The sequence below is a fragment of the Taudactylus pleione genome, unplaced genomic scaffold (genome assembly GCF_031769625.1).
Source record: "Taudactylus pleione unplaced genomic scaffold, aTauple2 ptg000959l, whole genome shotgun sequence".
Lineage (NCBI taxonomy): Eukaryota > Metazoa > Chordata > Amphibia > Anura > Myobatrachidae > Taudactylus > Taudactylus pleione.
Window position 1 is genome coordinate 6,739,338 of NW_028285360.1, and position 72,089 is coordinate 6,811,426.

The window sequence follows — 72,089 nt, forward strand, 5'->3', positions numbered from 1 at the left end:
TGAGTATTGGAGGCAGGCCAGTGGTATCAATGACTGCTGGTACTGACACAATTACACTATGGGAAAGCTTAGATGTAAATGTTTTTGCTTTATTATATAATATTCATGGTGTTTTTTATATGATTGGTTCAAGTTTGTAATCTTTGAGGAGGATTGCCCAATATCTTTTGAGAATCCATTCCAGTTTTTTGGATTCACTGTTGTTTTGTGCAATGAAACTCAAATCCATCTTCTATTCCAGTATTATTATTATTATTATTATAATTATTATTATTATTACCAGTTATTTATATAGCGCACACATATCATTTGTCTTCTTTATTGGTGCAAGGAGTTCCGTTTGTTTGAAGTATAATTTGATTTTGGAACAGTTCCTTTTTATTCTTTTGAACGTTTGTCCAGGATGTTGGACGACCATTGGGTGTATTGGTTGCTAGACCATTCTATATAGTTGTTACAGTCTACTTTTTTGTGGTGAGTACTTGTTTCTATCTGATTATTTTCAATGTACCAGATCCAAGAGAATTGGAGGTGAATATCAAGGTGAGCTTGCTGGTATTTATGTAAGAGAGAAATTCTATCAGCTGTTTCATTTCCTGTCCATATGAAGAAGATATCATCTTTAAAAAGTTGAATGGGTACAGGACTACAGGACCATCACCTTCCAAATAGAAACGATGTAACTTGGTGTGAGAAAAAGTTGTGGCATTATAGCACTTCTTATACAGATTTAGGCTCTTTCTCACACATTTGTACAAATGTTATATATCAAATTGATCAGTACAGTCTAGCAAAGTGTGAAGATCAAGGTGAGCTTGCTGGTATTTATGTAAGAGATAAATTCTACCAGCTCTGTTTTATTTTCTGTCCATATGAAGAAGATATCATTGATAATTCTTATCCAGATCAGAATTTTGTGAGGAAGGGGTTGTTGTTCCATATATGTTTTTTTTCTCAATGGGCCATATCCTGGTCCGAATTTTATGCACATCACAGTTCCCAATACCTGTTTGTAGTATTCATTTTCAAACACGAAAAAATATGTTTCAATATGAAGTCTAAGGCTTCAATAAGAAAATTGATTTGTTTCCCTCGAAGATCTTTGCTTTCCATAGGCATGTTTTTGACAGCCTCACATCTTGATCAATGACACTGTAGAGGGAAGTTATGTCACACTTACGTAAAGTATATTCATTTTTACATTTTTAACTCCTTTAAGGTGTTCAGGATGTGTGTGGTATCTTTGAGGAAATACATTTGTGCTATAACCAATGCTAGGAGAAATTGATTCTGATATTTTGGAGGTTAAGGAATATTTTTCCAGAGATGAGGGGTCTTCCGTGAGGGTTCCCTACATACTTGTGGATCTACAGTAGCCAGTAAAATACTGATAACACTGGAGTCTCAATTTTGATATAATCATATTCTTTTTATTTTGATGTGTCCTAATACACTATTGCTACGGTCGCGCCAAACAGGCCTTTTTCGGTGCGCCAGCTCCTGTGTGACTCCAAGCATCTTTTCCACTCAAATGTGCATCTTAATTGCACAAATTAAACAATTGGATGGAATAAAAATGCTTTACTATACTGTACTGATCAATTTGATATACAACATTTGTACATCTGTGTACATCTTAATGAGTCTGAATTTGTATAAGTGCTAAAATGCCGCAGATTTTTCTGATGCCAAGTTACATCGTTTCTCTTTGGAAAGTGATGGTTCCAGTAGGTACCCATTCAACTTTTTAAAGGTGAAGTCTGGAAGCTTCCTTCAGATAATCTTCTTTCTCTATGATGACCAGGCTTCCACTCTTATTGGCTGGCTTCATTATCAAGTTACTGTAGTCTTGTAGTTCTTTTATAGCTTTTTTACCTATTGTGGATATATTGTTTCTCATTGGTTTGCTGTTTAAAAGTTGTTCCAGATCCTTGTCGACCGTTCTTTGAAATGTTTCTACTAATGGGCTTTTTATTTGGTATGGATAGAAATGTGATTTTTATTTTTCAGCTATGAGTGCTGATATTCATCCTTATTTGTTTCCATTTTTTGGGTCTTGGGCTGTTTTTGTGTGAAATATTTTACATTTATTGTCCATTTTCTGATAAATATATGTAGCCTGACATAAGTATTAAATCTATTTGTTCTGCTGCTAGGGGCAGACTAAAGTCCTTTGTTTAGCAAGCTTTATTTGTAAATTGGTTAAAACAGTCTGGCTCCCACTGGAGCTCGTAGTGCCATGGGGGTAAAGTGACCTTCCCCCTCGGTGCCCCAGTCTCCTCTTGTGCCATTTGGCGGTGACCCAGTCCCCGGACACCGCCGTGCTGCTTGTGAAGTGCCGCAGAGTACCGGAGTCACGCTTTCGAACTCCGGCCTGCGGATAGGCCTGAAGCCACGACCTCAAATAGTGGACTGCCACGAACCATACCCGCGTCTGCGGTGGCTTCTCCTTGCTGCCCTGCCTCCTCTCATCGGACCCTGGCACATAGCTCACCTGGCACCTACCTGTGGGGACTGATCTGCAGCTGCTGTCCTCTTCAGGATGCCACTGGTTACTCTCCTGGGAGTCTGGCAAGTCAGCTCTGCCTGTGAGCTCCTGTCCTGTTTATGTCGCAGGTGTTGCCCTCCTACTCCTCCAGTCGGTTTCCTCTTGCCTCCCCCATATACTGGCCTTCTTGTTTGGACCTGCTGGATAAAGAAGGGGACTTTTATGTTTCGGGTGGTCTCCTGCAGTGCTATCCAGTAATTGGTAGCTCCTAACGTTTGGCGGCCATCTTGGTACGTCACTTCTGCATACAGCCATAAGTGAAGCTGCTTAACGAGCTTTTCTCAGCTTAACAAATTGCCTCTATCTCTGGGCACTATAGTCTCCTGATGGCATGTTCTGCTATTGGAATTTTATTTACCTGAGATACAGCTGAAGGTTTTATGTTTGCTACCTCCAATATACTGCTTTTTTTGAGGAAGATGTGATCCACAGTTACCTTTATTTCTCCGCTCATGTTCTTAATGTATATCCTCTAATAACCATATGCCGGCATAGACGACTCAACTTATTTCTCTTGCTGAAAGTCTGGTCCACGTTGTGCAGTAGATTTTGTGTTTTATATTGAAGAATTACTGTCTTCTTCTCAATATGCCACCGAGAAGAGTTATTCTCCCTCCTCCGGTAGCATTTACTGGCCAAAAGATGGCTAACGAAAGGCGCCTAATCATCATCTACAGATGCCAGGATTCTGCAACTGCATCCAATTTACTGTTAGACTCTGGTGTGGACACTAACTCTAATGCTCCATTGAAAGTCAAGACTGTGTCAAGTTTTGGCAGCCTTCAAGACTGATCTCACGCAGGAACTAACAGTGGCGATCCGTGAGGTTAAATCAGACCTTTCGGCTATTGGGTCTCGCAGGAACGCAAAATGGAAGAATGTGTCCTCACACAACGATATTATTTCCGTGCATGATCAAAAACAGTCTATACTGGAATCACTTAAGAATAAGATAGTGGATTTGGAGGATCGCTCTAGAAGGAACAATATTAAAATTCAGGGCATACCAGACTCTGTTTCCAAATCAGAGTTGGAAGACTATCCTATGAAACTTTTTCACAAGCTACTCCCTGATGTTGATGACAAAGATCTTCTCATAGACCATATTTATTGTCTCCCTAGACCTAAATCTGTTTCTGGATCCTTTCCAATAGATACTCTTCTCTGAGTTCATTCCTTTCCAATTAAGGTATGTGTACTTCAAGCCGCTAGGTCTCCCGGGGATTTGGATATTCTAGGGGGTCTGCAGCTTTTTCCAGACTTTTCGGCAATGACTATCTACAAATGCAGACTTTTGGCTCCCACCACTTCAGCCCTTTGCTTTCAAGAGATGCAATGGGGCTTTCCAGTGAAATTGATAATTTCTCAAGATGGATCCTCGTTTGTGGTCTACAATTTGGAAGCTGGGGTAAAACTCTTAACAGAATGGGACATACAGTACCTGTCAACATTCCTAATGCAACTTGGAAACAACCTTCACTTAGACCTGAATGGTCTTCCTCCTAAATAATTTCTATTTCTTTAATTTGATATTATCCCTCTATATTGTTTTGGGTGGTAGGCTCTCCACAGGTCAGATAGATCCCTGAGAGTTCCTAAAGACTGTGTTCATGATAAGTGAGTTACCATGCTGTTTATGCTTAATTTTCATGTGAATTTTTGCATAAATGTTCATTTTTGTGTTTCTTGTATAATGTTATTTACTATTTGTTTATCTGTTACATAAGGTATATTGATTAGAGTAAAATTTTTTTTTTTAAATCTTTTAGAACATGGGCGGCGGCATTAATGCAACCTACCCCACTTTATTGTTACTGCATTTTTTTCCCCCTTGAAGTAACTATGTTAACCCAATATACCGGGTCACTTTGTTTTTTCCCCTGCATTTTTTTACTTTCCCAACCTATTGCCTTCTCTTGGGGATGCTTTACTATGACACATAGGGCCTGATTCAAGTGGGTCGATGGCCAGGCAGAGTGCACACGCCAGCCCCGGAGCGAGCAAGAAATCACTTGCTCCAGGGCTCGCAACAAAATGGGGCGGCTGTTGATGTTGATCGACAGCTCGTCCCATTTTGTAGGCAGGGAGGGGGGGTGGCTGGCCAAATGGAGGTATTGCCAAAGGAACGTCTGCCGTTTACATCACACGTGATGTCAGTAGTGAGCTTCCTGCTCTATTAGAGCAGGAAGCTCACTGGGGCTTGTGGGAACAAGACCCTACCACAAGGGTCTCGTCGCAAGCCCGAAGGTCGCGATGGTTGTGACCATCGTGACCATCACCTGGCCGCTCGCAAAAGCTGTGGGTGGTCACCCACAGCTTAGTGAGCGGCCAGGAGGCCAGTTTTAAAAAAAAAGCGGCCGCCCAGATTCAGAGCGAGCGCTCACAAAGAGCGTCCGGCTCTGAATCAGGGACATTGGCCCTCATTCAGAGCCATACGCTCTGAGCAGAGCGCACGCTCTGAATGAGGGCCGGGCTCCATTTTCATGGAGCGTCCTCCTGGACGCTCGTATAGCTGTGGGTCACCACCCACAGGCTATACGAGCGTGCATTGTGATGGTCGCGATGGTCGAGACCATCGCGACCATCGAATTTGCGAGCCGGAGCCTGCGGTTGAGGTTTTCAACCGCAAGCTCCGGAGTGATTTTGGCTCTATCAGAGCCAAAATCACTCCCACTGACATCACTAGTGATGTCAGTGGGCCGGCTTTTGACGGGAGGCGTTCCCGTGGGAACGCCCCCGTCAGGGAGGCACGCCCCCGGCACGCCCACCAAAGGGGGCGTGCTGTCAATCAACATTGACAGCACGCCCCCTTTGATCGGACACAACGAGCGAAGGACTTTCCTCCGCTCGTCGCGTCTGGCGCATGCGCACGACGGAGCTCCCTCCGTCGTGCGCATGCTCAGTCCATAACATTGACCCACTTGCGAGCGGACAGCCGCTCGCGAGTGGGTCTGAATCAGGCCCATAGTGTGCTATCTGTAGCATTTGTGTTATGTTTACCTCAACTAATTTTTCTTTTTTTTTGTTAAATCTTTTTATTCACAGTTTTTGTAATAATAACATACAAATATTACAAATATAAAATGGCGTGAACAGAGAACATAGTTGGTGTGAATTATTTGATCTACAGTGGACATATTGCAAAAATCCAATGACAGTCTCACCCAACAATAGAGATAATAACAGCAATAATCTATAATGGGATGAAATATTAACCATGAAAATATAAGAAAATCATCACTCCAAGACCAGCTTTGAATTAATCCCATATGTACAAAAATAAAAAAAAATCTATTGACCATATAAGGAGATAGTATCTCCACCGTACCAAAATTTTGCAATAATCTAATGGTTACAAATAATGGGGGTAGACAAGACGTACAAATAGGGTAACACAAAAGGTAGGGTGGGAAGAGCATAGGGGAAATTAAAATCGAAAGAAATTGTTATCAGAACCTTATGACATCTTCCTAGTAAGTGCAATCAGGACCTTAACTCTCTGTAGTCGTCGGCCACATTACCCTATCATCACAGACAAAATAACAATGTGTGCACTGATAGCTTATGAATTGAGCAAAATAATTCTTCTAGTTATATCTAAGTTAGTTGTCTCAATAAGTACCAATTTGTATTTTCAAACACCTGTAACATTTGGGTCTGAGATTGAGGTTGTAGGTGTTCAATGTATGAACCCCATCTGTTATAAAATCTCACAACTCCCTTCTCAACATCTGGAAATGAAGCCCTCCTGTCAAAATACAGATTTTTGAGTAATAAATGCTGAACTGTTGAAAGAAAAGGTGGGGTCTTACTGGTCCATTGGGTTAAAATAACTTTTTTGGCCGTAGTTAAAATAATAGAAAGTAATGGAATAATAGACCTACGATTTGGCCCAAGTCCCAGTTAGCATAATGAAGACATAAAGGATCTGGACTTAAATGTAAAAAAAGAATGGTATTGATAAAAACCATTATCATATTCCAGAATCGACGAATCTTCCCACACTCCCAGAAATTGTGATAGAAAGAAGCTGAGACATAGCTACATTTAAGGCAATGACCTGTTTGACTAGGGACCATATATTTCCTCTGATGTGAGATATATGCTCTGTTCAGAACCTTATAATGTACTTCTTGGAGCATTGCTGTACGCAAGTACTTCATTGTAGAATCAAAATGTAAAAAGAGCACATCAGGCTCCAGAGATTATGGTATATCGTTAGACCAACTAGTATGCAAAGATTTCCAGACGTTGGAAGCACCATTCTTGATAAACACATAATTTAACAATCTAGTATGGTAAGGACGGGATTTTATCAATAATAAAAGTGAGACCAAAGGGTCAGACTTATCTGGGGATAAGTAAGCTTTAGGTAAGCTATAAATATAATGTCGTAATTGAAGATACATATAGAAACACTTATTCAAAATATTAAACGTATCTCTAATGGTTGAAAATGATAGCATGTCACCCCCAGGGTCAAATATATAATTGATTAATAGAATTCCCTTCTGTTTCCAGTCAGTGAAGCCCTTATCATCCATAGCAGGGGGAAATAGCTGGTTACCTCAAATAGAAATAAGTGGAGTAAAACGCCAATCACATTTCAACTTGCGGTTCATCGTAATCCAGGCTAGGTAAGTATCGCTAAATAGAGGTTCAGTAAAATTTGTTGAGGGATTGATTTTTTGGGGGTAAGAAGGAGAGCACTCAGGGAGTATGGTTTAAATCATTATTTTTCCACACCGAGGGAAGTGTAAACAGAGCGGTTTAACAACCATTCTGAAATATACCTAAAAGAAATGGATAAAGAAAAAATGCTGAGATTGGGAACATTCAATCCCTTCGAGGCAAACGAAGTTTAGCTAGAGCAATTCTCGATTTGCCACGGTTCCAAATAAATTTAATAAATATATTTTGAAGAGCATGGAGATCTGTTTTGGTAAGGGAAATCGTTAACATTTGCATGGGGTATGAAATCTTGGGGAATACAATACTTTTCAAAACGGCAACATGACCCAGCAAGGACAGAGGTAAGGATCTATCAATAATTTGGAGAGCGAACAGAGTAATGGAGTATAGCTGCCCAGGATCAAAGGGAATATATATATCCCTAAATATTTTAGGGTAGGACGTGCCAAACGAAGATGTGAAAAGATGGGGATTGAAAGAAAATCAGCAGGGGCACCAGAGAGAGGTAAGTATTCCGACTTGGCTACATTCACCTTATAACCCGCAAAGGATCCAAAAAGGTCTATCAGACGATTTGCCTCCGGAGCCGAGGAAGACGGGTCAGACATAAATAAAAGCATATCATCGGCAAATAATGCCACCTTAAGATCAACTGCACTAACCTGGATTCCTCAGAATACCGTGGAACTTTGTAATGCAATGGCAAGTGGCTCCAAAGCAAAGGCAAATAGGAGAGGTGATAGGGGACACCCTTGCCTGGTGCCCTTATGTAAAAAAAGGGACCAGAAGTATAGCTGTTACAAACAATCTGTGAGGATGAGTCAGCATACAGCAAAGTCAGAAGCATGATAAAGTCAGAGTGGAACCCAAATTTATGCAGTGTAAAAAATAAGTGATCCCAGGACACTAGGTCGAAGGCCCAGTAAGATGCTGTCAGCACCCTGCGTATATTGGCCTTTGAATGCCGCCCCCAGATAAACCCAGTTTGGTCTTCATGATTCAGCCTGGGCAGTAATACTTTCATTCGCTCCGCCAGTAATACAATTTTGTAGTCAATATTGAGGAGAGAAATGGGCCTATATGAACTAGAGCATTCCAAGTCTTTGCCTGGTTTGGGAAGGACCTTTAGGATTGCTGTGTTAAAAGGGGAAGGCAGGCATTTAGTAGTCAAAATGTGATTGTATACAGAAGTTAACGTCTCCACAATTTTGGGGGAAAGAAATTTATAAAATTCCCCACTATACCCATCAGGGCCTGGGTCCTCACCAGATTTCATACCTTGTATAATTTTTTGTAAATCTGACACAGAGATCGGGGCAGTCAGAGAAGCAGCCAAGTTGGATGGCAATTGGGGAGGAGTAATTGTGGACCAAAAAGAGTCAGGGTTTGATGTAACATATAAATTAGCATAGAAGGAGCGGAATTCCTCCACTATTTGTTTGCTAGAGGAAGTATAAGAACCAGAGGAAGTACGCAGCCTCTTAATAAGGGTTGATGGTCGTGGACCTTTTAAAAGGTTAGATAAGAGGCGTCCAGTTCTGTTGCCATGCTTATAAAACTGAAACCCTTTATGGAAAGTATACCGATCTCCCATATCTGTCAGAATCATGTCAAAATGGATTTTAAATTCCAAATATTCTTTTTTATGGGCAGGAGTAGGAGAAGATTTAAATACAGAAAAAGATTCTGTAAGGGACTGCTGAGCAGATTTAAAAATCGTCAAAAATCTTTTTCTATTGTGGGTAACACAAAATTATATCTTCTCTGATTACGGCTTTTGAGGCTTGCAAGAACAACACAGGGTCATCCTGTTCACATAAAAGATTTTCCTGCTTGTAGGTCTGCCATGAGGATTCAATCTTATTGCAAAATCTTTGTGAGGACATCAAGTGAGAAGGGAATCGCCATTGTGGAAATGGGCCCCTATCTATATTAATTGCCAATACAACCCAGACAAGAACGTGGTCTGACAAACCTATTAGCTCAATACAGTTATCAAATGATTTCAAGAAAATGGAGTCGGACACCAAGATATAGTCCAGATGAGATAATGAGCCACGGGCAGCCGACAAGCATGAATAATCCTTTTCAGTGGGATGTTTGGCTCTCCAAACATCAGTTAGATGTAGCTGTTGCATAGCATACAGTATACCAAATCTAGGGGTGTATGTAGATCGGCGAGACGGATGTTGGCAATCCATCTCCCTCGAGGCTATCATATTAAAATCTCCACATAAATTAAATTGTCATTGCATATAGGATATAGCTTAGATAACACAGAATGCAAAAATAGTTTGATATCTATTGGGTGCGTACACGGTGCAAATTACATAAGGTACATCATAAATGGAAGTTTCTATAATGACATAACGACCTTCAGGGTCTATCTTAGTCGAAAGAACTGAGGAGACAAGTAGAGAGTGCTTGGCCATCACCAATATATTAAGTTTAGCCACTTCTGCCGTGACCAAATGTGTCTCCTGCAAACATACCAAATCCAGATGAAGCTTATTTAAATACAGTAAAATCCCTTTGCATTTTATCGGGGAATGAAATCCCCCAACATTCCAAGTAACAAATTGACATGACATTAGGCTAAAATAAAATTAAAAGGGTACATAGACCATACAGCAAACAGGCAGAGCTTCTTTGTTTTTTCCATAAAGTATCATAAAGATATAACAAACAGAAGAGATAAAGCGTACGTGGACAAGGGGAGGAAATGAGAATACAATAGGGAGGAGACATACAGCGGGGTGAGAAAAATACAACTATTACCAAAAATCAATGGCAAATGCATGTTATTGTAAATAGACTGTTTCGTTATCAAAACAAAGGCTTCTGGTAGGCACTGGTGTTAAGCGCCAAAAAGACAGAGTCCCGGTCAGCGGACTCCTAGCCAAACCCAGCTAAATAAGTAGTAACATAACCTTCAGCAAACAAAATCCTTAGAGCTGTGGAATAAACAGCAATATAATAAAATATTTCAATTGTTATGCAGAAATCAACGGAGAGCAATGCAAGTTATAAACGGAGTAAATGGAAGTGTTAGTAAGACACAGTTTGCTCAAACCCCCGCGGAAGAAGCAGCAGAAGAGGGACATTGTTTCTTGAAATAGATCTGCCTGTTCCTGAAACACTGGTGTCATAGCCTCTTTAATGGCTTGAATCACCTCCCCATATGTAATGAAAGATTCAGAGGTACCTGTAGCAGGCTCAGAGGATTTCTGCGCAGCAGGCAGTGTAGCAATGGACACAGATTCTCCCTGCAGTGAAGTCACAGCCGCCATCTTGGATTCAGAGGGGCGTCGGTCAGAGCGGCTCCTTTGCAATTTCCCCGGCATTGATGAGGGAAAATACCTTTCCATGCAGGTTAGGGGGGTCACGAGCATAGTGGGAGCTTCAAGGGGGCAGATTAGAGGCTGTCAAAACAGCCGTGAAATAACAGAATCGCTGGGTCTGGAGCGGAGCTGCAACCAGGCACAGCTCACTGCATAGTGGGCAGAGCCAGAAGTCCAACTAATTTTTCTTATTACTCTCTAGGGTATAGGTTAAATGGTGCATATTTTTTCTCTAAATGTTAAAGACTTAAATTCTCCTAAGCGCAGATTAGCATTATCTACATTTTATAAACAAATGGTGGATGTGGTTGCCCTACAGGAAATACAATTTTCCTCCGGGAGCCCACCTGTGTTTAAAGATTGTAGATATCCATTGGGTTATTTTGTTAACGGCCCTTTTAAATGTAATGGGGTGGCCATTTTGTTTCGAACCTCTGTATCTTTTGAGTTGCACTCACAAGTGACTGATGGCCGTTATCTTATTCTTATGGGTTGCTTGGAGAACAAATGGGTGACTTTTGTTTCTAAAAAAGCCCCTAACTCAAATCTGGTCCAGTTTATTAGAAAAGTGTGTTTAGCTATTCAGAAAAACAGGCAGGGTTCTCTTATTTTATTAGGTGATTTTAATTCGATTTGGATCCCAAATTAGATAAATCTCGTCAGCCTTCTAATGTTCCCTTTCAATCTGGTCCCTCCCTTGCTTTCTGCTCCCCTTTGGCTGAATTTGACCTGTATAATGAATGACGTGTGAGGAATCCAACTGGCCGCGATTATAAATTTTTTTCGCCAGTCCACAACTCTTATTCCCGTATAGATTTATTATTGACTGACAAGTAGATATTACAATATTTGGGGTCCTTGGACATACTACCTATTACATGGTCTGACCACTCCCCTATACTATGTTTTTGGAATGTATCTTAGCACTGTATGCCAGCTCGATCCTGAGATTGTGCCCCCATCTGTTGTGAGATCGTACTACTAAGCAAGCCATTGCTGATAGGATAAAACAGCCTTGCTTAGATTGAAGGTACCAACTGGTTCTATATTCTTCTATTTTTTGGTCTCGCTCCTTACTGTAATACCTCCTCTCTGTTTCTTTTGTTTCCCTTTTGTGTGATTCTTGAATCTTGTGAGGTGTCATGTAATTGTCATCTGGCTAGGTCTAAAAAACCTCCAAACATACTTTAGAGACATCTGTTTCTTTGTTCTGTCTGGGAATGTCATGTCTGCTGATGGATTCTTTCCTGACAATTTTCTGCAGTATTTCTTGCCTTATTTGAAATGATGATCTTTCTCCATCTTCCTTTCCTCTTGTGAAGCTTTCTATCATACGGTTCCTCTATTCTGTAGTGCTGTTCCTTCTGAATTTTGGGTGTTTTTTTTTTTTTTTGGTATCAGGTTGTTTCTCTCTGTGGATATTGTGTACTAGGTTGTCTGTATGTTTCTTTCCCTATGGCTGTTAGCTCATTCCTAAATTCAAACTCCTGTTTACGATATGGATGGATGTTTTGTCGGTAGAGCAGCTTGTAGTTCATGGGTGTGTATGTGCGTGTTTGCTGTGTGTGCAATTGTGTAGTTTATGTATGGTTGTTTCCAGTTGTTTCCTACTCGTTCTGTATCATTAAATGATTTAAAACTATATATATTTTTTCAATGAATAAGGAACTCTATGTTATTAGAACAACTCTTGCTGAGTTAGGTGCAGACTTTGGGGTTGATTCAGAGTTGGGAGCAAAGCAAAAAAAGCAGCAAATTTGCACCTTGGTAATGCCAATGCAGGTGGAGCAGACTTATAATGTGCAGGGAGAAGGGCCGGCTCCAAGGCTCTTTACAGGGCTGACCAAAAATGGAGGCGTGGCCTAAATACCATAGGCCACGACCCTATGTGATGTTATTTGGAGGCGTACCTGCATGGCATGCCTCCAAATAATGTCAGGCTGGGGGGAGCCTCACTAGCTGGGCTTCCCCCAGCCCTCTCCCGTCACTGAATGGATGCCACACGCATGCGCGCAGCATCCATTCAGACTCTGGGGTCCGGCACAGCTGCGGCGGTGGGGGTCCCCAACCTCCTGATTTGACGGCCCACGGGTGGAACAAGGGGACAGTACTGTCCCGCTGAAATCAGGATGTTGGGGAGGGGTGCGCCCTCTATGGGTGGTGCCCCTGTTCGACCGCACTGGTCGAACATCCCTAGAGCCGGCCCTGGCAGGGAGGTTTAGATTTGGGAATGGCTTGTCCTTGCTGATCACTTTGCTCATTACTTGTCACGCTGTGCAGAGCAGCAGTGAATGGGAGTTCCAAATCAGCATTTTCCTCTTCACGGGACACTGTAGACCATGGCTGGGACGTGTTGGGCACGGGATGCCAGCGTTCGAGATCCCAGCGGTCAGAATCCCGATGCCGGCATCCCAACAGGGTTAGGATACCTTCAACTTTCGGTAAGTATCCTAACCCTAACGCACCCTAAACCTAACCTCCCTCCCCAGTGCCTAACCCTAACCCTCCACCTAATGCCTAAGCCTAACCCTAAACCTCCCCCTAACCCCATTACTTACCGACGGGATTCTGGCGCTGGGATTCTGACTGGTATCAGGATTCCATCGCCGTATTCTGACCTCCAGCATCCCAACAGCTGGCATTGCAACTACATCCTGTCTGGGATGGTGGGACAGTGGGGGTCATTCAGACCCGCTCGCGAGCAAAGGAAGCTCGCAAGCGGGTCGATGTTGCCCCACTGCACATGTGCACGACGGAGGGAGCTCCGTCGTGCACATGCGCGAGACCCGGATAACGACGGGCTCTCCGTCGCTCCGGGTCTCGCACCAAAGGGGGCATGCTGTCGATGTTGATTGACAGCACGCCCCCTTTGGTGGGCGTGCCGGGGGGCATGGCTGCCAGACGGAGGCGTTCCCATGGGAACGCCTACCGTCTGAAGCCGGCCCTACTGACATCACTAGTGATGTCAGTGGGAGTGATTTTGGCTCTGGTAGAGCCAAAATCACTCCTGGGCTTGCAGCAGCGAGACCCTACCACAGGGTCTCGTCGCACCCACAGCTATGCGAGCGGCCAGGAGGCCGCTCCATTTTCAGGTAGGAGGGCACTGATTCAGAGCGAGCGCTCTGGTCAGAGCGCTCGGCTCTGAATCAGGCCCAGTGCTCAAAGAGCAGGACTATACTGCTAAAATCAGGATGGTTGGGCGTTATGAGGGCGTTACACAACTACAGTACCTTCAGATTGTGCAGCTATTTCTATTCTGACACGTTTGTAATGCAAATTAAGGCAGATTAACAGTGTCAGCATTATAACTTTAAACATGATGCTTAAGATTTAACCAGCATTATAACTGTGTCGGCATAATGATGCTGGCACTCTGCTTTCAACATAATCATTGTCAACATAGTGATTGTTGATGAAATGTATATATTCCAGAATCCAGTTAAATAATTAGAAAATGGAATTCTTTGGATTGTTCTAAAAATAATCTGGCCACTGTTTGAGTGTTACATACATAAGCAGGTAGTCTTATCCCTTGCATTGTAACATGGTTTGTCCAGGTACAATGTTGCTTTTTTATTTTTATTTTACCTATCTCATTACTCATCAGCCCCTCTTTCTCTGACTGCCAAAGGTTGTACATAGATAACATCATAGATTGCGCAATCTTTAGTAGTTTTAGCCTAAGATCAGAAGATCACTTTAAGGTGACCAAGATTCAGCCCTGAAGAATTGAGATCACTGACTCTCGATTACTCTTGTATGCCTGTTACACTGGCAAACCTGTGTTTATTACCTTCTAGCCAATTATTTCTGCAGCAAACACTAAAAGCAGCATATGTTTCCAGAATCAGCAAGAAACTATCTAAGGATTCACTTCAGACTTTAAAATAATTGCGAGTTTTGACCCAGTTCTGTTTACTCTACGGAGAGTCTGGAACTAATACTGGTTGGATGGTTGGTTATATTAAACAACATTTTAATTGCTAAAAACATGCTTCTTAGACATTCACTTTGATATTCAGCTGTAAATATCTTGTGAAGTTTGAATACATTACTTAGGTAAGTTTTAATTTTGCAATCACATACTATAGGGAAATAATCATGGAAAAAATTATAAAATATGGAATTAGTGATTATACTTAACATTAACTGATGCTGGTGGCAATGGTGGAAAAGAAACAGATTGCAGTAATAAATAGCCAAGCAGCTTGCATCTGCTCTTCCTTCCCAGCTTCTGATTTTATGCCTTGCTTTAAAATGATATATTCCAATTATTATTATTACATTCACTTATTTTTAAATGGGCAGATTTATTTTAATTGGAGATGTACTGTACGCAGGGGCATCCTGGTGAATCCTTGTATCCTATTCCTTATGATATAAGTACTAGTTCTAGGGGTTTATTTATGAAGTGTTGAGCTGTAAAATTCGACACTTCTATTTGTGTTTATACTCAATATTTAAAAAGTCAGTGCTTTTACTAGCAATAGTAAGAGCACTGGCCTTTTAAATATCGGAATAAATGCGAACAGAAGTGTTGGGTTTGTAAATAAATAAATAAATCCCCTAGAGTCAAGGATACACCTAACCATGTCCTAAATACTTTCTTATCATGCCATCACAAATTCTAAATTGACCATCCATGCACTATAATTTGTTTAATGTAAAAAACAAATATATGTTTACTCTCTTGAAATACAGTCAGGTGCATAAATATTGGGACATTGACAGAATTTTCATATTTTGGCCTCTATTCACTGCCACAATGGCTTTGAAATGAAACAAACAAGATGTGCTTTAACTGCAGACTTTCAGATTTAATTTCAGGGTAATTACATCCAAATCAGGTGAACGGTGTAGGAATTACAATGGTTTCTATATGTGCCTCCCACTTTTTAAGGGGCCAAAAGTAATGGGACTATCAACTCAAAAGCTATTTCATGGACAGGTATGGGCTATTCCCTCATTATTTCATTATCAATTACGCAGGTAAAAGGTCTGGAGTTGATTCTAGGTGTGACATTTGCATTTGGAATTAGTTGCTGTCGACTCTCAATATGAGATCCAAAGAGCTGTCACTATCAGTGAAGCAAGCCATCATTAGGCTGAAAAATCAAAGCAAACCCATCAGAGAGATAGCAAAAACATTAGGTGTGGCCAAATCAACTGTTTGGAACATTCTTAAAAAGAAAGAACGCATCGGAGAGCTCAGCAACACCAAAAGACCTGGAAGACCACAGAAAACAACTGTGGTGGATGACAGAAGAATTATTTCCCTGGTGAAGAAAAACCCCTTCACAATAGTTGGCCAAATCAAGAACACTCTCCAGGAGGTAGGTGTATGTGTCAAAGTCAACAATCAAGAGAAGACTTCACAAGAGTGAATATAGAGGGTTCACCACAAGATGTAAACCATTGGTGAGCCACAAAAACAGGAAGACCAGATTAGAGTTTGCCAAACAACATCTAAAAAAGCCATTACAGTTCTGGAACAACATCCTATGGACAGATGAGACAAAGATCAACTTGTACCAGAGTGATGGGAAGAGAAGAATATGGAGAAGGAAAGGAACTGCTCATGATCCAAAACATACCACCTCATCAGTGAAGCATGGTGGTGGTAGTGTCATGGTGTGGGCATGTATGGCTGCCAATGGAACTCGTTACCTTGTATTTATTGATGATGTGATTGCTGACAAAAGCAGCAGAATGAATTCTGAAGTGTTTCGGGCAATATTATATGCTCATATTCAGTCAAATGCTTCAGAACTCATTGGACGGCGCTTCACAGTGCAGATGGACAATGACCCGCAAAAGCAGCCAAATAGTTTTTTAAGGCTAAAAAGTGGAATGTTATGCAATGGCCAAGTCAATCCCATGACCTGAATCCAATTGAGCATGCATTTCACTTGATGAAGACAAAACTGAAGGGAAAATGCCCAAGAACAAGCAGGAACTGAAGACATTTGCAGTAGAGGCCTGGCAGAGCATCACCAGGGATGAAACCCAGCGTCTGGTGATGTCTATGCGTTCCAGACTTTAGGCTGTAATTGCCTGCAAAGGATTTGCAACAAAGTATTAAAAAGTGAAAGTTAGATTTAGGATTGTTTAGTTTGTCCCATTACTTTAGGCCCCTTAAAAAGTGGGAGGCACATATAGAAACCGTTGTAATTCCTACACCGTTCACCTGATTTGGATGTAATTACCCTCAAATTAAATCTGAAAGTCTGCAGTTAAAGCACATCTTGTTTGTTTCATTTCAAAACCATTGTGGTGGTGAATAGAGGCCAAAATATGAAAATTCTGTCAATGTCCCAATATTTATGCACCTGACTGTACCTGTTACATTCTTTTTTTGGCATTCAAATACAAGTAATCCTTCATGTTCAGCAAAGGGGCCTGTGGCTCACTTATAAGTTCTTTGTCTCATTATGTAAATGTGTAAAACCAAGTCACTTTTCAAACAATGCAATGTATATAAACATGGAATGGGATTGAAATACCGACGGCTCAACAGCCGCTGGTTCAAATCCCGACAGTGGAAGGCCGACAGTAAGAGATCCCGACGCCCGGTGGTAAGTATCCTGACCCTCCCCTCTACCCCCCCTAACCCTAACCCTCCCTTAGGGGTGTCTAACCCTAATATCCCCCCTAGTGCCTAACCCTATTCCCCCCCTCCCCGCACCCTAAACCTAACCCTCCGAGGGGGGGCCTAACCATAACCGGTGGGGCCTGACCCTAACCCCCCCTTCAGCTAGCCTAACCATAACCTTCCCTGGGGGGGGCTAACCCTAAGTCCCCCCGGGGGTCCTTAAACCTAACCCCCCATCCCCGGGCTAAGTGTTATACTTACCCGGCACACGATGATTGGGATGGGGGCGGTCGGTCTTCCAGCATCGGGATTAAGATAGGCCGTCAGTATTTTGACGCCTACCTTAAGTCCCGTGTCAGGCAGGTAGTGACGGGATTTAAACCGGCAGCATTGCGGCCGCCGGTCTATTAACTACATCCCATAAACATACATCAAATAAAACAGAACAAAATAAAACACATCAAAGGCGAACAGTCAGAATTAACTTGGTTTTAAAAAAGTTATGCAAGTTTATGGCTGCAAATTTCTTTTCAGCCAATGTAACTAGTATATAAATTTGAAATAGTGGAAATATGGTGTTTTAGTAAATGGTAATGCTATGAATTTAATATTGGGGCTGGTGTGGAAATATTGATAAAGTGCATTGGAATATGCTGGCACTGGAATCAGTATGTATGACTGCCGGACCTCAGGCCGACGGATGAAATCCCAACGCCCGAAGGCCGGCAGATGAAGATCCCGACTGAGGTGAGTAAGTACCCTAACCCTCCGCTCTCCCCCCCTAGCCCAAATCTTCCTTTAGGGGTGCCTAACCCTAACCCCCCCCCCTTGTGCCTAACCCTAACTTCTCCCCAGGGGTGCCTTAACATAACCCCCCCTCCCCGCACCCTAAGCCCAACCCCCCCCAGGGTGCCTGACCCAAACCCCCTTCCCCTAGCCTAACCCTAACCCTCCCGGGTGGGTGCCTACCCCTAAGTACCCTCGGGAGACCCTAATCCTAACCCTCCCCCTTTCGACCATCCACTCCAATGCCTGGCTTACCTACGATTGGTATGTCAGGTGTCAGGATTTCAGCATGAGGCTAATAATAGGCGTCAATATTTAGATTCCTATCTTTAGTCCCATGCTGGGATTTCACTGTCGGGAAGCCAACGGTTGACATTTTGATCGCCGGCTTCCTGACTACATTCTGCTCCCGCTATATAAATAAATGTTAATAGATAGATAGACCTACATTAAATATCTATAGATAATGCAAAGCGAACAATTCCTTCAGACCTTTTCACTTACCCATCACACCTCAATTTACCTTTGTAGCCACAGGCTATGCAGCGCAGGGGAAGGATAGAGAGTGCTCTGTACTCCCTCCTGCTCCCTATATTGTGCAGAGAGGTCCAAATGACACAGAAGTAAGCTTCTTCTGATCTATGTAGGACTTAGCACATAGACTTTCTTCTTTATTATTCTTTAACCCTCAATTTAAATCTCACACTTGTGTGATGCCATGGGGTGGTTCTGCTTGGTTGGTCTGGGGGGTCCCATGCCTTGTATTTGTTCCATAGGAGTGTTAGGGACCTACCTGATAGAGGCCACCTGGATGCGGTGGGCAGGCCCATAATTATGGCCATTATTATGCAAAACCTCTTTGATGCTATTTAGCAATATTATGATTAGGTTCAGCATAGTTAAGAGTGTGCACTTGCATCTGTCATTTTTTCTGCTTGCAGCACTACAAGTCTCAACAGGTAGCACCTCACATTGTGCTTAGGGTGTGCAATCTAGGGCCCCTCCCCCTATGTATTCTGTACTGTGTGTATGTATGTACACCGGAAGGACGAGACGCCTTCCACCTTGATTAGCACCCCTCTCACCTGTTCCTGGGTGTTTTTAATTAGCAAGGAGTCCTTAAACTCCAAGACTGCACATCTTATGAGGCACACTGTGGGTAAGACCTAATATATATATATATATATATATATATATATATGCTGTGTGTCAGTTTTGGGACTGTATTGGGGTGCGGGGCTCTCTGGGCTGTTGTGGCTGGACTGCTTCATGGCATCATAATGTACACTTTTTCACTTCTTTAGTTTATTTTTGTATATGTAGCACTTTATACACTTTTTATAATAACCTCCTACTTATGTAGGACTTAGCACATAGGCTTTCTTCTTTATTATTCTTTAATCCTCACTTTAAATCTCCCACTTGTGTGATGCCATGGGGCGGTTCTGCTTGGTTGGCCTGGGGGGTCCCGTTCCCTGTATGTGTTCCATAGGAGTGTTAGGGACCTGCACGATAAAAGTCACCTGGACGCAGTGGGCAGGCCCATAATTATGGCCATTATTATGCAAAGAACCTCTTTGATGCTATTTAGCAGTATTATTATTAGGTTCAGCATAGTTAGAGTGTGTACTTGCATCTGTAATCTTTTCTTCTGATCTATACTAAAACAGATAATACATTAGATTGTGAACATCTGGTTGGGGACAAATGGAATTTTAGTGCCATTATTACAAGTTCAAATAGCCAAAGTTTGGTCACTGCTATTCTAGAGTATTTAGTCAATAACCATCAGGAGGTAAACACACCTTCGGGCCCATCATCCACTGCCGTATCTTTATCTCCTCACATCATTACATGAGGATCCTGGATCATTTGGATAATAAGCAGACATCTCGAAGACTATTTAGAGAAATACAAAATCTCATATACCAATCTCTAATAAGACGCTACCAAGCCCGGCCTATCAGGATGAAAAAGGGGACATGTAATTAATGGACCTGTGGTGTAGTAAAGCAAATAATATAAATATAATGATTCCAAAGGGTTATACAAATATGGCACAGCTGGAGGACTATATAGTGTATCTGTATGGAAAAATTGGTATATAGAAGAGATATTCTTTTATCTAATCATGGTCATTAATCAGTACTTATGAATACTTATCCTCTGGTCCCATATTAGGGAATGAAATAAACAAATCAATATAGATTGTGCTCATATGTAACCAGATGATATACATAGAGGTAATTTCCAAACATCTAGGAAAGACTTCTAGAAAAATGCTAGAAAATATTAGAAAAAATCAACGTCCAAAAACGATATAATATAGAAAAAAATTCAACAAAATGGAAGCATATCCATGTATCTGCAAAGAAATGTCGAAGGAATCCAATGATGTCCTGAACTCCTTATAAAGAACAAGCCAGGTACAGTGTTTCATTAACTCATTGGCCCCAGGAGGCCTTAATGAAACACTGTCCCTGTTTCTATATCATATCTTTTTTGGATTTTGATTTTTACTAAGAATATTTTCTAGCGTTTTTCTGGAAGTCTTTCCTAGGCTGGTTGGACATAGGATGATAGATCACATACCTATATCACCCATGGCCGGATTACCAAAGGGGCGGGTGGAGCTTCAGCTCCAGGCCTCCTATCAAAATAGGCCCGCAGCATCTGTTGTGCTGTGGCAGACAAGAAACATTTTTTTCCTGCTAGGCTGCTCCATCCAGCCTCCGCTGTCTGCGGCTGTCTGAAGCTCCGCCCCCGGAACCCGACCACCCCCTCCCTGCCCTCCCTGCGGCTGTCTGAAGCTCCGCCCCCAGAAAGCCCTGCGGCAATCGACCACCCCCACCCGCTCTCTCGGCCGCCGCCCGCAGTCCAGACACCGGACTGATTCATGAAATTGTATGCGCAGTGGAAGGGTTCAATAGCCATCCCTGCACAGAGTGTCTCAGCTCCGCACTGCATGCCATCACAGCTGCCACCCCCACTACCGCAACCTTAAGCAGCCGAGCAGTAGGAGGAACTTATCTCCGTGAAGGCAGCCCGCGTAACAGGGTGACTGATCCGGTCTCTCTGATGGCATGGCTGCTGACTGCTGAGTGGGATGTCATGTCCAAATGGCTGCTGCTGATCTGAGCCTCACACATTAAAAAAGTATGCTGCAAACACTGACTGTATTTTATTGATCAAGTTTCATATAAAGTATATATATATATATATATATATATATATATATATATATATAAAATGTGTGTGTATGTATATATGTATGTATGTGTGTATATATATATATATATATATATATATGTGTGTGTGTGTGTATATATATATATACTAATTTAGCCAGCGCCTCTGTCTCAATCCCCTGCTCAGCCCCACCCCTTAACTGCTGCCCTCCCCCCTTGCGTGGCTCCATTCCACCAACACCCCCTGTTGCAACTTTGTCCCCATCCACTTCATCACGGCTCCATTCCGACATCACTGCCACCATACTTACCCCAACAGCTGATCCTCTACTAATGCTGTCCCGTCTCCCTCGCAGTGGGAGCCATTGGGGCTCCTGCATTGAGTAGACGTGATGGCGTTACACAATTATTCTGTAGTATATATGAATATATGTGTGGGTGTGTATATATATATATATATATATATATATACACAATCAGGTGCATAAATATTGGGACATTAACAGAATTTTCATATTTTGGCCTTTATTCACCACCACAATGGCTTTGAAATGAAACAAACAAGATGTGCTTTAACTGCAGACTTTCAGATTTAATTTGAGGGTAATTACATCCAAATCAGGTGAACAGTGTAGGAATTACAACGGTTTCTATATGTGCCTCACCAGGGCCGCAACTAGGGGGGGGCTAGAGGTGCACATGCACTGGGAGCCTGAATGCAGGGGTGAAAGAGGGATGACTCACGTTGGCTTGGGGGCTGGAAAGTCAGAAAACGGCCTTCCAAAAATGGCCGCCGCCAAGGAGAAGACAGATGCTAGAGGTCCTTACTGCACCTCTAGTGTCTGTTAGGCCAGCGCAAGTGCCGGAGAAGATTCTGAAAGCTGCTTCTTCTCCCGTGAAACCGCCTGGCAACGAGCATAAACCCCATGGCAACGAGCATGTAAACCCTGGCAATGAGCATAAACCCCATAGCAACAAGCATGAATCCCCCTGGCAATGAGCATGAAACCCCCTGGCAACGAGCATAAACCCCCTGGCAATGAGCAGGTAATTTTAAAGTAATTAGAAGCCTTACTGTGGAGCATAAAAATGGTGTCGGGCAAATATGCAAGTGGCACTTTGGTAATAGGCATTACAGTGTGTGGCATAATATGTAATGGGCATTATTGTGTGTGGAATAATGTAAGTCACTATACCAGGGACGTTTGACTAGTGCACTGCCTTATGGAGGAGCAAGGACAAAATCCAGGTACGGGAAGGGAGGGGGCGCAAAATTGCTACCTTGCACCGGGTGACAGATATCCTAGTTACGGCCCTGGCCTCACACTTTTTAAGGGGTCAAAAGTAATGGGACAAACTAAACAATCCTAAGTCTAACTTTCACTTTTTAATACTTTGCTGCAAATCCTTTGCAGGCAATTACAGCCTGAAGTCTGGAACGCATAGACATCACCAGACGCTGGGTTTGATCCCTGGTGATGCTCTGCCAGGCCTCTACTGCAAATGTCTTCAGTTCCTGCTTGTTCTTGGGGCATTTTCCCTTCAGTTTTGTCTTCATCAAGTGAAATGCATGCGCAATCGGATTCAGGTCAAGGGATTGACTTGACCATTGCATAACATTCCACTTTTTAGCCTTAAAAAACTCTTTGGTTGCTTTTGCAGTATGCTTCGGGTCATTGTCCATCTGCACTGTGAAGCGCCGTCCAATGAGTTCTGAAGCATTTGACTGAATATGAGCATATAATATTGCCCGAAACACTTCAGAATTCATTCTTCTGCTTTTGTCAGCAGTCACATCATCAATATATACAAGGGAACCAGTTTCATTGGCAGCCATACATGCCCACACCATGACACTACCACCACCATGCTTCACTGATGAGGTGGTATGTTTTGGATCATGAGCAGTTCCTTTCCTTCTCCATACTCTTCTCTTCCCATCACTCTGGTACAAGTTGATCTTTGTCTCTTCTGTCCATAGGATGTTGTTCCGGAACTGTAATGGCTTTTTTAGATGTTGTTTGGCAAACTCTAATCTGGTCTTCCTGTTTTTGTGGCTCACCAATGGTTTACATCTTGTGGTGAACCCTCTATATTCACTCTTGTGAAGTCTTCTCTTGATTGTTGACTTTGACACATATATACCTACCTCCTGGAGAGTGTTCTTGATTTGGCCAACTGTTGTGAAGGGGTTTTTCTTCACCAGGGAAATAATTCTTCTGTCATCCACCACAGTTGTTTTCCGTGGTCTTCCAGGTCTTTTGGTGTTGCTGAGCTCTCCGGTGCGTTCTTTCATTTTAAGAATGTTCCAAACAGTTGATTTGGCCACACCTAGGACCTCATTCAGAGTCGGTCGTTGCGGCCGCACGGTCGTACGCATACAATGTTTTTCTTTCTGCGCCTGCACACGGCTAGCAGTGCGCATGTGCGTATGAGCTCAACCGATCACAAATACTATCGGTCGTAGGGCTTCCGACCCGGAAGTAGATTGCTAAAGTTGATTGACAGGAAAGACCATTTGTGGGAGTATACGGGGGTGGTGGTCAGGAAACGGAGGCGATCCAGCGTTTCAAGGCGTTTTAGGGGAGTGTATAATTTATCAGCTTCGTACGACCAAGAATTGCGGATGCATGAAAACGTCACTCTACGAACAGGCTGATCGTCCAGGCTAAGGTAGGCAAGAAGCGTCCGTAAGCCACAACAGTATAATCGTTAATCTGATGTTCCCTGCGATGTTTCGATTTTGAACCACACAAACCAAGTTGCTAAGATTGCTGCATTGTAACTGTTAACACTGCTAATTACCTTGTAACTCATTTCACTTGCGTGTGCATTAGTGAATTCGTAACCAAAATGTTTCTTTGTGCTTTTTAACCAGTTTTTTGCTCAAACAGTTTTTAAAACATCTAGCATTGTGTTTTGCGTAGCAGCCTTTTCAGATACCACACTGTTTAAACCTTGTATACATTGATATAGTTAAAGATAGACATTTTTGGTATGAAATTTTTTTATTTTTGTGAAATTTGCCTTTCATCACAATGTCAAGAATACTTGTTTAGGCAACATTTGTATATAATTAAAATAAAGAAGAAAACAAAATTTAAATGTTTGTTTAAAAAAAAAAAAGAGCTTGAGACATTGGTGACGAGAAATATGGGGACTGGACAACAGGTGAGGGAGGAAATATCCAGGGCTACTTGCATCGTTTGGGCCGGCTCGGAGAAAGAGGTAAGCTACGGACAGCCGACTGGCGTGTAACACGCCGACTGGCCTGGCCAGAGGTAGATGGGATTTCCTCTTGCCTATGCATAGGGCTCTCCATACTTGCGGGGGTGGCTGTTGGGCTGCCAGAGGTGGTGGTCCTGGGAGGAAGGGAGTCTTGCTCCATCATGGCAGGTGGGTTGGCCTGCTCCTGGGTATTGGCCAAACGATCTAGGGCCCCAGCAATGGTCTCCAGGGCCACCACCACCCTCACCAGAGTGGTCTTCATCCTCAGAAGAATACATGTGTTATCCTGAGTTTGGGAGACCAACCTGGTGAGGAGAGGCACTGCTCGGTCTGATGTTTGCCCTGGAGTAGACTCCACAGGGTCCCCAGATGGAGTACTTGGATCCTCCCCTGCAGAGTCCCCATCTGTGCTGGACCCCGACCTGACCTCAGGACAAGGCACTACCTCCTCTGAGTCTGGAATATAAATTAAATAATGTTATTTGTTTTTCCAAAAAAAAAAAAAAAAAAAAGCCGTTTCAGCTTTATACTTTTTGGCTTACAAAATTAAATTACCTTCTTGCACATGTGGAGCGTTGAAGTCGGCCATGTCAGTGTCCATAGTGGACACGCCGACTATCTCCTCTTCTGTCACACATGCCTGAGCCAACGTCTCCAACCTTGTCAAGGCCAGCTCCTCAGGGATGGGACCACCACCTGTCCCTGCAGCATGGTCCACCCTACTCCGTAGCTTCCTCTTCAGTTGGTATGTGAAATCCGTCCAGCTGTCAATGTTATTTTTGAAATTTGAAGTGTTAATTTTTTTAAATAAGATCAAGCTTTGTCCTTCAGTACACTCACAATATCATTTTCTTACCATTTTTTTACGACTTTCTGTGTTCTGTAGGTTGTCCCCACACCATTAACAGCCCTGGATATCTCCTCCCAAATCCTGTCTTTGGCTTCCGCTCCCATATTTCTGGGTGCATCGACTAGGTTCTCCATTGTCATGGTCACCAATGTCTCAAGCTCGATCCGTGAAAATGGAGGGTTTCTTGGCTTTGGCCTGCTTGGGCCCACCTCCTCCTCCTCTACTGCTGGACTTTGATTCCCAGCACCTGCAACAATTTTTCAAATAGTACAATTTTTAAAAATATTTTATGGTAAATATGACCAGTTCTTGTGTTGTGTTAAAAATGTGATTGGAACTTACCTGGCTCAGTTGGCCTCTGCTCACCATGCTCCTCGCTTGCCATTTTGCTACACTGTGAGAGAGCATGAAGAATACTGCTTCTGCAGACTTTTTTATAGATGTGATCGCATCCCTGGATTGGTTACCCGTGCATCCTTATTTCCCTAACAACAAATGCACACCTTTCCTGCATTCCGTAATCACTGCGTGGGTTGTGCTAGATGTGATCGCATCCCTGGATTGGTTACCCGTGCATCCTTATTTCCCTAACTACAAATGCACACCTTTCCTGCATTCCGTAATTACTGCGTGGGTTGTGCTAGATGTGATCGCATCCCTGGATTGGTTACCCGTGCATCCTTATTTCCCTAACTACAAATGCACACCTTTCCTGCATTCCGTAATCACTGCGTGGGTTGGGCTAGATGTGAGCGCATCCCTGGATAGATTACCCGTGCATCCTTATTTCTCTAACTACAAATGCACACCTTTCCTGCATTCCGTAATCACTGCGTGGGTTGGGCTAGATGTGATCGCATCCCTGGATTGGTTACCCGTGCATCCTTATTTCCCTAACTACAAATGCACACCTTTCCTGCATTCCGTAATTACTGCGTGGGTTGTGCTAGATGTGATCGCATCCCTGGATTGGTTACCCGTGCATCCTTATTTCCCTAACTACAAATGCACACCTTTCCTGCATTCCGTAATCACTGCGTGGGTTGGGCTAGATGTGAGCGCATCCCTGGATAGATTACCCGTGCATCCTTATTTCTCTAACTACAAATGCACACCTTTCCTGCATTCCGTAATCACTGCGTGGGTTGGGCTAGATGTGATCGCATCCCTGGATTGGTTACCCGTGCATCCTTATTTCCCTAACTACAAATGCACACCTTTCCTGCATTCCGTAATCACTGCGTGGGTTGGGCTAGATGTCAGCGCATCCCTGGATTGGTTACCCGTGCATCCTTATTTCCCTAACTACAAATGCACACCTTTCCTGCATTCCGTAATCATTGCGTGGGTTGGGCTAGATGTGAGCACATCCCTGGATTGGTTACCCGTGCATCCTTATTTCCCTAACTACAAACGCACACCTTTCCTGCATTCCGTAATCACTGCGTGGGTTGGGCTACATGTGAGTGCATCCCTGGATTGGTTACCCGTGCATCCTTATTTCCCTAACTACAAATGCACACCTTTCCTGCATTCCATAATCACTGCGTGGGTTGGGCTAGATGTGAGCGCATCCCTGGATTGGTTACCCATGCATCCTTATTTCCCTAACTACAAATGCACACCTTTCCTGCATTCCGTAATCACTGCATGGGTTGGGCTAGATGTGAGCGCATCCCTGAATTGGTTACCCGTGCATTCTCATTTCCCTAACTACAAATGCACACCTTTCCTGCATTCCGTAATCACTGCGTGGGTGGGGCTAGATGTGAGCGCATCCCTGGATTGGTTACCCGTGCATCCTTATTTCCCTAACTACAAATGCACACCTTTCCTGCATGTTTCAATAATTGGTGTTTGGTTTCTTTATTTAAGGCAAAGCCAAATGTTCCCTTACTTGTGGGTTGCAGTTGGAGTATTTGGTGGTGCAGGAGGTGTTGGATAATAGTTAAACAGTTTGAAGTTGATTGAGAGGTGCTTGTGTGTGTAGTTTGTGAGGTGTTTGTTTGAAGTTGATTGAGAGGTGCTTTTGTGTGTAGTTTGTGAGGTGTTTGTTTGAAGTTGATTGAGAGGTGCTTGTGTGTGTAGTTTGTGAGGTGTTTGTTTGAAGTTGATTGAGAGGTGCTTGTGTGTGTAGTTTGTGAGGTGTTTGAAGTTGATTGAGAGGTGCTTGTGTGTGTAGTTTGTGAAGTATTTGTTTGAAGTTGATTGAGAGGTGCTTGTGTGTTTTATATTTTTTTGGTATTAATTTATTTTGGTTGTGGTTTTTTTGGGGGATTTAATATTTTTTTAGTGGTTTTTTTTGTGTTCCTTTCTTTTTGGGTTGGTTTTTTTATTGGTGTTCTTTTTTTGTGTTTGTTTTTTTGTGGTGTTTTTTTTGTGTTTGTTTTTTTGTGGTGGTTTTTTTGTGTTTGTTTTTTTGTGGTGTTTTGTTTTTGTGTTCATTTTTTTGTGGTGTTGGTTTTTGTGTTCCTTTTTTTGTGGTGTTGGTTTTTGTGTTCCTTTTTTTGTGGTGTTGGTTTTTGTGTTCCTTTATTTTTTTTTGTGTGTTTTGTTTTTGGTGTTGTTTTTGTTTAGTAAAATTTGATTGCTTTGGAGTTTGAAAAACACCGTTAGTTTTTGGGCTTGATCCGATGACTTTTTTTGTTTGGTTGGCCGGCCTTTTGTCTTCCTAAATCCAACGTTATTTGAAGAATCAAGTAAGTGTGCCAGCCTACTGCATTTTGTTTGTTTTTATTTTTGGATCAACAATCATAATCTTCATTATTTTTTGTTTTTTAATCTAATTTTTTTTAAAAATATTTCTTAAAGGTGTTTAACACTCCTTTTTTGTCTGGAATCAGGTAAGTGTCTATTTTTTCATACATACACTTAATTTTTAGTTTAATCTATTTTTTTAACCAAAATTTTTGGGGAATATTGTTTATTGTTCTATTTTTAAATTCTAATTTGCTACATTTAACAACAATTCATATTTGCGAGATTAAAAATTAAGCATGGTTTTAACACTAAAAGTAGTAATATTGGTTTGTCCTTAAAAAATGTTTTTTTTTTATTTTACCCTCTCATTTTTAAATCGAACAACAAATACACATGTAGTGATTTCCAAAGATGGCACTGCCCGACCCTGTAAGAATATGCCCCATTATTATAAAGCTAAGTATTTTTGCACAAAATTTCACAATACACTCTGGAGAACCAATTAAAAATATAAATTTAACTTTACAGAGCGATGTTGGACAGCTAATACTGGCCATGTTGACCCCCACCAACCTTCCTCAGCCTCCTCCTGGGCGTAGGCATATGAGGTGTGCAAGGGCCAAGATATATAGAACACGTGTCACCCTTTTTGGAATGCCTGATGATGTGGTTGTTACCACTTATCGCCTGCCTCCTAATATTATCCTAGACACTCTTTCAATAATAAAGAATGATCTAGAAAGTCAGATTCACATTCCTACAGCAATCTCACCACTTACACAGTTGTTGGCGGTGTTACATTTCTGCGCCTCAGGCTCCTTCCAAACCACTGTGGGGCTGGTGGGTGGCCTCTCCCAGCCCTCATTTTCACGGATCCTGAGGCATGTGCTAGATGCATTTTTCAATAATCTAGCACATTTTATTAGTATGCCTTTGGATACGGAAACCCTTGATGTGGTAAAGCAGAAGTTTTTTGAAATTGCAGGCTTTCCACACGTCATAGGGGTAGTGGATGGCACTCACATAGCACTTCAGCCCCCTGCATGCAGGGAACAAATATATAGGAACCGCAAACATTACCATTCTCTAAATGTAATGGTGGTATGTGATGCCTCCCTCCAGATCCTCTCCCTGAATGCTAAATTCCCAGGCTGCAGCCATGATGCGTATGTGATCCAGCATTCAGTGATTTGGCCCAAATTAAGCACACTGCAAGCTGGTGACACGTGGATTCTTGGTAAGTAAAAATCCAGTATGTTTTTCTTGTAATAGTGTAAACAGGTTCTCATGGTAAGTGTATATCTTTTGGTGTCCCATTTCCATCAGGTGACAGTGGATATCCTTGCACGCCCTGGCTGCTGACTCCTTATTTGACTCCCACACCAGGGCCCCAAACTCACTATAATGCTGCGTTTACTGCCACCAGGCAGGTGGTGGAGCACTGTATTGGCCTTTTAAAGGGCCGGTTCCAGTGTCTCCATCACTCTGGTGGTGCACTCATGTACTCACCGGATATGGTTTCTCGCATTGTGGTCCTGTGTGGGATTTTACACAACATTGTAATAAGGAGTCGAGTGCCCATGCAGCCAGAGGAGGCCTTGCCAGAGGATGGCTCCCCGGAGGAAGGTGTTGTGATGCTGTCGGTGGGGGCCAGATGCGATGATGTTGTTTCACGTTTTTTTAGGTATGCATATTTAAATTTTTTGGAAAAGAAAATACTTTTTCTTTTGTTTTCTTTTCCTACCAACAAAATCACAACACTTTCCAAAACATGGATAAAAAATGGAACCCATTGGCAATACCCTGTATGTTTTTGGACAACTAACACATTTTGCACGTATATCCCCCAACATGTTTAGTTAATTTGCCTTTTGTTTTAGTAATTGATATGTTTTCCATTCCAAAATCTGTTTGTTTTTTACTATACTTGTTTAGGTTTGACTAAGCCAGATGTTTAATTTGCCAAAACCATGAGGACATTTGTTATGTGTGAATCTGTTATGTGTTTTTTTTTACCATTAAAAGCCTGTTGGCAAAATGTTTGTTATGTAATAAATGTTTTAAATGATGCAAAAATGTAGTTGCTTGTTTGTTGTAAAAAATTGTAACCCATTTTGAGGTGTATAATGTATGCCAACCCATAATTGAAAAATAAATAACATTACTGCAAATTTTCTAAAGGTTTACTAATACATGTTTTAAGTTCTTACACTATGGAAAGGCACCCACCTTTGTTCCTAAAAAATTTCACATGCAGAATTACACCCTTTAATGTGTGGCAAAAAAGAGGACAAATGTTGGAAATAACACAACTTTATTTTTTTTTATAGAAATGTCATAAAAATTTAAAACAAATAAATAAAAAATACTACACATCCTCCAAACACCCCACTAATCTTTGGAGGCAGCAGTAGGCCTGCATTAAGTAGCCCGAAGTCTTGCGCAGCTCCTCCCGAATTTCCCTCAGGATGTGGGTTAGATCTGTAGAAAATGTGAAAAAAAATGCAGATTAAATACTTCATTACAATTAGAAACATTTGAACATTACACATTATTCAATGTACCAAAACATGTTTAAACACACTGATGTTACGGTGTGTTTGAAAGTATCAGACACACAACATTATTAATAGGTTTCTACTTTTCTGTTGTTCAACTAATTTTAAACCATAACTATGTGGCATAAGCCAAAATCCACTATGATGATGTTACAAATAATGGGAGGTGTATTTTTAAGTCATGATGGCCATATCCTTAAAACATAATGCACGTATTCACTTTTAGAATGTTGTTGATAAACCAAAATAAAATATGATTTGTTTGCTATAAAAAACATCACTTTGCCTAAGTACATTAGTACATTTTAAACACAGTGTACACAACATCAACAAGGGTAGTCTGGTTCCTAGCACCTTTGCAAGTTTGGTGACAGGTTTTTTTACATTGTAAAATACTAATCCAAATTTAATCATTAGTTCCTCAAACTCCCAAAAAATTTTCAAAATACAAAAAATATATATTTTTGAGGACCCCAAAATAAAAAAAGGGCCAGACAATAAACATAAGGTTGTAAGTCTGAAAAACAGCATTACTGCGCAATGATGTTAAACCCCATACAGCAAATTTTGAAAACTGCAAAAAAACCACAGAAATTTTAACAAATACATGGATAACAACAACACCCCAAAAAATTTAAACCAAAAAAAACATACCCTGAGAGTGTTCAGACACAGCAACAGATGGTGCCGGCGAAGCTTCGGGTGAGGGTGAATATTCGGGAGTGGGGGGAATGGTGGAAGGGGAAATGGAGGCGGAAAGATCACAGGGAGGGGAGATTTGGGACTTTTGGGATGAGTGGGCAGGGGAGGGAGGCAGACTTGGAGAGGATTGAAAGAGGGAGGGAGGGTTACTGGGGGAGTATGGTGGTGGGGAGGGAGGGCTGGGTTGAGGAGATGCAGGTGAGGGCTGCTGGTTGGTAGCTTGTCTTAGGACTCACCGTGCCCTTCTCTGTCTCTGCTGGGCTTCTAAAATGTAAACATAAAAACCCAAAAATAAAGTTTTGAATTTCGGTTACACAATACAAGTACACATTCTGTACAATAGGGACAACATACAGGAGGGTTTTTTAACATTGACTAAAATAATTGGCAAAGCAACATACATTTTTAACAGTCCACTAATTAATACTTCTAAACAAACGCATACTTACGTCTGCGTATTTACAAACGCAAATTCCTGAGGAGCGCAGGTGACCGGCGGCCCAGGTCCGACTAGCGACGCTCCAATTGGGCAATGTTTCTGCGAAACCCCGCTGATCGGAGGGCTCGCCTCACCTCCGCATAGGCGGCCCGTTTTGTCCTATTTGAAATGGGCGGCACAGCATGGATGATCCACCTGTCCATTATGTTGACCAGGACAAGCAGCTCTCTCCTGGTAAACGCTGCGGCTCTCATGATGGCAATGGGCGTTTTTACAGAAAACATGAAATATACATGGGGTAGAAAAAATATGATTGGCTAAAATATTTACACTTTCATCAAAAACACCACTATTGGCCAATCCTTTGATCATGTGTTCCCGAAAAATAAGGTCACATTTGATTGGCTACAACACGCAGTGTGCAATTGCAAACATAAGAGTGCAAATGAGCCTAACGCAAAATGCACATGCATTTATAAAGTTAACACAATTAGCAAACGGACATTCACAGTTAATAAACCTTACTTTGTTTTTAACATTGTGTGAAAAAATAAGAACGGAGAAAACAAACACGAAATTAACAATAAAGTTTATTAACACATGATAAAAAACTCATTTGAAAGAACAGCAAGAGTTAAACACTTAATTAGATAATTGCCAACAAGCTAATAACAAGCTGATCGATAGTCCATGTAAACATGACATGTGACCATCAAAACAGCACATACGGCCGCAAACATCAGAACATAATTAGCATACAGCGACTGACAGCGCCTGACTACGATTCACTCGATCGTTCTTTCAGATCAGTCGGTAGCTAGAGGAGGTGCAGTGCTAACGAATGAGCGTCACTTTGTTTCCGATCGCCCTGCCGTACGATCGGATTTTGCGGTCATTGGTCGTACGACCGTGCGGCTGCAACGACCGACTCTGAATGAGGTCCCTAATGTTTTTGCTATTTCTCTGATGGGTTTGTTTTGATTTTTCAGCCTAATGATGGCTTGCTTCACTGATAATGACAGCTCTTTGGATCTCATATTGAGAGTCGACAGCAACTGATTCCAAATGCAAATGTCACACCTAGAATCAACGCCAGACCTTTTACCTGCTTAATTGATAATGTAATAACGAGGGAATAGCCCACACCTGTCCATGAAATAGCTTTTGAGTTGATAGTCCCATTACTTTTGGCCCCTTAAAAAGTGGAAGGCACATATAGAAACCATTGTAATTCCTACACCGTTCACCTGATTTGGATGTAATTACCCTGAAATTAAATCTGAAAGTCTGCAGTTAAAGCACATCTTGTTTGTTTCATTTCAAAGTATGAAAATTCTGTCAATGTCCCAATATTTATGCACCTGACTGTATATATATATATATATAAACACACACACACACGTCAGGCTTCACACGTACATGTTATAGCATATGTTTTACGCACTATAGGTGAGTAGCGAGGCGAGTAGCGACTTGTGTGTATTTTTGTGTGTCAGGGACACTGCAATGTGGCATAATGTGTATCTGGGGCTCTGGAATGTAAAATAAAGTGTTTCGGACGCATAACGATGTGTATCAGGGGACACTGCGATGCTGCATAGATGTACTGGGACACAGTGGTATATAGTGTACCATGGGCACTACAAAGTAGCAGTATGTGTAATGGGGCCTCTACAAAGTGGCATAATGCATCTTGGGGTGCACTAACATGTGACATAATGTGTACCTGGGGCACTAAAATGTGGCATAGGGCCTGATTTGATGAGTCGCATGCATAAGTGCAGGCACCAGCATCTATTGGCGTTCACCCATCTGCGACTTTATTCAAATGCCACTAGAAACTCCATCCCTTATGTACATCAGACAAACATGCAAGGACTGAGACGTCCACTTTTAGTGCCCAGAAATGCAGTAATAATGATTGGTGCGTCCTTATATGCCACCATCTGCAGTGTCTCTGTCTGACCATGGCCTCCTATGCCTGACATGCCCACAACACTCCCATAATGCCCATTCAATGGACCATGGGCCATATTTAGTTAGGGAGCGAAAAGTCTGTGCTGGACTTTTTACTCCACATCAGAGCTTTTCTGTTGATAAAGTATTGGGCGCGTGCCTGCTTTATCCCCGTATTCACTTTGGAGCCAGCGAAAACAGGAGCCTCCGGAAAGGTAAGTATCGGGAAAAATAGGGGAATTTTGGGGAATTCATCCAGGGACCCCCTAATGATGTCCTGACATGGGGAATCACTGTGGGTACCCCTGTTTTTCCCTGCTGAAGGTAATTAGGGTTTTTAAATAGCGCCAGCAGGTGTTTTCTTGAAGCTATGAAGACGTGATGAAGAATAGCACTTACATTTTTTTTTTGTAAAATTAGTTATTCCTATCAAATTTGGGGTACATGCAAATGGGGGTAAGCATATTTTTAAGTTCCTAAAGTGATATTTAAAAATTCTGCAAAAATGCACCTGCCGCTACTCTGCACAATGAAGAAAACACCTGCCGGATACTTGGGGACCCCACCAGAATTAATTTTGTTAGTTTAGCACTTTGTTCCCCTATTTTTTTTTCACCCCCAAATTAAAGTACATTTTTTGGGGTGTCCCGATTTTTTTTTAACCGTTTTTCTGACACAGCTTTTTTTTAAATGATACTCCCAGGGGTGCAGGCTAATTTTTTCAAGCCTGCACCCCTAAACCCCAATTCTGCACTTTTTTTCGCCATGTAAAACATGGTGAAAACTTATCCCCGTTTATTTTCAAAGACTTTTAGCACCAGCGAAAAGTCTTTGAAATTGAATACAGGGATAATTCAAACATGCAAAAATGACGTCATCAGCGTCAATTATCGCCGATTCCGACTTTTCACAGCCTAATTGAATATGGCCCCATGTCTGCGTGTATTCCTAGCCACCACCCAGTCTCGTCCCAGGATCGCCCATCACTTTTCCACAACATTTCTGATCCCATGCGTCTCTTTCACAAAAGCGCCATTGTGTCTCTGTGTAACGCATGTGCCATAGTGGTTTTTAGGAATTATAGGGCATGCATAATTGCAAGAAATTGCTTAATTACGTCAACAGTGCATTGTGTACGGCCCTAAATAATGTTCAAAATGTGATTGCTGTATGTATCTATAGATAGAAAGATATATGCTTGTGTGTTTGCATGCTTGGTGTGTATATATTATATATATATATATATATATATATAAAATAAATAAACATTTTATTCAATGTTCAATAATATAGCAGGTGGTGTATACTTCAATGAAGCGGAGTGGAGGGGAGAGAGTAAGAGGTGGTAGACGGTAGGTGGTAGCTATGTCCTACATGGTACTAGTCATATGCCCTGTGCAGTGGCGTAACTTCATCCCAGGTGCCCGGAGGCAAGATAAATGTTGGTGCCCCCCACCAAACTAAAATGTACCACCCCCCAGCACCTATGCCAGCCCCAGCTGCCGCCGCCCCCCTTATGCAGTTCCTTTTATATAATGCCCCCAGTAGTGGTCCGCCTATGTAGTGCTCCCCAGTAATGGTCCCCCTATGCAGTACATCCAGTAGTGAGCCGCCGGTAGTTGCCCCTGGTAGTGAGGCCCCTTGTAGTTGCCCCCAGTAGTGAGCCCCTGGTAGTTGCCCCCAGTAGTGAGGCCCCTTGTAGTTGCCCCAGTAGTGAGCCCCCTGTAGTTGCCCCCAGTAGTGAGGCACCTGTAGTTGCCCCCAGTAGTGTGGCCCCTGTAGTTGCCCCCAGTAGTGAGCACCCTGTAGTTGCCCCCAGTAGTGAGGCCCCTGTAGTTACCTCCAGTAGTGAGGCCCCAGTAGTTGCCCCCAGTAGTGAGGCCCCTGTAGTTGCCCCAGTAGTGAGCACCCTGTAGTTGCCCCCAGTAGTGAGTCCCCTGTAGTTACCCCCAGTAGTGAGGCGCCTGTAGTTACCCCCAGTAGTGAGCCCCTGTAGTTGCCCCCAGTAGTGAGCCCCTGTAGTTGCCCCCAGTAGTAGGCCCCTGTAGTTGCCCCCAGTAGTGATGGCCCCCACCGCGCTCACACACACACAAAAAAAACAAACAAACACTTACCTTTATCCCCGCTCCAGTGCTGCTGCCGTCCATCCCTGGTGTCTGCTCCTCGGCACTATGGGAGTGACGTCATTACGTCACTCCCATAGTGCACTGCGGGACCCGGAAGACGGAGTTAACTCCTGAGCTCTGTCCTCGGCGTCCGCTCCTCGGCACTATGGGAGTGACATTATGACGTCACTCCCAGAGTACACTGCGGGACTCGGAAGACGGAGTGAGCTCCGTCCTCCAGCTACCGCCAGGAGGATAGGAGCCGGGCGTCCGCTGGTAACACACTCAACGGGTGCCCGGCAAATGGAGGGTGCAGGGGTGCGACCGCACCCCTTGCACCCTCCGTAGTTACGCCAATGGAGGTGGAGCGCCGATCAGCGGCGCTGCTTCTCCATGCAGCTCCCGGGGACAATGGAGCCAGGTGCCCCCTTCAGGGCTGACGCCCAGCGGCAAATGACTCCATTGTCTCCGGGAGTTCCGCAACTGGCCCTGTGCAGACCAACCCCCCACAACTGTAGTCACAGCCCATTGTGCTGATCACACCCCCTGCGGCAGCACACAAAAGACCCTTCATAAATTTCTGCTCCAGGCCCATGTGGACCTTAATCTGGCACTAATATCACCTAGAGGGGGTAAACGATCTATAAAATTACCTCAGTGTGAAAAGGAGTGGATTTTTAGACTCAATACCCTTTATGATGGGTGCAAGGTGTGCAGTGCACACGGGCCCCTGGGTCTACCTAATCAGGGATCACAATTCCCTGAACAATATGTTATACTGCTGGATAATAGTCCTCAGCGCTCTTACCTCATTATTGTGTCATCCAATGTGTACACAGGAATATTCACGTCTGCCTAGCTGCGTCATCACGCCCGCAGGACTTGGGCATACATAGAGACATGTATGTATGCCCGAGTCCTGCGGGCGTGGAGTCACATGGAGATATATATAAATATATATAATCCACAATTCCAATAATCCGGCACTCCTTTGCTAAAATGCAACTTCTAGTGTGCTCGTGCTATGATATAAAAAGAACAAGTCCTCAGAAAAATTCCAAGTCCACGCACGGCACTACTATGACAAAAAGACGTTTATGTAGTAAAAGTACAGATTAATACATGTTACGAATATCCAGCATTAAAGCAACGTTTCAGGATCCCTCCGGACCCCGTCCTCAGGCTGCTGTGATGTTTACAATGTTCATCAGCAAAAAAATGTACAGTGAATGTCTACAAATTCAAATTGTCCTACCTTTATGTGCTGTATCACCTCGTGTATGCCAATCCCGGAGACGGGCCGCGCTCACCTGTCCTTCCGGACGCCCTCCGATGACGTCAGCACTTCTCGTCTGGTCGTTGCTAAGCAACACCGACGCTGCCTCCGGGAAATGGCTGTAAAAAACAAAAAATATATGTATAAAAGACATGACATGATCTCCCTAATTATAGGGTGTGACCTATATATTGTCATGCCAATCAATGTAAACATAGGCCCTCATTCAGAGCTGCTCGCTATTTGCGGTCGTTCGTTCTAAAACAAGGGGTGGCTATTCAAATGAACCGTTCGCTAATTGCGGTCTGTTCACGCCTCTAAGTCTGAACGAGCGAGCAAAACTTGCGGTTGTAATTTAGAAAAATACGCCCACTTGCCGCTTGCACCATACGTCATGTCCGCTATTTATTAGATTAATCGAGTACATCGAACAGCGTATGAACTGCTCGCTATTCTTGTGGCTGGTTTTTTCAACCGCTATTTTGCGAGCAGTTCTGAGTAAAAAAAAAAACAAGTGACGTGGTCAATGACGCTGCTGTATTAATTATGCACTCCCTTAAAACGCCTGTTTTGACCTTTAAGCACGCCTGCGTTAGAATTCTACACCCCCGTTTTCAAGCACCTTCCCCTGTTACCACCCACATACGCCTCCTTCTGTCACTCAAAATAGCAGGCATTCGCTATATAGCGAACAAACGATTTTCGGCCGCACTGACTGGTTCGCGCATGCGTATTAAAATCCGTACGCATGTGCAGATGTGCGAACATCGGTCAGAATAAACGAACGGCCGCTTACGAGCGGCTCTGAATCATGGCCATAGTCAGTAAGCTACTATGTAGAGACACTGAGAAGATGTAGAACTATAGAAATACAGGGATAGAATGTTTGGCAAAATGACCACAAAGTTTACATGCAAAAAAAATACATGCAAAAAAACGCATGAATAACTATATGTAAAGTGAATGTGGTCGAGAGTAAGTGGTACATGTGCATAATTGCCCATAGTAAGGATCATATTGGTTAAATATTAACACATGCTAATATGATAGTTCGTTATGTAATCGCAGCTGCGTTATTACTGAAACACATTCCAATCTATCTTCTCGTTCAGTCCCGCTGGATGCAATATATATATATATATATATATTAGAGATGTGCGTGTTCGGTTTTACTCGGATTTACTCGGTTCTTATTTAATTATCGCAAGTTCAGATTAGTTCGGATTTATTTTAGCTGTAGGGATTGGGGAAGTTATAGCAGCATGGAGGCGGTGATAGTGTACATGTATAAACAGAGTATGATAGTTTTATCAATTGGGAAGCTGCATGTGTATACTGAATGAGATGGATATATGGAGTGAGAAGAATGTTGGAACTCAGTTAAATTTTTGTGGTGACTGAAAGGGAAGATTGTGGGCACTGAGTGGGATGTGTGTGCCACACCGCTATGTCTCCTTCCCCCACAGTGGCATACGTTCATCCCAGATGCCCAGAGGCAAGTTTTAATTTGGTGCTCCCCTTAAAAAAAGGGAAAATATATATTGTGCATATCTATCTATCTATCTATCTATCTATCTATCTATCTATGTATTACACATGCACAAAAACACTAATATAAAATAGCCTTAAGTGGGGTGAATATATTATGGGCAATGGAGGTGACCCTTCAGTGCTGGCACCCGACGGCAGGCGCCTCCATTGTCTCCCATAGTTCTGCCCCTGTTCCCCCATCCACCATACTCTTATCCCATCTGCGCAGCTGTATGTTCTGCTCAGACCTCAGTTGCATAGACTGCATGTGTGTATTCCAATGAGCACACTATTCTGTGAATTAGCAGCTCCACCATTTTGTGAGTGACAGCAATCTCACTCTGTGAGAGTGCTGAATCTGCAGTTAACCACATGGTGTCATATCTGTCATATCTGTATTATGCAAGAAACATGTCCATTAAGGCATCAGCCTTAATAATCGTAATTTCATTGCTTTTTGGAGTTTGAGTGGCAGAAATTCAATAGGTTTTGTGAATTATCAGATCATGTCTAAGCAGCCTTAATGAGACATGAGTCTATGGAATTTCATAACTTTTTTAAAATGCATTAACTCTCAGGGTTTGGATGAGCAAACCGAGCCACCTGCAGGGGAGAAGGGCAACAAAATGGTACACTAGCGCAGATGGAAGAGGGAACAGCACACAGGAGGTGGTTTGGGGGTGCAGAGTGTGAGACAGCTGTAGGCATGCGGGGTAGCGACAGCAGCGGTGGTGCAGAGAAGTAGTAGAGGTGCAGTGCAAAGGGGGCATCAGTGGGCGACAGAGGGCTCACTGGTAGTGTACATGCACCTGAGAAAATAAAATCAATAAGTCACAGATGCACGAACGCAGCAGTGAGATCCATATACGCATCTATGTTAAAAATGTGTAAAATAAATAAAGGTGCCCCCCCAAAAAAAAACACAACCAGCACTGGGCTTTTAACAGATAGTCCTGGTTGTGTTTATATACAGGGGAAGAATGACATAGGGGTCCCCTGTACTTAAGCACAACCAGCACCGGGCTAGTCAGAACTAGCCCTGGTTGTCAAAATATGGGTGATAAATGATGTAGGGGTCCCCTGTACTCAGCGCAACCAGCACTGGGCTCTGAGCCTCCCCTGGTTCTGGAAATACAGGGGGAAAAATGCATAGGGTCAACCCGTATTTCCCAGAACCAGCACCGGACCCTTTCTAGCAGGGGGTGATGCCACAGCCAGGGGAGCCCTTTCATTGGGCCCCCAGCCAAAGCATTATTATTATTATTATCGTTTATTTATATGGTGCCACAAGTGTTCCGCAGTGCCTTACAAAGTACATAAACAAATAGATTGATTTACAGTGACTTACAGTACAGTACAATACAATACATTACAGGACATGGATAATATACTTTGCTACATTCACGGCCATAACACCCAGATAAGCAACAATGCAAAGCAATCAAGTGTTAGGTGCCCTGGTAGAGAGTAAGAAGTAGATGAAGGTATAGTAAGGAGATGCACAAGAGGGTAGAGGGCCCTGCTCATAGGAGCTTACATTCTATGGGGGAGGGACAGACAAACAGGGGTGTAACAGATGGGGTAGGCAGGGAGGAAGGAGTATGTAGCAGCAAGTTAAGATGAGAGCTGGAAGGCTTTGATGAAATAGTGGGTCTTGAGAGCCCGTTTGAAGGATTGTAGAGAGGTGGAGAGTCTGATGGGAAGTGGGAGAGAGTTCCAAAGGTGGGGAGCAGCACGGGCAAAATCTTGGAGGCGGGAGTGGGAGGAAGTAATCAATTGGCATGAGAGGCGGCGTGCATTTGTTGAACGAAGAGGGCGGACAGGAGAGTGAAGGGAGATGAGATCAGAGATGTAAATGGGAGAGGAATGGCTGACGGCTTCGTAAGTGAGTGTGAGAACCTTAAATTGGGTTCTAAAAGGGAAGGGGAGCCAGTGGAGGGCTTGTAGGAGAGGGGAGGCAGATGCAGAGCATTTTGAGAGGAAGATGAGCCGAGCAGCAGCATTGAGGGCAGACTGGAGAGGGGAGAGAAGGGATTTGGGGAGGCCAGATAGGAGAAGGTTACAGTAGTCCAATCTGGAGATGACCAAGGTTTTAGTGGCATCCTGGGTGAGAAAGGGTCTAATCTTGGAAATATTTTTAAGATGAAAGTGACAGGACTGTGAGAGATTCTGGATATGTGGTTTGAAGGAGAGGGAGGAGTCCAGGATAACTCCAAGATAGCGCAGTTTGGGGCTAGAGGAGATAGTTGTGCCATCAATTGATAAAGAAATGGTGGGAAGTGTGGTTATGTAGGGGGGAGGGAAGATGATTAGCTCAGTCTTAGACATATTAAGTTTAAGAAATCGCTGGGACATCCAGGAAGAAATGGCAGAGAGACAGTTGGAGACACGAGTGAGGAGAGAGGGAGAGAGGTCAGGGGAGGAAAGGTAGATCTGAGTATCATCAGCATAGGGATGATATTGGAGGTCAAAAGAGCTGATGAGTTCACCTTGTGAGGATGTATAGAGTGAGAAAAGGAGAGGTCCAAGAACAGAACCTTGGGGAACACCCACTGCAAGAGGCTGTGGGGGAGAAGAGGAGTCATGAGAGGAGACAGAGAAGGAACGGTCAGAGAGGTAGGAGGATAGCCAGGGGAGGGCAGTGTCACGCAGACCAAGGGAGTGAAGGATTTGCAGAAGGAGAGGGTGGTCCACAGTGTCAAAAGCAGCAGAAAGGTCAAAGAGAATGAGCAAAGAGTAGTGACCCTTGGATTTAGCAGCAAGGAGGTCATTGCTGACTTTTGTGAGGGCAGTTTCAGTGGAGTGGAGAGAACGGAAGCCAGACTGAAAAGGGTCAAGGAGGGAATGAGAGGAAAGAAAGGTGGTAAGGTGCTTGAAAACAGCATGCTCAAGGAGCTTGGAAGCAAAAGGGAGGAGAGAGATGGGACGGTAGTTGGAGAGAGTGTTAGAATCAAGGGTTGTTTTTTTTAGTATGGGGGAGACAAGGGCATGTTTGAATGCAGACGGGACAGTGCCTGATGATAGGGAGAGATTAAGGAGGTGGGCAAGATGGGAGCAGGCAGAAGGAGAGAGGTAGCAGAGGAGACGTGAAGGGATAGGGTCAAGGGGGGAGGTGGAAGGGGGGGAGGACTGGATGAGGGACATGACTTCCTCTCCAGATACAGGGGATAAGAAAGTTAGAGTTGGTAAAATTGAAGGAGAGGGGTGATCTGGGAAGAGAGGAGGTGGATAGCAGGGGGACTGGTGAGATATGATGTCCTGACGTATGGAGTCAATTTTAGATGTAAAGTAGGTAGCAAAATCAAGGGTAGAGAGCGAGGAGGGGAGGTGAGGAGGGTGTGGGTGGAGGAGGGAGTTGAAGGTGGTGAAGAGACGTTGGGGATTTGAGGACTGAGAGGAGATGAGGTTCTTGAAATATAACTGTTTAGAGAGGGAAAGGGCAGCACTGTATGATGAGAGCATAAATTTGAAATGGAGAAAATCAGCCTTAGAGCGTGATCTTCTCCACTGTCGCTCGGCAGTTCGCGAACACTTTTGCAGGTATCTGGTGCATTTGGAATGCCAGGGTTGAGGTGTAAATCTGCGAGGGTGAATAGTGAGCAACAGAGTCCAGAGCAGAGGTAAGGGAGGTATTGTATAGAGAAATGGCTTGTTCAGGGCAGGAGAGAGAGAGGATAGGGGAGAGAAGTGAGTCAAGCTGGGAAGAAAAAGAAACGGTGTCAATAACGTCAATGTTACGCTTATTGATAGTAGCCTTAGGAGGTAGAGGAAGGGAAGGAGAGAGGGATAGGTTAAAAGAGAGAAGGTGATGGTCTGAGAGGGGGAATGGGGAATTGGAGTAATCAGAAATATCACAACGGTGAGAGAAAACCAGGTCAAGCAAATGCCCACTCACATGGGAGGGTGAGGAGGTCCATTGGGAGAGACCAAATGAAGACATGAGGGTGAGGAGTTTGGAGGCAGAGGCTTCTGTTGGTAGGAGTAACCAGGGGATAGAAGGACCACTACCCCACCACCATGGCGACCCCCAGGCCAAGGGGTATGAGAGAAGATGAGGCCCCCAAAGGAGAGAGCAGAAGCCCTGGCCGCTAGTCAGCACAAGCTGGGGATCCCTGGGGAGCTGGAGAACCCCCCAAAAAAGGGGTCCCCCTCTCCAGGGCACCCCAGTCCCAGGCTAATAGCCTGGGGCTATCCCCAGCATCCCTGGGCGGTGGGTGCAGGGTTGATTATGTAAAGTGTGGTGCAAGTAAAGTTAGGATATTGGCTTTTGCTGTGAAAGTACAGTTCCCAGCAAGTCTCCCCCGCATGATGGTACTTTGAGAACCACAAGTATCAGCATGCAGGGCATTACAGGCAAGCTGGTACCTGTAGTTCCACAGCAAAGGCAACATTAAAAACCACAGAACACACACACCATAGAAAAGTAAAATTTTATTAAAACATACATGCACACACACACATGTGTACTCACACATGCACACACTATCTCACATACTCACCTATGTATCTTTGTAGCCAATCTGTCCAATGGAGCACCTGTAAATATGAAAAAAAAAGCATGCCCCGCCACCCAAAAACAGCAACCAGCACTGGGCTTTGATGTAGAGGTCCCCCATATTAAGCACAACCAGTGCCAGGCTTTTCAGAACCAGTCCTGGTTGCCAAAATATGGGGGACAAACAACATAGGGGTCCCCCATATTCAGCGCAACCAGCACTGGGCTCTGAGTCCGTCCTGGTTCTGGAAATACAGGGGGAAAAAATGCATAGGGTCCCCCCAGATTTACCAGAACCAGCACCGGACCCTTTCTAGTGGGGAGGGGGGGGTGACGCCACAGCCAGGGGAGCCTATTCACCGGGCCCCCAGCTGAAGCATCAGCCCTGACCGCTAGTCAGCCCAGGCCAGGGATCCCTGAGGAGCTGGGGACATGCCAATAAAGGGGTCCCCCTCTCCAGGGCACCCCAGGCCCAAGCTGTTAGCCCGGGGCTATCCCCAGCACCCCTGGGCTGTGGGTGCTGGGTTGATTGTGTTGTGTGGTGCATATGAAAAATATTTTATTTTGCTGCATCTTCACCTGGGGGCGGCAGCCTTTTAGCTCTTTTATATGGCTGTCGCTTCCTCCAGGACTTCTACAGCATCTTCACCTGGAGGGAGGCGGCCTTTAAGCTCTTTTTCATGGCCGCCGTCCATCCAGGGCTTCCGCGGCGTCTTCTGTCTTCGACAGCTCTTTTCTGCTGCCTCCCGGCCGATGGACTGTGAGTGGATGGCGCCTCGCGCTGGCCCGCCTTGCCCGCTCCCCATTAAAGGATGAGGGCCCGTCCGGGCCACTCCACTAACCTACAGGATGCGTTGTTAAAGGCGCGTGTGACGTCATGGCGGAAAAAGGCAGCGGAGAAAGGGGGTATTTTGTCAGTCCCGGGCCCCACAATTTCTGATGGTAGCCCTGGGCACACATTGCTCTAAAGAAGCATGCACAGAAATAATAAACATGTAGTGTTGTATGCATCTTGGTGTGTAGTACATGCGCCTGGCTTGCTACTGATCATCATCATCAAGGTGCGCCTGTACCTACCCTATACTAGGGGCAAAAGGCGCACCTAAAAAAGGGTATATTTTATCTTCCAACCAGGTCTGCATAACCTGTATTTGCGTGAACTTGCCCTCACTGACCTTTGCCTACATGAGAACACTCCGTCACAACACATTTTCACCTTTTTGGCCGCAATGTAGATGCGACTGCGATGCTAATTGCAAATTCATTCAAAATACGCTCCGCAATAGGACATATGTTCAATTCTGCTCTAATGGCTGATCTCTTTAACTGATAAAAAGATGACAATGACCTTTAGACTCCTTTTATGTTCTAATTGAAATTCTCAAGTCTTACAATTAGTATTCTAAAATCTATGGAATGGATACAGAAAGTTAGGCTAGGAGGAGCTGAAAATGATTGCTGATAGTAAAGAACTCCTGGTTGTGTGTACCTAATTTCTTTGCATTTCTTGCAATGTTCTCATTAAGATTTGATTCCTTTGATGCTCTGTAAAAGAATGTTTTCACAGGTAGTTTTACCTTCACATCGGATTATATTGTTATTTTTATTGTGCAATTATGAGTACCCTGGAGCATTACCTACCATCAAATGAGATAACTGGGACTCATTACAAAACCTATATATCTGGTACATTTCACTTTTCTATCCTCTAACTGTCTCTTATGCAATAGTAATATTACTTTTATTTTGTACTGAATATTGAACTATTTTCAATGTTGTGTTTAAAAATATGTAAGTTATATGATAAAATTAATGAAAGAGTCACCATGTACCTGTAGGAACCACAGTCTAGCTCATTATTTAGCAAACTTGTCCCAGGGCCTACCTAAAAATAGTTTGAGTGGAATTAGATGAGATATTTTAAAAAAGAAAATGTCACTTATTATTTATTTATATAGCGCCACATTACATCACTAGCATCATCCCTGCATTTCCCTGAATTGTTGTGACCTGCAAGCTGGGAAGTGCAGAAGTACGGTGGAATTATCTGGTGGAATTATCCATTTACTTTTCTGCCTTCCTATGCTGCTTCTGTGCCCCCCCCCCCTTCCATCTGTGGCCTCAATATATAAAATCATATTTAAATAAACTACATAAATGTACTCTATAAATAATAATACAAAAATGTATTGTTTATGTTGTAATTAAACATCCTATAACATTTACTTACATAAGCTTAAACATTACCAATAAACCTTAGCTTCATAAGCTTAAACAATTAACAAAAGAGACTTGAGTTTGGCGAATCAGAATTGAAATTTATTAAATTGTCAAATACATTTTTTGAAGTGAAATGCTAAACCTGACAAAACTGGTGGCAAACAGGCAAACAGGAATGAGGCCAAGATTAGGGGCCTGATTTAGAGATGTACACTAACCCAATTGTTAGCACACATCTCCAATAGTTTGCATGCGCAGTCCCCCCCAAGCTGCAGCATGATTGACAGCGTTTAAGGGATATAGCAGGGGCATGGTTGGCAACAGCGTCGGATGCGTCGCCCCCATTTTCCACGAGGGACAATGCCAGGATCGCAGATTTCCTGGCCTCGCAAGTCACCAGAACACGTTCAGCTGCGGTAAGTTTCCTACAGACACCTCCGGCTACATCAGCGGCTTTGCAATTCTGTCCATCTCTGAATCTCTGAATCAGGCCCTAATTCAGCAACTAATAAAACAGGAAGGTTATAGCACTCACCCCTGTGCTTTCAGGTCGAATAAATCCCAAACAAAATAATGCATGCCCCATGCTGGGTGATATCCACATCACTATTTTTTCTCTACATGAACTCGACCCAGGTTAGCGCAAAAATGGACACTGTTTAATGTGCTTTACTGCCACTGTAAGATTCCCAAATGTAACCGCAGTCAGCCACCAGTACAAAGCACTCAACTACCAAGCACCAATGTCACAACCAAAAATTTAAACAGCTGCTCAATAAAAATACACAGTCCTTCAACAGTTAGACAGTTAGATGAAGTGAGCATATGTGAGGGGCGGGTGCGGTGCAATGCCTGCTGCCGTGCAGGTGTACGTCTGTTACTTACCTTGCGTCGCACCCTCTCACCTTCAGGCCGTGTGTTGTGCAGACGGTCCTGGAACCTCCGAATAGAACACGGACACGATGACCTAGGGGGAAAGAGACGAGGTGAGTACCGTCCTTCCTCACGTCGACCGACGCGCCCTTCCGAACCGGGGGATAAATTCAGGTTTTAAGTGAAGATCATCATTGGCACTTTTGGCCTCAGATCCTGAATTTTCACCTATCGGTACTCACGCACCAGGTGAAGATCCGTCCTTGCACCGGGTTGCAAGGTTCACCGTCCGCCCAGAAGGAAGGAGATAGATAGTGACCAACAGGGAGAGACAGTACACACAGATATTCCTCACCGTGTCCACTCTTGCTCTTCGTCCGCTCACTCGCCTACAGGTCCCTGTAAGGAGATACACAACACAGCCGTGCAGGGCCTAAACCTATGTCAAGCAACTACACATACTAAAACAGCATCACCCTCAACCTACAGTGTGTGTAGTGCGACAGATATAACAAAAACTAAACATTTGCCCTGCACGGAACACCAAACACAGACTAAATACACAAGAGCAAAACACAGTGCTGTCCCTTTAAATGTCTGCTACCTATCCAGAGCTGGCCAGCTCCTCTTCTCTGTGACTGGGGAAACCACTACCTCATGGGTGGAAGCCGTACAGCTCTCCACCACTGCTCACACCTCTAATCATCTATGCGGGGGCTACCTTTCTATATGAGGGGCACACCTAATGGGCTCAGGGCCCTGGACCTAACGCCCAGGGTCTTACATGCGGCTCAGGCCTAGGTGCCTGCCAAACGGTGGTAGGTAGTGGTCTAGGCCTAATGGCCAGATCACTTATTATGGGGCTCAGGCCTATTTGCCTGCCTATCTGTGGGGCTCGCCTAGCGGTCTGGGCCTAATGCCCAGACCACCTTATATGGTGGGTGGCTCGGGCAGTTGCCCGCCTACTATATTATATAGTGACCTGGGCCTAGTACCCAGGCCACTTACACCTACTAATGGGGCAATCCTTTCATGGGGCCTAATGCCCGCTATAGTGCCCCGGGCCTTGTGCCCGCCTAATTACCCACGGGCCTAGTGCCCGACAATGCTACACGGGCCTAGCGCCCGACAACCCTGGCGGTCTAGGGAGGGGGGTATATGTTGGGCCTCACGGAGGGCCTACCTGCTACGTTGGAAGAGGCTGCGGGGGGGAGCTTCGTGACGCTCTTTTACTTCCCTCCCCCGCAGTCCTCTCCAGTCCTCAGCCGCATTCTTCTGCCGCTGGCCCGTCCTGGCCAGCGGCGCCGCCTCTTCTTCTCTTCCTCCAGCCGGCGCCGCCTGTCTTCTCTCTTGACAGCGGCGTCTTCTGGCCTCTTCCGCGGCCGCCGCCCTTGTTGCCGCGCCGATCTTCCACTCTTCGGGAGGTCTTCTCTCCTCCCTCTCCGCCGCCGAACTGCACTTTCCCGCTCGGCGCCGTCTAATACAAGACGGCGCGAGTGGGCAGGGCTATGACGCGGTGAGCTGCGATTGGCTCGTCGCGTCCGCCTCTGATTGGCTGCTGGCCCGCGAGCCAGGTTTGGCTCGCGGCCAGAGCCAAACGCCCGCCGCGCCCAACGCTTGACCGGTGCTGGGAGCAGGTACTCTCTCCCAGCGCCGGCTACCCGCCGCTTCTTGGCTGCCGGGCGCCCGGAGCCAAGCTTCTCCCGGCGCCACAGTACCGCCGGCACTGGTGAAAGGGACCAGGCGGTCCCTTCACCAGGTGCCCGCGGTATCTGCACCGACACTAGGGACATTACTGTCCCAGCGCCGGCAACGGATGTGTCCCGCAGAGGACACATCCCTTCTGCCTGCCCCTGCACGTCGGCTGTTGCTGGGATCAAACTCGTGATCCCAGCACAGCCTTCCACATTTCCCCCCCCTTTTTCCTTTGTAGTCCCTACAAAGTCTTCCTCCATCTCCAACGTCCGCGGGTCAGGGTATTCTATGGTCCCTCCAGCGAGGATCTGTTCAAGGGCCCAGCCGGGACCGACTATGACCCCACATTCCTTCTCCACTGGCTCCGGGTTCTCCATCTTCGTACCTCCTGACTTCACTCTGCGGATCCTCTGTGGGAGTGGCAACTCGAAAGTGCCACTCACGATGGGCCCACCATGGGGAATTTTCTTCTAAGGGTGCCGCAGCCACCCACTCTTCTTCCAACTTGCCTGGGGCATCTTCACTGAATTCAGGGTGTGGCACTAACCACCACCCAATAGTCGATTCCTCCGGGGCATCCTCTTCCTCCCGGGTCTCCGCCGACATTTTCCATGAGTCTGGACTCTTCTCCACAGACTCCTGCAGCAAGCGACACTTTCCTTCTTCAGCATACTCCATCTCTTCCGCTGACATCTCCGGGTATCCAGGTCTCGGACTCTTCCAGCATGGGGAGATCCTAGACTTCTTTGCCACTGGGTCTTCACACTCTTCCTTATAGCGTGGCATCTTCACCTCCCAGTCATCCACATCCGTCCTCTGCGGGCAAGGATCCTTCTTCACTGGGACCTCTTCGGAGCATAACAGTGTCACTGCCTCTTCCCAAGGACACTCATGGGCCAAGTGTCCCTGCCGCCGACACTTCCAGCACGGGGGTGCTGTTGCCATCTTCATCACAAAGGGGTCTCTACCCTTCGGCTCCTGCTCAGGAACAATGGGCACCTGCGAACGTACTTCCAGCAGGCTCTTCTGCTCCACTTCCCTGGCTTCTTCTATCCACTTCTGGGCTCGGCCATCCAAGATCATCCGGTTTTTGTCCCACGGACAATCTCGAAGCTCATGCTCTGGATCTCCACATCCTTCACACTGGAATTCTTCATCCTCCTGGTGCCACTCTTCATCACGTGGACAGCTATTATGCTCATGCCCGTAGGTTCTGCAGAGCATACACCAGAGTCTCTTCTTCACAGAGTTCTTCTGACCACATCTCTGGACCGCTTGCTGGGCCATCTGTGTGATCTCCAACGGGGACATTTCTTCCTCTTCTGTCGCCCTAAACTCTCTCCAGGGACATTCGCTGGCATCATGTCCCAGCCGCTGACACGTCTTGCAGGGGATCACAGCGGATTTCTTGCGCCCCTTCTCCCGGCGCTCTTCCTTTCCGCGCTGTACCGACCGCTGCACCATCTTCATGATGTCTTCTCCCGAAACCGTAATCCAGTCTCTCTTGTCCTCATACGTCCGGGGATGGTTCCACTCCGGAGCTGTCCGTAGGGGGGTCCTCTTGCCGGTGGTCCACATCGTGTCCGTGATCCTGCCGACTACGCCAAATGTGAGGGGCGGGTGCGGTGCAATGCCTGCTGCCGTGCAGGTGTACGTCTGTTACTTACCTTGCGTCGCACCCTCTCACCTTCAGGCCGTGTGTTGAGCAGACAGTCCTGGAACCTCCGAATAGAACACGGACACGATGACCTAGGGGGAAGGAGACGAGGTGAGTACTGTCCTTCCTCACGTCGACCGACGCGCCCTACCGAACCGGGGGATAAATTCAGGTTTTAAGTGAAGATCATCATTGGCACTTTTGGCCTCAGATCCCGAATTTTCACCTATCGGTACTCACGCACCAGGTGAAGATCCGTCCTTGCACCGGGTTGCAAGGTTCACCGTCCGCCCAGAAGGAAGGAGATAGATAGTGACAAACAGGGAGAGACAGTACACACAGATATTCCTCACCGTGTCCACTCTTGCTCTTCGTCCGCTCACTCGCCTACAGGTCCCTGTAAGGAGATACACAACACAGCCGTGCAGGGCCTAAACCTATGTCAAGCAACTACACATACTAAAACAGCATCACCCTCAACCTACAGTGTGTGTAGTGCGACAGATATAACAAAAACTAAACATTTGCCCTGCACGGAACACCAAACACAGACTAAATACACAAGAGCAAAACACAGTGCTGTCCCTTTAAATGTCTGCTACCTATCCAGAGCTGGCCAGCTCCTCTTCTCTGTGACTGGGGAAACCACTACCTCATGGGTGGAAGCCGTACAGCTCTCCACCACTGCTCACACCTCTAATCATCTATGCGGGGGCTACCTTTCTATATGAGGGGCACACCTAATGGGCTCAGGGCCCTGGACCTAACGCCCAGGGTCTTACATGCGGCTCAGGCCTAGGTGCCTGCCAAACGGTGGTAGGTAGTGGTCTAGGCCTAATGGCCAGATCACTTATTATGGGGCTCAGGCCTATTTGCCTGCCTATCTGTGGGGCTCGCCTAGCGGTCTGGGCCTAATGCCCAGACCACCTTATATGGTGGGTGGCTCGGGCAGTTGCCCGCCTACTATATTATATAGTGACCTGGGCCTAGTACCCAGGCCACTTACACCTACTAATGGGGCAATCCTTTCATGGGGCCTAATGCCCGCTATAGTGCCCCGGGCCTTGTGCCCGCCTAATTACCCACGGGCCTAGTGCCCGACAATGCTACACGGGCCTAGCGCCCGACAACCCTGGCGGTCTAGGGAGGGGGGTATATGGTGGGCCTCACGGAGGGCCTACCTGCTACGTTGGAAGAGGCTGCGGGGGGGAGCTTTGTGACGCTCTTTTACTTCCCTCCCCCGCAGTCCTCTCCGGTCCTCAGCCGCATTCTTCTGCCGCTGGCCCGTCCTGGCCAGCGGCGCCGCCTCTTCTTCTCTTCCTCCAGCCGGCGCCGCCTGTCTTCTCTCTTGACAGCGGCGTCTTCTGGCCTCTTCCGCGGCCACCGCCCCTGTTGCCACGCCGATCTTCCACTCTTCGGGAGGTCTTCTCTCCTCCCTCTCCGCCGCCGAACTGCACTTTCCCACTCGGCGCCGTCTAATACAAGACGGCACGAGTGGGCGGGGCTATGACGCGGCGAGCCGCGATTGGCTCGTCGCGTCCGCCTCTGATTGGCTGCTGGCCCGCGAGCCAGGTTTGGCTCGCGGCCAGAGCCAAACGCCCGCCGCGCCCAACGCCTGACCGGCGCTGGGAGCAGGTACTCTCTCCCAGCGCCGGCTACCCGCCGCTTCTTGGCTGCCGGGCGCCAAGCTCCGCTGAGCTTGCGCCCGGAGCCAAGTTTCTCCCGGCGCCACAGTACCGCTGGCACTGGTGAAAGGGACCAGGCGGTCCCTTCACCAGGTGCCCGCGGTATCTGCACCGACGCTAGGGACATTACTGTCCCAGCGCCGGCAACGGATGTGTCCCGCAGAGGACACATCCCTTCTGCCTGCCCCTGCACGTCGGCTGATGCTGGGATCAAACTCGTGATCCCAGCACAGCCTTCCACACATACTGATAGTGAAGGAGTGGGTGCCCCACCACTAAACCCCCAAATCTGCAACACAATGACCAACAGATGAATTGATTTTCTGTAGTGCCTCATCCTTGTGGGGACCACCAGCAGTGGAACCGAAAAACATGCCAAGGAAAGATCTTCGGCCAGATGAGCTTTGACTAAGTTTCACTAAGCCATAGCAAGTCCTAATTTCTTCTTCAGGGTCCATAGGGATCCACAGGGATACCATGGGGTGTAGGTGGTGGATAAGGACCGGACACCAAACAGATAAGCTTTCAACTGCCAGGATGCAACGGTCCCTCCCCCCTAAACCCTGGCCTTGAGGCAAATCAGTTTGCTTGGTGTCCGGCAGGAGCTCGGATCACCTTTATAACAGTGGCTGCCTTATGAAGCCCAAAGCTTTATTTTTATGATTTCTAATTTTATTCATCTTTATTACTAAGTGCGGAGCATCAGACTGTGCTTAGGACGTCTGTGCTGCCACTCCATCACCCCTCCAGGCGCTGCAACTCCATAGAATTGCTTGGTACTTTTGGCGGGGCTCCCGGGGACTTTGCTAGCCAGCCCCGCGGAGGACCCCAGACTGCAACTCGGACGCAAGGGACAGGTAAGGTGGGTTACCGTTTGCTGTAGCCGGCGGCTGGGCAGTCTTACCTCTGGTCTCAAGAGACAGACCGAAGGTGCTGAGAGTGAACACCGGCCTCGACAGCGTGATCCACTAGACAACCAAGGTGCGGGAATCCAGCGTTCTGGTGATCAAAAATCAGCCAGGGGGGAGGTCAGCTTTCCCTATTACAGCGGCCCCTCCCCCCGCTGAAGGCGCCATTCCATCGTGGTCTGGACACTCTGAGCTGCTCTCCTCCTCAGACCCCGCCCCCTCAGAGGTCTCTGGTGACCATTTTCTGCAGGTTCAGCCACAGTTCTCTCTGGAAAACGCTAGGTCCAGGCCCCCTGCAGGAGTCAGGTTATGTAGCGCTATAACCTACCAAACACTGCGTCTGAGTAGTTGAATATAGCGCCCTTTTGCAGTTAGTGTTTTTCTGCATAGTATGGGACTTTTGCTAGTGCTGCCTGTCTGTATGATTTTTCTAATCTGTCAGCCTATGCCTTTCCCTTTCCTCTCACTATAACCCTATCATACCGGTGTATTCAGAGTCTACTATACTTTACTTTTACTTATAAATGTGAAGGCTGTCATATACTGTTTGGTTGCACTTTACACAGTACAATATCCTGTGCTGTGCTCTCCTGCAGCTTATTTAAGCATAGGAAGGATCACTATACTGCATACCCATTTGTATACACTGTCGCATAATAGCATCTGCATACCCATTTGTATTTGGTGTATTCTGTTGCATATTAGTGTATACTCTGTGATTATGTCTAACAAAGGCAAAAGTAGCAAGCAAGAGACTACATCTGAGGCGGAAGACACTGACAATCTCTCTGATACTGAATCTCCCTCAGGGGAAGGAGAGCATCAATCTAAAATCAATATACCTGCTTTGGTGCAAGCTGTCAGATCTATCCTCCAAATGGAAGACGATGAGCCCGCCCCCAAATCAAAGCACCCACTATTTAAACAATAAAAAGTGGCTTCAGCAGAGTTTCCGCTCTCAGGGCCTGATTCAGAGCCGGGCGCTATTTGCGCTCGCTCGTTCAGAAAAAGGGGCCGGCTATTTAAATTGAGCGCTCGCTCTTTGCGGTCTGTTGACGCCTCTCTGAACGAGCAAACGAAATATGCGCTCGCTATTTTGTAAAGACGCCCCCTGGCCGCTCGCATCCTACGTCATCTCCGCTATTTATTAGATTAATCGAGTACATCGAAAGGCATCTGAACTGCTCGCAGTGCTTGTGGTTGGAATTTCCTAGCGCAATCATGCGAACAGTTCAGGCTAAGAAACAACCAAGTGACGTGGTCGATGACGCTGCTTTGTTAATTATGCACACCCTTAAAACGCCCATTTTGACTTTTTGGCACGCCTACGTTCGGATCACCACTCCCCGTTTTCAAGCACCTTCCCCTGTTACCACCCATAAACGCCTCATTCTGTCACTCAAATTAGCAGGCATTCGCTATTTTGCGAGCACAATTTCCGATCGCAATGACTGGTTTGCGCATGCGTATTACAACCCATACGCATGTGCAGTTGTGCGAACATCGCTCGGAGCGAACGAGCGGCCGCTTACGAGCGGCTCTGAATCAGGCCCTCTGATCAGCTAGCCGAACACATGGCAGCAGCTTGGCAGATGCCTGGTAAGAGGTTTCAGCTCCAAAAGCGCATGACCTATTGTTACCCTTTTCCTGCAGCTCATTGCGCAAAATGGGAGGCTCCCCCAGCAGTAAATTCCCATGTTACGTGATTGATTAAAAGCTCCACATTACCTATGCCTAGAGCTTCCACATTAAAGGACCCCTATAGATAGAAAGATTGAATCTGGCCTTAAATCTGTGTATTCTCTTTCTGGACCCAATGCTCGCCTAACCATGGCTATTGCTTGGGTGGCGAGAACAATTGAGAGCTGGGCAGATGCCCTAGAATAGTCTTTCTCCCTAGAGGCTTCTAGGGATCAGATGCAGCTTCCTATATCAGAGAAGCGATTTTGGGTGCTAGTCTCCTGGCCTCTAAAGCATCTGCTACATCAGTGTCTGTCCGCCGCACTCTTTGGCTATGGTAATGGAAGGCGGATTCAGTCTCTAAGAAGGCCTTAGAATCATTACCTTACACTGGTGAGATCCTGTTTGGCATCAAAACTGCTTTTCTGCCCTCAGCAACTACTGCAAAGCCTTGGACACCGTTCTTCAGGTCTTTTCGTCCCCATAGAAAGCCTAAGGGCCTGTCCTTTCCTTGGCAATTGGCGCCGCTAAGCCCAGGACCAAGCAGACCTGGGCCACCCGACCTCCTGCTTCCAAATCTGAGGACAAACCATCAACTTGATGGGGCAGGCCTCCCCCTGGGGAACCCCAGTGTTGCCGTCAACCAACAACAGACGCTTGGGTACAAGAAGTGGTCTCTCAGGGGTGTTCCTTCTCATTCCTAAGATGGCCACCCCATCAGTTTTTCTACACAGGCCCATCATCAAACCCAAGCAAGGCCCTGCTTATCCAGAAAGCCATTCAGTCCTTGCTGCAAGCGGGCGTAATAGTTCCAGTTCTGCTATCGCAACGAGGGAACGGCCTATCCTCAACTTCAAATCCCTGAACAAATTCTTCAGGGTGCCCAGTTTGCGGATGGAAACCCTGCGCTCTATTGTACTAGCTATGGAGGTGGGGGATTTTATGGTATCTCTGGATATTCATGAGGCTTACCTACATGTACCTATAACGCCCTCTCATCAGCGTTATCTCCAGTTTGCTGTACTACAGCAACATTTCCAATTTCATGCTCTAACCTTTGGACTTTCTACAGCACCACGGGTCTTTACCAAAAGTATGGCAGCCCACCTGCATTGTCAGGGAGTCAGGCTGCTACCATACCTGGACGACCTCTTGCACGCTCCCCATAGGTTCTCCAATGCCATCTTCAGATAACCATTGCCTTCCTACAAAGAAACAGCTGGTTAATCAACTGGAAAAAGTACTCCCTGAACCCTTCACAAAGGATGGTCCATCTGGGGGCTCTATTGGATTCTCAAGCTCAGAGAATCTTCTTGACAATGGACAAGATCTAAACACATCTACAACGAGTGTGCACAGATTACTCCGCAGTCGGCAAATCTCAGTTCACTCAGCAATACAAATTCTGGGATCCATGGTATCCACTTTCCACATGGTGGAGTACACTCAGTTCCATTCCAGGCCTCTGCAACACCTAATGCTCTCCAGATGGAACGGGTTACCCCATCGGATCAGATCCCAGACAATGATTCTCTCTCCAGAGGTTTGTCTGTCCCTCTCGTGGTGGTTATAGATGTCCAACCTAGCCAAGAGTCGCCTCTTTTGGATCCCGGAGTAGGTACTCCTTACAATGGATGAAGCGTCCGGGGATGGGACACAGTGACTGGTCAACACTCCTTCCAGGGCCGTTGGACATCAGTCAAGTCGACCCTGACAATCAATGTATTGTACCTCCGTGCCATCTACAGACCCCTCATTCTAGCTCAGGACATTCTTCAGGGCAAGCCTGTACAAGGGCAATCCAACAATGCCAGAGCAGTGGCCTACATCAATCACCAAGGAGGCACTTGAAGTCGGTCAGCAATGGCAGAAGTGTCACACATTCTCACATGGGCCGAAGGTCACCTCCCGGCCATCTCTGCGGTGTTGATTCTGGGAGTTCTCAACTGGGAAGTGGACTTCCTCAGCCATCAAGACATGCATGCTGGGGAATGGTCTCTCCACCCAGAGGTATTTCAACTCCTAGTGGACAAGTGGGGCCTGCCAGAGGTGGACTTCATGGCCTCCAGACACAATAGCAAGCTGCCAGTGTATGGGTCCAGAACAGGGGACGCCAAAGCAGCCTTCGTAGACACCTTGTTGATGAACTGGATTTTCCATCTGGCGTACCTATTCCCTCCAGTCTCCCTTATTTCTAGAGTCCTTCGAAAGTTCAAGCAAGACGGAGGCACTATCCTGCTGGTGGCTCTGGCCTGGCCCAGATGACATTGGTACGCCGATCTTCACAGCCTCTCCATAAATGCTCTTCTCCTACTTCCTCAACATCTAGACCTGTTGTCTCAAGGTCCATGTCTACATCCGGACCTGGCCCGTCTGTTTTTTGATGTCGTGGCTCTTAAGACAGCCCTCCTAAGATCCAAAGGATTTTCTAGTATGGTGGTCCAGACTATGATCAGAGCCAATAAGCCAACCTCTGCCCTGATCTATCACAGAGTGTGGCAAACTTACTTCCAGTGGTGTGCTACCAGAAGTTTTGACACTCAAGTTTTTAGGGTCTCTAGAGTCCTGGCCCTCCTTCAAGCAGGATTGGACCTTGGATTCCGCCTGGCCTCACTGAAAGTGCATGTCTCTGCTCTGTCCATTAGGTTCCAGCGCAGAATTGCTCCAATGCAGGATGTTCACACCTTCCTTTAGGGTGTCCTTCATATTCAACCTCCCTTCATCCCTCCAGTGGCGCCATGGGATTTGCCAGTGGTTCTACAGTTTGAACTCGTGGAATCTGTGTAACTCAAGTGGCTCACAGCGAAGTCTCTCTTTCTTCTGGCTCTTGCGTCCACCCGTAGGATATCAGATTTAGGGGGGCTTTCCTGCCACTCCTCATTTCTCATCTTTCATCAGGATAGGGCTTTTCTTCAAACTTGTCCTGACTTCCTTTCCAAGGTTGTTTCTCAATTTCATATTAATGAGGAAATCGTAGTCCCGGTCTTCCAATCACCAGACCTTTCGGCAGGTGAGGCCTCCTTGGATGTGGTCCGTGCTCTCAGGATCTACGTGGACCATACATGTTCTCTTCGGAAAACAGATTCCCTATTTGTCCTGTATGGATTCCAAAAGAAGGGATAGCCAGCTAACAAACAGACTCTGACCAGATAAATTTGCATGACTATCTCACAGGCTTACACACAGATGGGCCTTCCTGTGCTGGCTACAGTCTCTGCTCATTCCACTCACTCTGTGGTACCCTTGTGGGCAGCTCACTGTAGCTGTAGCTGAACAGCTTTGTAAAGCGGCCACGTGGTCTTCTGTCCACACCTTTCTTAGGTTTTATGCCTTTGATACCTTTGCCTCTCAGGATGCTTCATTTGGACGCAGGATACTCCTCAGCTCAGGAGCATCCCCACCCTTGAACACTGCTATGGGACATCCCCATGGTGTCCCTGTGGCTCCCTATGGACCCCGAAGAAGAAAATGAGTTATGGTAAAACTTACCTTTGTTAAATCTTTCTTTGAAGTCCATAGGGTCCACAGGGCGCCCACCCTGATGCCCCTGGCTTCTCTGGGTTGGGTTTTCTGATCACTGGTTTACCATCTCTTTCATATGAGTGTGATTCTTCTGTGTACCAGTCTTCCTTCTCTTCTCTCCTCTCCTCCTCCTGCCTTGGGCTTGTTAACAAACTGATTTGCCTCAGGCTCAGGGTCAGGATTTAGGAGGGAGGGACCATTGCATGCTGGCAGTTGAAAGCTTAACTGTTTGGTGTCCGGTCCTTATCCACTACCTACTCCCCATGGTATCCCTGTGGACCCTATGGACTTCGAAGAAAGAGAGTTTAACAAAGGTAAGTTTTACCATAACTCTCATTTTATTGCCACTAGACGGTTAATGGACTTATGTTTCCCCATATCATTCCCATGTGCAAGACTAGCAGGTGGGGTATACCAAAACAAGCAGAAGAACTCACCATCATCTGAAGAACACTATCCCATATCAGACCATAAAAGCCTAACCCAACCCCCAAAGTCTCCGGGAACAAGATGTAAAGGATGTTTTGCTGCCCAAATATCAAATGAATGGCCCACCACCCAGATAGGGCAACAATCGAGACAAGTGATGTATTCATATATTCATTCACTTATTTTAAAGCACCTACATAACAGTTCACATTTTATATGCACATGTGTTTTATTTTTTGTCAAGGCAAGACCTTAATTGGATGTAAAAGTAGGGAGATTATGACCAAACAAAAAACAACAGAAAAACACAAAGACAACAAAAACTAGCAAGCAAGGGACAGAGAGTGGCCCTCTAAGGGTGAAAAAAAATTACTCAGACCCCATAACTGATCAATGGTCATCTGGGGAAAAAAGAAAATGATTTTGGGCCCCCACAGTAATGTGGCAAGTAGGAATACCTTGGCCATCTCATGCAGGGATCCCACGTGCTTGGTTGATTGTCGGACAAGCCTATCAGCATGAATACGACACTTATATGTCCCATACTTCCACCTGCCTAAATCATTTATGGAAGCCTCAGGCATACCCACAATCACAGCCCCAATTACATCCCCTATGCGAAAGGAATGAGTGCTTAGAAATTAAAGGAAAACTTGTTATAAATCAGACCCAAGCCCTTTAAGCAGCATTGGAACACTTCTCCAAACTAGAACCATGTCAAGGGGTAGAGTCCCTATACACCAACCAGGCATCTAGAACCACAGGATGTAACTCAACATACTATGAGCTCCAGGTCAAAGGACATACACAGCTGTCCTGAAGAGTGGGCAGAATGAGCCAATAAACAGTGAATCTTGCACGGCCTCACGACCAACCTCTACATTCCAGAAAAGTAAGCCAGGCCCCTCAACAAGTTTTGAAGTGGAAATTAGCTCACAAATCCCCAATATAGGCCATGACAAAGGCTAAGCTAAACTAGACCCTTTCACTGTTTGAAGCAATTGATCCAGGATAATTGATGCAGCAGGATCCCTTTAACCATCCTACTCAGGGCAGGTGCAAGGTTTGTAGGCACCTTAGGCAAAGCTTTTCACTACTGACTATTTATACCTTCTTTCCAACCACACAAGCAAAAAGGATCACAGGGACAGCTGATCAATGCTCCTCACCTGGCAATACTGTCTGACATCTGTATGCCACTATCATCATTGAGTAATATAAGGACGTGTCTTTTAGATTCATATAGAAACGTCAGAGCAGCGTGACTTATTGGCCGTGTCATTGGCCACATCACAATATCAAGTGACGTCAGACTGGAGCTCAGTGAAAATCCCTCCACCCAGTATAAAAGAAAGGGTACGGTTGCTACTAGCAACAGTTGCTGGTGAACAGTAAAGAAATTGGTCCTCCTGCGCCCACTTCATGCATTTCAGTGGCAGCATGTTGGTTACCGGGCCTTCTCTATAGCCAAGTAGGCCAATATCTGGGCAGTGCTGCCATCTTTGTCCAGCCAGCATGTTTTTTGTTACTGGGCCTTCTGTGTAGCTAGCAAGTGGGATAGTATCTAGGCTACCTATCAGTCCAGCCATCAAGTGGGGCCTGTATCTGGGTGCTGTTAAATCTTTTTACTTGCGTCCAAAAAGCCATTTGGCAGTATCTGGGTGCTATTAAAACATTTATGTCCAAAAAAACAATTGGGCAGTTTCTGGGTGCTGTTAAAAAATTAAATGTATTTGTGTCCAAAAGGCAATTAGGCAGTCTCTGGGTGCTGTTAAAAAATAAAATGTATTTGTGTCCAAAAGGCAATTAGGCAGTCTCTGGGTGCTGTTAAAAAATAAAATGTATTTGTGTCCAAAAGGCAATTAGGCAGTCTCTGGGTGCTGTTAAAACATTTGTGTCCAAAAAGCAATTGGTCAGTATCTGGGTGCTTTTACAAATAAAATTCATATCAAACCCTGCAAGCAGACTTAGGGCCTGATTCAGACCCACTCGCAAGCGGCTGTCCGCTCGCAAGTGGGTCGATGTTGTGCACTGAGCATGCGCACGACGGAGGGAGCTCCGTCGTGCGCATGCGCCAGACGCGACGAGCGAAGGACTTTCCTTCGCTCGTTGTGTCTGATCAAAGGGGGCGTGCTGTCGATGTTGATTGACAGCACGCCCCCTTTGGTGGGCGTGCCGGGGGCGTGCCTCCCTGACGGGGGCGTTCCCAAGGGAACGCCTACCGTCAGAAGCCGGCCCACTGACATCACCAGTGATGTCAGTGGGAGTGATTTTGGCTCTGATAGAGCCAAAATCACTCCGGGGCTTGCGGTTGAAAACCTCAACCGCAGGCTCCGGCTCGCAGTTTCGATGGTCGCGATGGTCATGACCATCGCGACCATCAAACTGCACGCTCGTATAGGCTGTGGGTGGTGACCCACAGCTATACGAGCATCCAGGAGGACGCTCCATTTTTATGGAGGGCGGCCCTCATTCAGAGCGTGTGCTCTGCTCAGAGCGTACGGCTCTGAATGAGGGCCTTTAAACGGAAGATACATGACTCCCTTAGCTACACCCAGTGGTATGGCCTCCGCCAGCACCTGGTTCCTAATTTGCTTTTTATTCAAACCCTTTGTGTGACAGGCTCTCACCCCACAAATCTAACGATTAATGCCCATTGTGATTACACATTATTATTCGTAGCATCCTCATGGGTTTCTCATTATTACAGAATATTTACACCTACTTTATTGTTCTGACTGTTATTTTTGTCCCAAACCCAAGAATTGAATCCTTCTTATTAACTATAACTTACTTAAGCCTAGAAATAACAACACATACAACCATACTTACCTACTTTCTCTTAATCCTCCCCAGTTGAAGCCCGGAGAGGAGAAGCAGTTGGGTGGTGATTGGGGTGGATCCAGATGGTTTGCATCATTCTTATAGAATTACATCATTTGGCCCAGGGCAGGATGCGGAAGAAGTGCCCACTCTTCCAGGGGTGTGGGGGGTTACTCAAAAAATCGGGAGCCTCCCGCAGATCTCGGGAGAGTAGGCAAGTATGCATACAACTTTTGGAAAGCTGAGGTCACAGCATTTATTAATAATCAAATGCCAATCGTCTTGTCACAAAGGCATACATAAAGAGATCTGGAATCAGGGACATAACTAGGTATTTGAAGGCCCCATAGCAAAAGTTTTGTAAGGGCCCCTATGTACCACCCAGTAGTGAAAAATGCATATAACACATGCAACTTTGACAAGGAAGATAGGAAGATGGGTCCCCATCAGCTCTGGGCCCCATAACAGCTGCACCCCTTGCACTAATGGTAGTTATGCCCATGTCTGGAATTGCCTACAGTAAAACCTACTCTCCTGTAGCAATGTACAGTAAATTTCACTTAGTCATTGCTATATCTGCCTTGTACAATTTTTTGCTATACCAATTAAACTTGACTCAGTTTTCTTGAATGGAGAACTGACAGAGGAGATACACATGGAACCTCTTGAGCATTACTGTGAAAATATGTTCAAAGAAGGAGAAATCTGTCTATTAAAGAAAGCTTTGTACAATCTATAACAGAGTGGTCATTGTTGGCCTTACTAGAAATGGATTTTGTGCTTTCAAAGAAAGCAGTGCAGTGCCATCTTGCCACTGTGTTGAGTGTGACGGTAATGCAAGACCTGTTACCCACCTCCATTACTCACTAACGCTGCAGTACATGACTGGTTTGTCTTATGTACACAGTCTGCTTCCTCCGCTATCTATATACTGATACTGTGAGAACGGCTGTACAACTGCACACTTCAATAAACAACCCTGGTTACTGTAAGTCTCACTACATGCTCCACATCATATGCAGATTCCACTAGTGTCTACTATTAACCATCTTGTGTTAATGCTAGTAGTGCAACAAATCTGGTGGCAGGTGGTGATGATAAGCAATCCAAACTACATGCATAAGCACTCAGAAGTTGTTTAGTAGGTGAATTGGAAATGTTGGCACAGAGGGCCTGATTTAGACCGCTCGCGAGCGATGAGCGCTCACAAGCAGGTCAATGTTGGCCAAGTGCGCTTGCGCATGAGGGAGCCGGCTCCGTCGTGTGCATGCACGAGACCCGCCTAGCGACGGGCAAGCCGTCGCTATGGGTCTCGCTACAAAGGGGGCATGTTGTCGATGTTGAGTGACAGCATGCCCCCTTTGGTGGACGTGCTGGGGGCGTTGCTGCCCAGATGGGGCCGGCCCCACTGACATCACAAATGATGTCAGTGGGAGTGCTTTGGCTCTGATAGAGCCAAAAGCACTCCAGGGCTTGCGGCAGACGAGACCCTACCACAAGGGTCTCGTCGCAAGCCCGATGGTTGCGATGGTCTTGACCATCGCAACCATCTTTTTGGCCACTCGCTATAGCTGTGGGTGGTCACCCACAGCTATGCGAGCGGCCAGGAGGCCGCTCTAAAAAAAGAGAGGGAGGGCACTGATTCAGAGCGAGCACTCTGAAAGAGCGTCCGGCTCTGAATCAGGCCCAGAGCCCCACGCTTGACAGCTACTGTGCAGTTTTCACTTATATTTGTGGGGGAGTGGCAGAACTTCATGGAACATACAGTATATATAGATAACCGCTTACATTTTCAGTACATGCCACCACACCCCCACATTAAATGGTATCTTCCACAATATGTTGTATAATTTGCAGAAAAGATGGCAATGTGCCACAATATAAGTGACTGTGAACAAGACTTATTAGTAAGTGCCAGAGAGATGGGTCACTCTATCTGTGAAATCAACATGAAATTTGGATTTTCATGGGCAACAATTTCAAGGGGGTAACCTGACTACACAACATCATAAAAGACATTGAGCGTGCTACACCATGGTGGCCGACTAACAACTCTGGATGATCATGTACAGCATCATCTGGTACGCATTGTTACATACGACTGGCGTGCCACAGGTAACAAATTTAATGATGAGTTTACCAGAAACATCAGTGTTCAAACCATGGAACATTCCTTATCTTTATGGGGTATAGGATCTGACAGCTCATTTGGGTTCCATTGCTGATCCCACAACATAAGGTAATCGAGGTTCCAACTGTTTTGAGCAAACAGACGATTATGCTTGTAGAAAAAAACTAAGAAGGAAATGGACAAGGCATGCCTACAAGGGACAGTCCAGGGCAATCATGGCTCTGTTAAAGTGTGAAGTATTTTCAGCTGGCACATATTAGGACCCCTGATACATCTGCAGATATCACTGACTGGCGGAAGCTACGCAACCATATCTGCAGATTACTTGCACCCATTCATGTCATGCATTCACTTAGACATGAGAGGGCTCTTCCAGCACAACAATGCACCACTGCACAGGTCCGTAGCAACAAGTTTATGGCTGGAGAAGCATTCCTCTGAGTTTGGTATCATGAGTTGGCCTCCTTGTTTGCCAGATTTGAACCGATGAGAACACATGTGGGATGTAGTTTGTGACATTAGTGGTTTTGAAGTCAGAGTCAGAACCTGAGGACTGGTCTGATGGGTTGTATAGAATAGCGGTGGTTGAATCAGATGTCTACCCATAGGGTGAGACCCATGCAGTAATTGCCTGATGTCTTCAGAGAGGTCAGTGACAGCTGGAAGGCTCCCTGTCCGTCCCTAGAGCCACTTGAGTTGAACTCAACCCCATACCCTAAATACAGGAATATGGAGCCTGAACCAGTGATTGAGAACTCAGGGAACAGAGCAGTGAGTAAAACAGGAAATAGGTAGCCCGTCTGGAATCTGCTGACAGATGCTGCAAACGAATTACCAGAGCTAGGTCTTTGGAGACTAAACTCTCAAAAAGAAATCCAGATCAAGATCCAGTCCTCAGCAACAGGAGTGAACACTGAAGCAGAAACTCAGCACAAACCCTAACACTCTAAGAATGTACCCTCAGGGCAACAGCCACCATTGATAGAAGTGCCGATGGTAGTTGTTGCCCTGAAGACCTCTGATTCAGCCACCACTATTCTGCTATGACCTAAAAGTCCAGTGCACAGGTCCTGAATCAAAACCCCAAACGTGACAATTTTTTCTGACCATACGGATCTGAGCACGAAACAGGCCCAAGGGACAGACTTTGCCCAGGAACTGGCAGAATAGGTCAAACATCAAGAGTCCTATCTACAACAAATCCTCAGATGTCTACAAGATCTTCAAATTTGTTTGGACACTGTGCAGACCTCCCCACCTCATGCACATAATATGCCTTCTACTGCATCTGTGCATACTAACTTTTTGCCATCTTCTCCCGGACTCAGATTGCCAACTACCGCAAAATTTGATGGCAATCCAAAAGAATGCAGAGGGTATCTCAATGCACAATACATTTCGAGCTACAACCTCAGCATTTTCCTTCCATACCCACTAAGATGGTATATATAGTTTCCTTATTAGTGGAACAAGCTTTAGCTATTGCTTCTGGCTACAGTGATCAGTTTGCAGTATCTGTCAGCAGATTCCAAGTGGACTACCGATTACCTGTATTACTCCCTGCTCTGTTCCCTGAGTTCTCAAAAATTGGTTCCGGCTCCTAATCCTTGTATTCAGGGTAAGGGGTTAAGTTCCACTCAATTGGTTCCAGGGGTTGAGATTACTGCATGGATCGCAGCCCAAGAGAAGGCCTCTGATTCAGCCACTGCTATTCCACTACGATCTGTCAGCTCAATCCACAGATCCTGACTTGGATCTCAAAACCCCAAATGTGACACTACGTGTCATCAATGGCAGCCTTCCACCACCGACAAATATTAGGGAATTGTGGTCCATTATTCAGGATACATGGTGTACACTATCTACACAATACTTCAGAGAGTTAATGGAGTCCATGCACCGTCCTGTTGTAGCTGTAATCTGATCGAAAGGAGGACCTATGCAACAGGTTCTGAGTTTCAATAGAGAAAAGTATTAAATTTGATCATGCTTACAATTTAACTGTGGCATGCTTTGTACTCATATATGGCCCATACAGAAGCGGTATTAAATACCGCCGTCCCTCTGGCCGGCAGTTCGAATCCCGGGTGCGGCAGGCCGACAGAAGCAGAGATCCCGGCAGTGGAAGCCCGACAGCGCTGAAATCCCGATCGTCCGCAGGTAAGTAAAAACTAACCTAACCTAACCCCCTAACCCTAACTCTCCTTAGGGGTGCCTAACCCTAACCTCCCCCCCAAGTGCCTAACCCTAATCCCCCCTGTAAGTGCGTAACCCTAACCCCCCCTTCCCCGCTGCCTAAACCTAAGTCCCCCGGGGGGGTGCCTAACCCTGAGTCCCCCCCGGGGGTGCCTAAACCTAACCCTCCCTCCCCCCAGCCTAACCCTAACCCTCCCGGGGATGTGCCTAACAATAAGTCCCCCCGGGTACCCTAAAACTAACCCCCCCCCGCCGCGGCTACCCGCTCGCGGCGCCCGGCGCCTGTCTTCCGGTGTCGGGAAAATGACAGGCGTCTAGATATAGACGCCTGTCATTTAACCTCCGCCGGAATAAAGCAGTCGGGAAGCCGGCTGTCGGGATTAAGACAGCCGGTTTCCCGATTGCATCCCGGCCCATACTCATGTTATATCTAACCATTTCATTAGGGGTATTTGGGAAACTATGCACATGTATCAGGGGCGTATCTATAATGGGTGCAGGGTGTGCGGGGAACACGGGCCCCTTGGTCCAGGGGGTCCCCGCACTGCACACTCTGCACCCATAATATCACTTACCTCTCCGGAGTCCCACATCGGCGCGGGGTTGTGGCGCTGTAAAACGACTGGAAAATAGCCACGGCGGCCATTTTCCTGTCATTTGCACATGCGCAGTACAGGTAAAATGGCCGCGGCGACCATTTTCCCGGTGACCTGTGCATTCATTATAGACTCAGGGCGCACTCTAGTGCCCAGAGTCTATAACTCCGGCGCTGACCGCGCACAGCTCAGTGCACTGCTGGCTGCCGGGGGGAGAGGAGGGGGCCCGTGTCGGAGACTGCACACGGGCCCCCTCCTCTCTAGAAACTCCCCTGACATGTATTGTAAGTGTTTCTCACTAGCGGGGTTCTGTATGATGCACTTATCATTCTCTAATTAAAAAGGATAGTTCCTATTGTACAATATATGTCACTGGAAATTGCCCTATTTTACAATTTTATTTAATTATTAATTGTTACTTATATAGCGCTTCCATATTCCATTGCGCTTTATAATTGGAGACTAACAGCATATTACTTTCCTTATTGTCTGCATATTGAATTCATTTATTACCATTTATTGTTGTTCTCTGATTAGTTATTGAAGTGGATTATACATAAAGAAAATTATGGTATAATCAATTTAGCAATCTTGTTATTATTGGAACAAGCTCAGAGAGTCAGTATCACATCTAATGTGCTTAGGTTCACAGATTCAGCAGCAATGTATCCCTGCTAACTATTTTACAATGTTTACTGAGTATTTCCAGACAGACAGAGAAGGTAAGGGCTCAGGTGTGTTTAGCTTTTGGGTTATAATAACCACATAACCATGGAAAGCTAGACAAATTACAACATCTAAAACATCTAATTGTGTTCTCATTATATAGCCCACGGCTCAACTAGTAAATAATCATTTCGGCCCTGGTATTCAAGGAAAAGTTCAATTTAAAATAAATTATACAATTGCAAGTAGATATTGATTGTTGTAGCAAAGAGACATGTTATTTATTCTGCACTTCATGGTGTTAAAGATTGTTCCGAAGAGTTCAATATTATATGTTTGTGCTTGTTGTTTTCTAACTCTGTTTGACTCCTTTCTAATTTGCAGAATTAGTCCACTTTTAGTGACTCACTCGGCACCCTAGAGCAAAGCAAAGCTGGGAAATTACTCCATCAATACCTATACTTTTCTAATCCAGTCCGTGTGAGCAGTGGAAAGGAATACGGAGAGCTTGTTTCAGCATAATGCCAGCCACATGACCTTTACTTAGAGCACTGTACAGTTTCTGATTCCTTATTGCTAAATTGGTTAATAGGTTGTAAACAGTAAAGAGAATTAGAGGTCAAGTAAAGGGATGGGTGAATAACTGCAAAAATGTTGCAGTCATTTGGAGTTGGCTGCCCATTTTGTAAAATGACTAAATAGGAAAAATGCACTGTTAAATATGTCAATGTGAATAAATGGCTATGTACAGCCAGGTGCATAAATATTGGGACATTGACAGAATTTTCATATTTTGGCCTCTATTCACCACCACAATGGCTTTGAAATGAAACAAACAAGATGTGCTTTAACTGCAGACTTTCAGATTTAATTTGAGGGTAATTACATCCAAATCAGGTGAACGGTGTAGGAATTACAACGGTTTCTAAATGTGCCTCCCACTTTTTAAGGGGCCAAAAGTTATGGGACTATCAACTCAAAAGCTATTTCATGGACAGGTGTGGGCTATTCCCTCGTTATTTCATTATCAATTAAGCAGGTAAAAGGTCTGGAGTTGATTCTAGGTGTGACATTTGCATTTGGAATCAGTTGCTGTCGACTCTCAATATGAGATCCAAAGAGCTGTCACTATCAGTGAAGCAAGCCATCGTTAGGCTGAAAAATCAAAACAAACCCATCAGAGAGATAGCAAAAACATTAGGTGTGGCCAAATCAACTGTTTGGAACATTCTTAAAAAGAAAGAATGCACCGGAGAGCTCAGCAACACCAAAAGACCCGGAAGACCACGGAAAACAACTGTGGTGGATGACAGAAGAATTATTTCCCTGGTGAAGAAAAACCCCTTCACAACAGTTGGCCAAATCAAGAACACTCTCCAGGAGGTAGGCTTATATGTGTCAAAGTAAACAATCAAGAGAATACTTCAGAAGAGTGAATATAGAGGGTTCACCACAAGATGTAAACCATTGGTGAGCCTCAAAAACAGGAAGACCAGATTAGAGTTTGCCAAATAACATCTAAAAAAGCCATTACAGTTCTGGAACAACATTCTATGGACAGATGAGACAAAGATCAACTTGTACCAGAGTGATGGTAAGAGAAGAGTATGGAGAAGGAAAGGAACTGCTCATGATCCAAAACATACCACCTCATCAGTGAAGCATGGTGGTGGTAGTGTCATGGCGTGGGCATGTATGGCTGCCAATGGAACTGGTTCCCTTGTATTTATTGATGATGTGACTGCTGACAAAAGCAGCAGAATGAATTCTGAAGTGTTTCGGGCAATATTATATGCTCATATTCAGTCAAATGCTTCAGAACTCATTGGACGGCGCTTCACAGAGCAGATGGGCAATGACTCGAAGCATACTGCAAAAGTAACCAAAGAGGTTTTTAAGGCTAAAAAGTGGAATGTTATGCAATGGCCAAGTCAATCCCCTGACCTGAATCCGATTGAGCATGCATTTCACTTGATGAAGACAAAACTGAAGGGAAAATGCCCCAAGAACAAGCAGGAACTGAAGACATTTGCAGTAGAGGCCTGGCAGAGCATCACCAGGGATGATAACCAGCGTCTGGTGATGTCTATGCGTTTAAGACTTCAGGCTGTAATTGCCTGCAAAGGATTTGCAATAAAGTATTAAAAAGTGAAAGTTAGATTTAGGATTGTTTAGTTTGTCCCATTACTTTTGGCCCCTTAAAAAGTGTGAGGCACATATAGAAACCATTATAATTCATACACCGTTCACCTGATTTGGATGTAATTACCCTCAAATTAAATCTGAAAGTCTGCAGTTAAAGCACATCTTGTTTCTTTCATTTCAAAGCCATTGTGGTGGTGAATAGAGGCCAAAATATGAAAATTCTGTCAATGTCCCAATATTTATGCACCTGACTGTAGTTACTATGTCGACATTCAGATTGTCAACAGGTTCAGAAGGTCAACATATTGGGTCAGAAGGTCACCATATTCATAATGTCGACATTGGCAAAATGTTGACATGTTCATAGGTTATGAACATATGAGTGTTAGGGTTAGGCTGCGGTTAGGGTGAAATAATACTGTTGACATCCTCAGTCGAAATTCATAATGTTGACATTACTTTTTCACTGTCAACTGTCAACACTGTGATTATCAACATTGTGAGCATGTCAACATGGCATACAACACCTGAATAAATGTGCCATAACTCATACAATTAATTGTACTAAGGTTACAGCACAAATGTCACATTTTCTGTGTCCAGAGTTATGTTTGGAATGTGGTCATGGGCAGGGCTATTTTTCTGGAAAAATAGGTTCAGGAACTGTCGGTGGAGCTACTGTAGGTGGATCTATAGAAAAACAATTATATATACTGTACAATATATATTAGAGATGTGATTTTGGATCTAAATTGTTTTTGCCAAAACCTCACCTCCGTCTTTTGTTTTCGTGTTTTGGTTTTGGATCTGGATTTTTTCTCAAAAAATAAAAAAAAACAGCTAAAATCACATAAAATGGGCCTTTTTTTGTTCCTACAGTATTAATAACCTCAATAACATTTATTGCCACTCGTTTCCAGTCAATTTTGACCACCTCACAGCTCACAATATTGATTTATTTTGTCTAGTTAAAGGGCCAAAAGGTTGCATCCAGCTTTCTGGCTCAAAACTGATTGATATAATTATTAATAGAGTTGAGAACTGTGCAAAGATGATGGCTGCGATACCCTTGAGGATTGAAGAATTGATAGTTGATAGTTGGTGCAGCCCCTGGGTGTAAAATTGATAATAAATTAATTAAAAAACAAATCATTGGTTCCTAAACCAACCATAACATTAATTTAAAATGTCAGGCAGCAATACCCCAACCAGCATATAATGGAAAAAGGTGCAAGATGGAATAGTCCTTGGGCCCTCCCACCCACCCTTACGTTGTATACGAAACAGGACATTCACAGTTTAACAAACCACTAATTTCAGTGACAAGGACTGCCAGTTTTGGCTGAAATGATTGGTTTGTTTGGACACCCATAAAACAAGCTGCCAATGTGCATTGGACATGGAAATGAAAATGATCCCTTACACAAACTGGCTTTACATTACAAGTTGTTGTCGTCCTCATCATCCCCATCAGTGTGTACATCCTCTTCTTCACACAATATTAATTTGTCCCCACTGGATTCCACCATAGGCGCCTCTGTAATTTTTTGATGTAAATGTTGGTAGAGGTCTTCCTCGTGGAATTTGTAACTCATTTTAATGAACATCATATTTCCAACATTTTGAGGAAGCAGGGCAGTTTCTAGGGTCTGAGGCTCCCAGTGCGAGCAGTCAAAATGCGCCCCCCCCCCCCTCGAAGCAGTAATATTGTGGAGTGGGCGTGGCATCATCGTGAGGGGGTGTGGTATCACAGTAAGGGAGCGTGATTTAGAAAGACCACAGAATGACAGCCACCGTGACTACTGAGTACAGGGGTGTCTAACCTGTCAGAGGCAAAGCGCTGAAAAATATGTGTAGCTAAACAAAAGATAGACTGCATGCGCACAAGCCCACCCCGCATTTCTGTGTGCATGCCTGTGGTGTGACATTTGCAGAAGTATGACCTTGCATCACACCCGGTTTTAGTCGCATTGGGAGCGAGCCCAGCCAGATCCACATAAAATACACTGCAACAAACCACTTCCACATAAAATATATTGGAAAAGCCAGAGGCACATAAACTACGTTTTAAAACCACATCCACCTCAAATACATTATTAAATCCAGAACCACATAAAACACATTGAAAAAACATGATTCACATAATACACACTTCATTCCAGCCCCCTCCCTTGCCATTCCATCTCGACAGGTCTTAGGCTTCCCCCCCACTGGCTCTCAGGCAAAAGTGCCCATTATGCAGTGCCCCCTGTAGTTGTCCCCATATGCAGTGTCCCCTGTATTTATGCCCCTTATGCAGTGCCCACAGTGGTAGTGTAACTTATGTAGAGCCCCCATTAGTAGTGCCCCCTGTAGTCATGCCCCCATCAGTAATGCCCCCAATAGTAATGGTCCCTGTTGTAGTGCCCCAGTAGTAGTGTCCCCAGTTGTATTGCCCCCAATAGTAATGCCCCCTGTAGTAGTGTCCCCTTTATAAATTCCCCAGTATTAATGCCCCTGTATTAGTGCCCCCAATAGTAATGCTCCCTTTGTAGTAGTGCCCCAAGTAGAAAAGCCCCAAGTAGTAGTGCCCCCAGTAGAAGTGCCCCTGGCCCCTGAGTAATGCACCCAGTAGTGGTGCCTCCTAAGCAATAACCCCAGTAGAAGTGCCCCCCGAGTAATGTCCCCAGTAGTAGTGCCCAGGTGCCCCCAGTAGTGGTGTCTCCCCCAGTAGCAGTGCCCCCAGAGTAATGTCCCTAGTAGCTGTGCCCAGGTGCCCCCAGTAGTAGTGGCTCCCCCAGCAGAAGTGCCCCCAGTAGTAGTGCCCGGGTGCCCCCAGTAGTGGTGTCTCCCCCAGTAGCAGTGCCCCCAGAGTAATGTCCCTAGTAGCTGTGCCCAGGTGCCCCCAGTAGTGGTGGCTCCCCCAGCAGAAGTGCCCCCAGTAGTAGTGCCTCCCCCCAAGTATTGTCCAGGCTGCCTGCACACAAAAAAAACAAAAAACAGTAACACTTACCTTCAGCCCCGCTCTGGCGTCCGGTCCGCTCGGCTGCTCCTCTCTCTGCACTATGGGAAAGACGTCATGACGTCCTCCCATAGTGCACATTGTGGGAGCCGGAAGCCAGAAGCAGGAGCCTCCGTCTTCGTCTCCGTCTCCGTCTCCAGCTGCTCTGCCGGGCGCCCGCTGGTAACTGAATCTCAGCGGGCGCCCGGCAGTTAACATGCTGTTTCTACAGCAGGGGTAGGAGGCAGCGCACCCCGTGCGATTGCACGGGTCGCCTGCCCCTAGAAACGGCCCTGTGAGGAAGTAACCTCCTACGCCGCTCACTGACTAGGTTGCCAGCAGCACTGAAAACTCTTTCGGAGTACACACTGGAGGGTGGGCAACTTAAGTAATGCAAAGCCAGTTTGTGTATGGGACTCCAAATTCCCTCTTTTTCCTGCCAGTACTGAAAGGGACTGTCTGATATACCTATTAGGATGTGATCTCTGAAATAGTCCTCCACCATTCTGTGAATGGAGACTGTATCACACAAATAGTTATTGTAGAAGACATGTCACTAGTAGGCAGTTCTCTCAGGCCTGACCAGATGTCATTTTTTGGAGAGCGATCTGCAAGACCAGCAGGCATTCTGTAAGGAATATTGTTTTTTTTCCTGGCAGCTGCAGAAACTGAAGTAGGAGATGATGGCGTTTCACGTGCGGCTGCAGCTGACAATTTTTTTACCAACAGCTCTTTGCATGGTTTTAGATTACGGTCTGTTGGAAAAATACTCACAAGGTAGGACTTAAACCTAGGATCCAGAATGGTCGCCAAAATATATTTTTCAGATATCAATAGATTGACGACTCTTGGATCCTTTTGAAGTAAATAAAGGGCTTGATCTACCAGTCCGACATA